General features: G+C 40.5%; 1 protein-coding gene across 1 annotated transcript; it reads left to right on the top strand.

The window, feature by feature from the left end:
* The first annotated feature begins 12450 nt into the window (after positions 1–12450).
* On the top strand, positions 12451–43710 carry LOC149229756 (uncharacterized). The gene is made up of 2 exons (XM_089378726.1): positions 12451–13046; positions 43129–43710. The coding sequence occupies exons 1-2, from the start codon at positions 12582–12584 to the stop codon at positions 43249–43251; spliced, it is 588 nt and encodes a 195-aa protein (XP_089234852.1). The 5' UTR covers positions 12451–12581; the 3' UTR covers positions 43252–43710.
* The last annotated feature ends 28379 nt before the right edge of the window (positions 43711–72089 follow it).

A 72089-nucleotide genomic window follows, 5' to 3' on the forward strand; every position in this document is an offset into this window, starting at 1 on the left:
TTGTCCTCAGCACCTGTACCGCTGCCACCTGGAAGAGCTGCCAAGCGCTGATTGCCACCGGAGGAGCTCGCCGGATGAACAGAGGCCGAGATTTCCTGTATGTTGTCTTCTGGTGGCTTGAAGACATCAGGGACACTCCCCTCAGCCTGCAACTCACCACAATTGAACACAATGCCAACATCTTCTCCCTGGAGCTCACTATCATCCTGAGACTACGAAGTTGAGGTATGCACAGAGACACTAGGCCGAGCTTCTTCCTCCGCCAAAATTACAGTGATGCTGGCAGAGAGAACCGGTCTATTGAGACGACTTTGGAATTTGAAGTGGGTGGTTTGGAACGAATTGTGCGGGAAAGGCTTGCCATTGTCTGAGGAAGGGGAAGCCGAAGCCAGAGGGATAACATTCTGGGGAGCAGGCTGAGAGCGCCCACGGTTTCCACGACTGCCTCCTCGGCGAGAACAACCATGGCAATGCACCATTGTCAAGGGAACAAAGTAACCTGAAGGAGATGAAGAGCAAGGCCAGACAGAGCAGGTTCGAAGGTAAGGGAGCCGAATAAGAGTCTTACACCAGACATGCAACCAAGCTATCGGAGCATTGCAGGGATGCAGGGACTGAGACGAACTGATGAAGGGAGACCTGATGGGAATGACAGCGGATAGAGCCAACGAAGCCATAAATAAAAAATCATGCGAAGAGTCTCGAACGAGAGGCGCATTCAATTCCGAATGCCTGATGATCTGCAGGTACCCCTTATGATCTTGCTTCATCCGCGGGAGAATTTTGGAGGTTGTGCAGATCTGCCACCTACAGGACCAGATGTTGGCTCTGCATAAATCTTTCATTAATTATAACATTAATGCACCCACATCGGGGTAGTGATAGCTAATTATTTAATAGATAGACTTTTTTCAATAAAATTGGGGAATTTGTATTAATGAAAAAATTAACTAAAATATGAAATCAAAATAATATAAGAATGGTTTTCTCATAGAAAAGTGTGAATCAATAAGTTAATTATTTATATTTTAAAATGGCTATTTATAGATAACATCGGATATAATTTTGAATTAAAATTATTTAGATGTGGAAATATAAGAAAAACTTATAGTATCTTAGTTATTAGATATATCATACTTAAGTGCGAATTAGAGGGTAAGAAGGCTAGCTACTACATGTAGTAAAAGTTCACATCAAAATGGTATAAAAATAAACCATTTCTGTTTTAAAATGACTATTTATAAACACTGTCTAATATAATTTTGAACTAAAAATATTTAGATTTGAAAATGTAGGAAATTTTTTCTAATATCTCATTTACTATATATAACATAATTGAGTGCGATCAGAGGATAGGAAGGATAGCCACTACTTCTTTGTTTCATTTAGTTGCATCTTTGGCGTCTATTGGTGAACACTACATGAGGGGACCCTTTTTCTATTGATGACATTGAACTTTTGTCTCAGATATCAATTGAGTTTGATGTGTGACAGTTGGATATGTCATGGAGTGTGATTCCCCCTAATGCTTTGTAGTTGCTTGGTTTGATAGATGGAAAATATCTTGAACTACTGATTTCGATACTATCAATCACATATTTTGCTGGAGTAGAATTCCCATAATAATATCCACATTAGGTTGTTGTTGTTTTATTGCAGGTCTAACTTATTAGTGAGGGACCAAAGGGAAATATCAAAATATGATGGAATCCTCATGCCTCTAAAGGGAAAGTCGCATTTCACGAAGCTCTTTTTCATCCATTTGTGATCCGGATTTAAACAGGAACGCAACAAATTACAGAGATAACCATATACACAAAGATGCAGCGGAAATAATACTTCATTTCATTAATGGAAAATACTGAAATATGCTTACAACCAGAAATGGAAATAAACCAGCTAGGGCGATGGTAGCTTATCTCTGAGAAGAGATGTGATGGCTACATGCCTCTGAACTGTGTTACAATGAGGCTCGAAGGCCTATTTATTGTTGAGAAACAATGGAAAACCCTTAACATTCCAAAACCTAACCCTAGGAGATGAAACGCCAAACTGTGGGCCCCGTTTGGGGTAAATTGGTACATCAATTTCCCGGGGTCGTAACTTTGGCATATGATCTCCGTTTGACGCATACAATAGCTCGTTAGAAAGATCTATCCGAGTACTACCATTGTTGGAAAGAGCAACATGGGTCCATGGAATGGACCCAATCCATGGACCCATGTTGCCCCCGGATTCCCCAAAAAATGTCGTTTAGGGCCTCAAAACGGCTCCGGAAGTTCAGGACCCGAAAAACTGCTAAAAATAGTAAGTTGTGCTACAATTAAGGAAACTGAAAATGCTGAGAAAGACAATGGTGGGGGTCCAGGTGGACTTGGCAGGTGGCCACCAATATCCACCTGGATCATTCCTCCCCCCTTAGGAAGCAATGGTCCCCATTGCGTTGAGCTCCTCCATGAGATGAGGAAACTTTTGCTGAACTTGTTCCCTGGTGAGCCACTTGCCCTGCTGAAGGAGTTGGCCTGCTTTGACAACTCGATACAGTTGGATATTCTGTTGGCGAGTGTTCTTGATCTGTGTGTCCATGATCCGATCAGTTGCAGCTTGTTCCATGCAATCTGGATTTAATTCTGTGGGTTTGAGCTGTTCTGCAATGTCGGATGTGTCTAGCAATGGTGGAAAGTATGGCCAAAGGCGGTCCACATTGAACACTGGGTGCAGGCCAAGGAATGGGGGAATGCTGAGCTCAAATGCATTGTCTCCCATAGCCTTAGTAATGGTGTAAGGACCATATCGGAGTGGTCTCAATTTCCGATAGGCTCCAGTAAGGCGTTCCTTTTGCAAATGCAACCAGACTTTGTCGCCCACCTGAAACTTGTGTGGCACCCGATGTTGATCATGTCGCTGCTTGTACTTGGCATTTGATTTCTCAAGAATGTCATGGACCTGCTGGCGAATATGTTGGATGCGCTCAATGAAGCTGGTGGCCTTATCTGTTTCGGACTGGACATGAGCTGAATTCATGTGAGTAGCTGCAAGTGGCATGGCCACATCAATGGGGCATAGTGGCTGGAATCCCAAGCCCACCTGAAAAGGGCTATGGCCAGTGGAGCTGTGAAGAGCTCGGTTGTAGCTGTGCTGAACATAGGGGAGGCTCTCGTCCCATGTGCGTGGATGCTTTGAGTTATACATGTGCAGGATGTGCACAATCATCCTATTGACAACCTCTGTCTGGCCATCAGTTTGAGGATGGAAGGCTGTGGACTTCGTGAGTTTGGTGTCTAGCATTGACCAGAGACTGGACCAAAATGTGCTGAGAAACTGACTGTCCCGATCTGAGATGATAGACTGTGGGATCCCAAAGTGCACCCACACTCGTTCAAAGAAGAGTTTAGCAGTGGCTTCTGCTGTGATATTCTTCTTGCAGGCCACCATAATGGCCATCTTCGAGAACCTGTCGACGACCACAAAAACACAGTCATTTCCATGCTTAGTGGAAGGAAGGCCTGACATGTAATCCATGGAGATGGATTCCCAAGGTCGACTAGGGGTAGGCAACGGGGTATAGAGGCCGTGCTTCTTAATGGTCGGTTTGGCAATGGCACAGGCAGTACATGATCTGATGTACTTCCCAACATCCTGTCGAAGATTCGGCCAATAGAAATAATTTTGCAGTACTGCCACTGTTTTCTCGACCCCGAAATGCCCAGCAGCCTGACTGTAGTGTGCTTCCCAAATCATCTTGGCACGCTCGCTTGAAGGAACACAAAGGTGACCGAGGTGGCATAAAAGGGCATCCTGGAGGTGAAAATCTGCAACACGTCGACCCTCCAAGAGTGTCTGGTATGTGTGGCCGAATTCTGGGTCGCTTTTGTAGAGAAGTGGCCAATCAGAAGTCTCGTGCCCACAAGAGTTGAGCACGGTGGTTAACGCCATGATCGGTGGTCGACTGAGGCAATCTGCAACATTATTGGTGCTGCCCTTCTTATACTTGATATTCAAGTGGAACTGTTGCAGGTATGTAGACCACTTCTGATGGCGATCATTCTGCAATTTCCCTTGGGTCTGTATGAATTGCAGGGGTCGGTGGTCTGTGTGGATGACCGTTTCCTTCCCCAAAATGTAATGCTTCCATTGTCGGCAGGCCTGTACAATGGAATACATCTCTTTATCATAAGTGGGGTACTTCCGGACTGTGTCTGAAAGTGTTTCACTGTGATATGCCACTGGATGTCCATGTTGAGTAAGGACTGCCCCAATAGCATAGTCAGAGGCATCTGTCTCGACCTCAAATGGTTGTTGTAAATCTGGTAACGCGAGCACTGGTGCCGTGCAGAGGCGATCCTTCAACTCCACGAATGCCTTCTGTTGAGATTCAGACCAAAAGAATTTTGCTTTCGCCCCTCCCTTGGTGACTTGACTCAAGGGCCAAGAAATATGAGAAAACCCCAACACAAACCTGCGGTAGAAGTTGGCAAGACCTAGAAAGCTGCGGAGCTCTGTTAGAGTGGTTGGAGAGGGCCAATCCCGAATGACTTGGATCTTGGCTGGATCGACATGCACCCCCTGTTCATCAATGATGTATCCCAGATACTGAACCTGGGTCATGCCAAAAGTGCATTTCTCCAAATTGGCACATAGCTTGTGTTGCCGCAGTGTTTGGAGAACCTGTCGGATGTGGTGGAGGTGCTCTTCCCAACTCTGGCTGAAGATCAGAATGTCATCCAAGTATACTACTACAAAGGAGTTGGTGAATGGCCGCAAGATGTCATCCATTAGCCTCATAAAGGTTGCAGGAGCATTCGTCAATCCGAAAGGCATGACCAACCATTCGAAGAGGCCCTCCTTGGATTTGAAGGCAGTCTTCCACACATCAGAGGGTTCGATTGGTACCTGGTGATATCCTGACTTCAGATCGATCTTGCTGAAATATTTCGCCCCCTTTAGTTGGTCTAGGAGGTCATCAATCCGCGGGATCAGGTACCTATTACAGACAGTGATCTTGTTCAGCGCCCGATAGTCAATACAGAGTCTCCATGTCCCATCCTTCTTCTGTACCAACACGATCGGGCTCCCACAGGGCGATGAACTCGGACGGATGTGACCTTTCTGTAGGAGCTCCTGAATCTACCTCTTGATTTCATTGTTCTCCAGAACGGAGCACCGATAAATTGGTCCATTGGGTAGCGGCGCACCTGGGGTCAGATCGATGGAGTGCTTGACTTGACAGTGCAGAGGAACCCCTGCCGGGGAGGTGAAGATGTCCTCGTACTCCTCCACAATCTTGTCCATCTATAGTTGTTGTGCAGAGGGACCCCGTCTGGAGGCTGCGACCACTGTCTTCTTCTTTCCTTGAGGGCATATCATCAGGAAAACAAATTTCCTGGTTTTGGAAATGATCTTACTGCATTGTTTTGCAGTAATCAAAGAGATGGCGGCAGGTGGTGCTACCTCTGGTATCCTGAACAACTTATTTCCCAATGTAATAATAACAGCACGGGGCCTTGATTCATACACAGCATGTCGCTTCCACAAGTATGGTTGTCCTAGTAATACATCACAAACTTCAAGGGGAGCAATGTCACACAATACCTCATCCGTGAAGGGCTTGATGTTGTATGGAAGGCGACACTGCTGGCTTACGCGAAGATCTCGTCCTTGGTGAAGCCACCCAATGGTGTATGGTTGTGGATGTGCTGTGGTCGGTAAGCCCAACCGCTTCACGACCTCTGCCGAAATGAGGTTCTTTTGACTCCCGCTATCAACAATGAACTGTATCGGGGAGCCCTTTACCCACATCTGAGAGTGGAAGAGACGCTCCTCCTCCTCTGGATCTTCGGGTTCATTTTTCTGGATCTTTGCGGTAGCAACAGTGGCGCTGGGATCCGCATCAATGATCTGCTTCCCTTTTTCATACCCCTTATCGGGTTCTGACTCAGAGTCGGAACATGCATCTGATTCTGAAACCTTTAGCTCAGCCACCAGTGACTGCTTGGCCCGACACTCACTTGTGTTGTGAGTGGAGCTCTTATGGAACTCGCACCATTTTCTAGTGTCCTTTCTCGGCTTCGCGGCGCTGTTCTTTGCTTGCAGCTTCGGCTGGTTGTCTTGGGTTGTCCCGCCTTGGCTTTGTCCTTTGTTCTGTGGTTTCGGGGCACCTTTCCCCTGCTTTGGATTCGCAGATCCAAAGTCTCGCTTCTTTTGTTTAAACTTCTGCTCGACCTTGACGGCATATCTGTATGCTGCGCCGAGTGAGGGGATGTTTAGGAATTGTATTTCTTCCTGAATGTACTTGTGCAGGCAACCACGGTATTTGAGTATCAAATGTTGCTCCGAATCCTTGATACCCAACTTTGTGCGAAGGGTATGGAAAAGATTGGTGAACTCCGGCACGTCTTGGTCCCTTCCCTGCCGCAGCGTGGTCCACTTTATGTATTCATCCTCATAGCTTCCAACAGGGTAGTACTGCTCCTTGACGACATCTCGGAACGAATCCCAGGTGGGTGCGGCTGAAAATAGTGAGCCAGTACTTTCATCCTTCTGCTCGCAGTAGGTTTCCCACCAGTCCTTGACGTGGGGGGCTGCTTTGAGGAGAGCAAAAACAATCTTTTCCCGACTCGAAAATTCATGAACAGAAAAATAACCCTCTAGCAGATTTAACCATTTATCTACGGCATCTGCGTCTATCTGACCCTCGAATATGGGGATTTCAAAATTAACTTGTACCTTGAAGGGTGTGGCGTTTCCAGAGTAGCTGCTGGAAGCCGATGCACCGCTTCTGGGTTGCCACTGAAGGATCTGGGCAAAGCTGTCCATCATCGCGTTCCGTTGTCGCTCGAGGGCTTCTTCGAGCAAGATTTTGATGGGATCTCCTGCCCCCTCGTCTTTCTTCTCGTCCGCCATGGGAGGCCGTCGGGATTTGTGAGGCTGGTCATGCAAGGGTTCAACCAGTTCAAGCCCTAACTCCTTATATCCCGACCTTGTTGGGGACATGCAAAGAAAAACAGAGAAAAAGCAGACCGCTCTGATACCACTGATCCGGATTTAAACAGGAACGCAACAAATTACAGAGATAACCATATACACAAAGATGCAATGGAAATAATACTTCATTTCATTAATGGAAAATACTGAAATATGCTTACAACCAGAAATGGAAATAAACCAGCTAGGGCGATGGTAGCTTATCTCTGAGAAGAGATGTGATGGCTACATGCCTCTGAACTGTGTTACAATGAGGCTCGAAGGCCTATTTATTGTTGAGAAATAATGGAAAACCCTTAACATTCCAAAACCTAACCCTAGGAGATGAAACGCCAAACTGTGGGCCCCGTTTGGGGTAAATTGGTACATCAATTTCCCGGGGTCGTAACTTTGGCGTATGATCTTCGTTTGACGCATACAATAGCTCGTTAGAAAGATCTATCCGAGTACTACCATTGTTGGAACGGGCAACATGTGGAATGGACCCATGTTGCCCTCGGATTCCCCAAAAAACGTCGTTTAGGGCCTCAAAACGGCTCCGGAAGTTCAGGACCCGAAAAACTGCTAAAAATAGTAAGTTGTGCTACAATTAAGGAAACTGAAAATGCTGAGAAAGACAATGGTGGGGGTCCAGGTGGACTTGGCAGGTGGCCACCAATATCCACCTGGATCAATTTGCTTAGAGCGATGAACTAGAACTTCACGATGGACACCTCTAAGAACACAAAGAAAAGGCTCAAATCACCTAGGTAAGTCAATGAGAAAAATTCCTTAGTTGAACCCACAAAAGCATGCACTTAGAATCACTCTATTGGTCCCAAATTCTAACGTCTAATCTAAAGTACCCAATTTGAAAACAAATTATAGCATTAATAATGAAATTACCTCCTCATAAATTAGAAATTTAATCCTTAATTCTGTGATTGATTCATATGTCATAATGGGAGGGGGGCTGGATGCAAGTTGCTAGGATTAATGTTTCACCATGCCACAATCTAGGACAAAGACAAACAAACTAAAGTTGTTCCTTCTGAGCCAAGAAACATCCTCATAATTTCACCTTGATAGCAATGTATTGGACATGAGCACTCATTAGAATTCAAGGAGGTTGGAGTAAGTGTGTAATGCTAGTGTAAGGGTCTTATCTTTGATGTCCTTACTACATTAGATGCAACTGACATGCAATTTTCCATATGTCATTAATAAGTTTATTCATAATATTAAGGGATGGGTTGTGAATATACCTTGTCGTTGATGATTAATGTCCCAAAATTTTCCCTTGTGTCAAGATTCACTTGAAAGTCAACCGCCTAATTGTTTTCCTATATAATGTGAAACCATTTCACCCTATCAAATGTATAACAATAATGTCTTATTCTTTCTAGGATAGAGGTTGGACGAAAATCAGACAGGAGAGAATCCAAGAGCATATGTTTGATGAGTATGATGGAGTCTCCAATCATGATGAGATTTGAAATACACAAACCTTTCGGTAAATTCATCCTTACAATAAAACATAAGCTTTTTCCATATTATTAGTCATGATTTTAAGTCCCCATGTATAGGCATAAATAACCCCTTATGCACTTATCACTCCAAATTAAATATATTATTTAAATAAAAAAATATTGTTGGCTTTAATTGTTTTTATTTTATTTTATCTCTCATATACATATATATTTTCATTTGGGTTTTTCGTAATGGTTGGTAGGAATGCTTCTTATCCTCCCCACCTAGGTTCAATTTTGACAAATAGCATGATGAAATTTGTTCTAATGGCTTTTGAGTTTTTTTATTTAATTTAAACCAACATAGATCCATGTTAACCTTGGGCCGATCTCTTGAGATGCAAAACTCTTTTAGGGTGCAAAACTTGAAAAAGAAAGGTGTATAATTTGAGAGATTTGATCCCTCTTGGAACTTGATAGACCCAAGGTTAAGATGGATGTAGATCTATCTTTGAAGTGAAAAAATTGAGAAAATGTTTGCACTTCGAGAAATTTGATCCCTCATGGCACTTGACAGGTCCAAGGTTAAGAAGGATCTAGATCTATGCTAGTTTATATATGATGAGCATGGAAGGAATTAAACATCTTTTTTTTTAGCAACACACCAATACCATGTTTTAGCCAAAATAATTTATTATTTTCAATTGCTTTATATCATATATACATAATTAACATTGGAATATTTTACTCAACATGGGCATTAAAATATTTTATTCATAGTTAACATTGTCCATATTAAAATATTTTATTATTTTTAGTAAATTAATGGAGGTAGAAAGCGTACATCCATGAAATAGTTCCATAGTAAGAATTGAATAAATTATACATATCTCTTTATAAAATAATTTTATTTAATATAAATACTAATATATTTTATTTATGATCACAATTAAAGTATTTTTATAACTCTCTCTAAATATATATGAAGTGGATAGTGAAATATATTATTTAAGATGGGATATTCAAATATTTTCTTTAAAGTTTCCCATGGGGTGTAGAGCGTACAATGACAAGATGTTTTGTTAAGGCACTTCATGGTGTAAAGGTCACAGATTAGAAGCTCTGTGGGTAACAATATAGTGATGCTAAGGGCTGGTGTGGCTTAGGTTGGGTGTGATCTCCGAGTTATTTTGATGGCTTAGATGCCCCTCCGTCGAGGTTACTCAAGCCACAAGTTAGGCGTGTCAGTGATCTCAAGACTCAAATTACCTAGCCAACCATAGAAAAAAAAATCTTTAAAGTTGGTATTGAAATATTTTAAATAATAAAGAAATTACACATCTCCCTTATAGTAAAAGGGGAAAATATAAGAATTTTTTACATTTAATTGCTTTGTCTCTCCATATAAAGTTGATATTAAATATATGTTATTTAACATGAACATGGAAATATTTTATTTATGGGTGAGCTTGAAATATTTTTTGGTTTGCCCATGGTTTAGTCTCTGCTAGGTCTCAGGTTGAAATATCATGGGGAGGGGTAGATGATGGAAGCTACTTTGGGGGAAGTAAACTACCCTAATGGGCATCCAAGCTTGATCGACTTTTGCGCAATCTTGACAATAATATCCTAATGTCGGTTGATCATTCTTCTTCCATCCAATAAGTGAGCTAGCCCCAACCTAGGCTCAACCCATTTAAAAAAAATTAAAAAACATGAATGAATTACATATCTTCTTTATTGTGACTTGTAATATCAATATTATTTTAAATGCCACATGTCAACTCTATGTATAATGCATTTTTTTATAAAGTTAAGTGAATAACATAGTGAATGTTGATTTGTATCATATTTAACAAATTAAAAAATTTTAATAGCAATTTTTTTTTCAATATCTACCCCAAATAAAATACTTCAATTTCCACCCTAATTTTGCATCAACTTTATATAAAAAGATAAATTAATTTAAAGTGAAATTTTTTAATTTAAAATATCTCAACTCAATTGAGCACAAAATGAATTATATATCTCCTTCACATTGACTATACATCAACTTTATATAAATTATATATTTCCTTCACGTTGACCATACATCAACTTTATATGACGACAAAGTAATTGAAAGTGAAATTTTCTAATTACACAACTATTTCATATTGGATTGTAATATCAATGATATATTTAGATGCAACTTGTTATGCAAAATGTAACTCTAAATAATGAAAAAATTACACATCTTCCCATATTAAAAAATAAAAACAATTTTAAACTAATATTTTTTACTTTCACTTACTATATAAAGTTGATATAAAATTAATGTGAAAATTAAAGTATTTTTTATAATTGATATTGATTTTTTTTAAATTGTTAATGTCAATATTGCTTTATTATTTTTGAATCTAATATTACGGGACAACATTTCTTCCATATTGAATTGTACAATATTTTTCAACATAAAAAACTAATTCAATGAATGAATGATATTTTAACGTCCACGAGACTAAAAATAGTCTATGTGACCACCAATCTCCGTACTAGAAGAGTGATTAAATCTGCAAGGTGGAGATGGTATTCAATTGGGGGAATTTGTGATAAAGCTTCTTTTGTATGCTTACGATCATGTATTGATTGCAAAATCGGCACATGGATTGTAGTTGCACCTATATGCCCTTAAGCATTTTTGCAGAGTAGCGCAGATGCAAGACAATACCAGCGAAACCAAAATAATGATTTTCTCTAGTAAAAGGAAGCAAAACCAACATACATTCTTCTTTGAGGGTAACATTCTTGAAGATGTGAATGAGTACAAGTACCTCAGGATTGATTTCAACAACAAGCTTAATTGGGAGGACTGCAGAAACAAGAGAATTGTAGGAGGGTGGAAAGCATTATATGCTCTTCAAAATAGATGTAGAGAGGCATAGCTATGAAATTGGAAAACGATTAAAGTGCTTTTTGGACTCTTTGTTTGTCCAATGATACTATATGGGAGTGAATTATGGGCTAGCAATACCCCTGTCTCAAAATGGAAACAAATTGAGAAAATCCAAAAACGCTTGGTCATGAGCAAGTTCAAAATAAAAAGTTCGGTTCCTTATGAGATAATGTTGAGTGAAATAGGAGCAACTCCCATTGAAGCAATTGCTATGGTGTGTCATATAAGATATCTAAAAAGAATTGAGCAAATATGAGTAGGTATATAAGACGTCTAAAAAGAATTGAGCAATTATGAGTAGGTAGATGGCTTAAAGTTATATTCAATGAAGGCATGAGTGAAAGAAAGAAAACATGGGCGGGACAAAACAACAAATGAATGCAAAAATGGGATATCTACCTCTGTCTATCCCTCAAATAGTAAGAAGTTAAATAATTTTGTTATGGAGAAGTTCCATAAGCGTATATAGGGAAAAGAGGTGGGTAGAAAGAAGAAGTACTATGTTGAGGAATTCAACTCCACTTCTGCTCTCCAACAAAAAGAGTACATTGGAGCTAGCATTTCGTGGAGAGCAAAGATTCTTATTGCTCAATTAAGAATTAATGCACATCAACTTTGGTGTGAAACGAGACGGTGGAAAAGACCTAAAGAAGCTTGGGAAGAACGAGTGTGTACTTTTTGCACTTCTGGGTAGTGGAACTAGAAAAAATTTCATTTTGGAATGTGATGCTTTTAGAGACATCACAAATATTTATGGCAATATGTCAACATCGTTCATCGTTCCTTGGGCTGTTAGAAGGTTGGACCAACTCATCATCAATTTAAATAAAAAAAACACTGAAGTGTAAAAAGCGAAAAATAGAGACACTAGTAATCCCATAAACTATTTTTAATGTTAAAATATCATTAATAATATAAAACTATTTTTTATAATTTAACATTAAAAAATACATTCTAAAACACTACCAGAAATACATATAATAACAATGAATTTATGAACGTTAATAAAAGAAGTGTAGATGTATGAGTTTGGAGGGCATGGAAATTTTGAAACCACGAACCTTTCTCAAATTGTGGAGAAGACAAATGCCACAGAAACTTGGATCCTAATCTTATCATTTTAAACGGTGAACGCCCAATCACGAGGAGAAAAATAAAGTAGTGGAGATGAATTTTAACGAAGTTCAGGATGTTTTAGTTCAATTTATTCATTCATGGTCACTATTTCCACAGATTTCAGTAGCACAAGGAATGTGTGGCGTATAATCGACAGTGCAGAAATTGGAGCACCTGTGCTAGCAACAATGCATCCCTTTATCTGTTCCCACCACCGTAGTGCTCCAATCCATCTGATTAAACGTGGGTGGTTGCCTACAAGGATGATGATGAAGAAAGAGCAGGTACAGTACCTGAGCCGTAGCAGAAACAATACTGATATGCTATTTCATTCATGTTGTGGAGGCAGGTGGGGATCTCCCCATGCAGGATTTATATTTGGAGGTAGAAGAGCGCCTGTGGGGAATGCTAACAGAAGGAGACGAGCACGTATCAGAGCAACGTCTGCAAAAAACATGGTGACTGTCATCGGTGCCTTTGCTGTCCCTATACTTCTAGTTCTGGTAACAGTGATTGTCTCAATGGTGGTGTCGGAGAAACTTGACCGAGAATTTGAGCAGGAGGTAATTTTATCTACTTTCTGTCCATTTGGGTATTCATGTACTGAATAACTGGCATGTGCTATGGTGTCGTCACCAATGAATTTTGTGGCAACAGTTCTCTGTTCCTATAATTCTATCAATGTAAGTCAGCCCTCCCCCACCGAATGGCTTTAATGCACTAGAAAAACAATTGCAGAGTCCTACTTAGTGTGAAACATATCTAGATTACTTCAACTTTTTTCTAATGGTCTAATTTGAAATACCCCGACGATTTTGTTTTCTTGGGAAATTTGCAGAGATGGCAATGCTTGTAATAGCTGGTCAGGCATTGGGTTAAATGATTTCAATTTCATTCCGTTTTTGAAAATTTTACAAAATTTCATTTTCTATTAACTACCTTGTGTAATTAGATTACAGATTTTGGAATATTTAGAAAATACAATAGACATAAGTGAAGTCAAACAGTTGAATCTATCCAATTTCCAAAATATTTTAAAATCTGCAATCAAGTGAATCCATCCAATTTCCAAAATATTTCAAAATTTGCAATCACGTTAAAGATGACCTTAACTCCCTTGCATATTAGTAATGTACATAATGTAAAAAGTTGATTAGATTAAATTGTCCAACAGTTAACTGGTGGGAGTTTGCAACAATTACTTCAAATTCTACTTTCAATGCATTTTTTTGTATGATTTCTATCGTAGACTCCCAAAGGGGCATTTCATCTCGCTCAGTAATAAAATGAGTCGTTTTTCAAATGCAATACAAACTAAGTTGTATAAATTGTTAAATGCCTTCAAGCTTGGAATTTGATGTGGTTAAGTTTTCTCTTTATTAAAATCAATCACATTATAGCTCTTTTGCCGGGTGAACAGAAAATAAAGAAAGAAAGAAAATTATTTTAACATCTACGAGGCTAAAGATAGTCTATGTGTTAATTTTAGGTATGTTCTATGCTTAGAGCAATTTATTTCAATTTTCACAGTTAGCTCAATATCTTTTCCAGATTTGCAATCACATCAACATTAAAGTAAACTGCAGATAGAACATAAACATAAATCACAGAAGACAAGCCAAGACAAGAGGACACAAGATGTGGCGCTAGCCAGGGACAAACCCCAATGTGGGGAAACCCTTGATCAATTCTTCTTATATGTTCTTCAATAGTTCAGCAGAGAGAGATAGTACATTTACAACAGAAGTCAACACTTTGACTTATCTAAAAAAGAACATAGATCATCTCTAAGAAGATGATACATGAGATAGCTGAACTCAGTTGAAGCATGCTACATCAACTGATTCTCCAGGGTGACTCCTTCACCTAACACTGTGCTGCACCTCGTCATCATGTTGCACCTCACCGTGTTGCACCTCACTGTGTTGCACCCATCATCACTATGCAGGACTTCATGACCATGCTGCACTCATCATACTGCTGCACCTTATGCTACCACTGCTGTCCCATGTGCCATGGTTGCACCATGCTGCCACAACAGTCCCATGTGCCATTGTTGTACCTTGCTACTGTCCAATGAGTTTGCAGCACCATGCTTTTACTGCTGTCCTATTGTAGCCTTTGCTGCCATGCCATAGCTACTGTTTGATTGTGCCTTTGCTGCCATGTCATAGCTGCTGTCCTATTGTGCCTTTTCTGCCATGTCATAGCTGTTGTCCGGTCATAGCTGCTGCCCTATTGTAGCCTTTGCTGCCATGTCATAGTTGCTGTCCCAATTACTAGCACTGCCATTCCTTCAACACTGCTCTTTACTGCTGCTTATATTGTGACTGGTTAGGGCATCTGGCAGACCTTACACACCCATCTATCAGTCCACAAACAACCCCTTAAGGACTACGACCCACCTTGGCAAGCTTCTTCCTTGGCAACTTTGCCTCCTTAGGATGTGTATCAGCCCCTAACGCAGTCACAACTGTGTGCTTAGGCCTGCAGCCAAGCACAACATCAATCCTGTAACTACTGCCTCCACAGAATAGTGCCCAAACAGCAACGTATTGCTCCTATTCTCCTCGGCCTGGCTGCTTTCCTTTCCTGCTCTTAACTGTACCTAGAAACAGCCCTAAACTTGCCCTTAACAGATCCGCTGTCACCTACAATAGTTGTTCCTACCACAACCCTCCACGCTGCTCCTTAAGCTTCCCCATGCTGTCCCTTTGACCCTTCAAACTGCGGCTAAGACTACGCTGTCCATACAGCCCTTTCACGCTGTCTAGGGCAGCCTCCTAACCATGGTTCCAAGCCTACGCTGTCCATACAACCCTTCCACGCTGTCTAGGGCATAGAGACCAGCGTATAGGACTATAGGCTTCCTTCTAGACTGTGTAGAGACCAGCATATAGGTTAGGGCTCCTTCTTGACTCTGTAGAGACTAGCATATAGGTCTTGTCTTCTTCCTAACTTGATTGCGTCCTCTTGGTTAGGGCAGACTGCGGCTGGGGCATTCTCCTCTTAGACCTCTCTTCCACTAAAACCCAAAGTGAGTGGAGAGAAATCAAGAGAGAGGTGTGTGTAGAAATGACTATCAAGTCACCTCTTTTTATACTAAATCGTGGAGCACATGTGTGGGTTATTTGGTTGCTGGCCGACCTTGACGAATTGTCTTATAACACAATTAAATTCATAACTCCATGAATAAATATCGGAATCGGATGATCTTTAGATCAATCCTACACCTCTTGATGAGAGGGATCCAAGAAAAATATCAGCTGCCATAAATAAGATGACCCACATGGAGTTTGGCCTTAGTTGCCAATTTTAACACTCCCTCTCAACTAGGGAGAACTCCATCCACTGATCCATCTATCCGACTGTACTATCTCTGCCATCAGTGCCCTGCACTTCTCTGCTCTGCTGAACCATGAAGAAGAAGAATTGATCGAGAATGTCTCATACCATTCTCTACTGACCCGAAGTCAGTTCCATATGAAGAGAGTGTGTCATACCACTCTTACTGATCCCAGATCAGTTCCAAGAGAGTGAGTTATGTCACTCTTACTGACCCGAAGTCAGTTTCATTAATCTTAGATCAATATCACAAGAGAGTGTCTCAAACCACTCATATTGATCCCAGATTAATATCACGAGAGAGTGTCTCAAACAACTCATACTAATCCCAAATCAATATCACAAGAGAGTGTCTCAAACCACTCATATTGATCCCAGATCAATGGAGGTCATCCTAGCATAGGGAGTACGGTAGATACAATGATGCGTCCATCGATAGTACTACTATGGTCCCTAACCCCATTTCCTTGCTCATTGGCCAGATGAGAGGTACTTCCCATGAGTCCCAGACTGCATGGGTAGGATGCCTCGACAGGAGAACCACTCATCCTGTCCCTAAGTCGCCATGGGGTATCACAAGGGAAGGTTGAGCCATTCACCCTGTACACAACACATCATTAGGGGAGGGTGAGTCGCCCTATGGTCGCTTGTTGCTCCAAGAAGTACCCCAAGCCCCCCGGAGCTCCTAGAGCTCAATGCATGCATCATGCAGGACCCTCTTAAGAAGGTCTCTCAACGGCTCTAGGTCATTCGGGAAAGTTACAAATTTGACCTTTCCCCGGGGCTTCGATAGAATGTCTGCGACTTGTACATCAGTCTCAATGCGATGGAGCCTCCTCGCTCATCGATGTATCGTATCCCAGATAAGGTAGTATCTGATGTCTATATGCTGGAGCAATCATAGAATACGAGATTCCTCAACAATCGAATTCCCTTCCTAGTTGACGCAGAAGATCACGATGGTATCCATCATGTGTACAAACATCTCACTGAAGAGCTTCCGCAACCAGGCAACTACACACGAGGTCATACTCGTAACTATGTATTCGGTCTCAACGGTGCTCAAAGCAACCGTCTTCTGCTTCCTCCTCATCTAGGATATTGAGCAGAACCAAAAGAGAATTAGCACTTAGAAGTGCTCTTGAGATCCTCCACACTGCCTGCCCAGTCAGCATTCGAATAATCAAGCAACTTCATATTTCCGGCAGTGTATCTCAATCTATGAGAGATTGTGCCCCGAAGATATCTCAGAAGATCCTTGGCTTCAATCCAGCGAGGCTCAACCAAATATGAGCCAACATGCTAACTGCAAAACATATATCCGGACGAGAGTTCACCAAGAACATCAATGCTAGTATGAGTTTGTGAAACGCAAAGGCATTTTCCAGTATCCTTACCACATAACTTTTGAAAGTTAAGATCCATCGAGGTAGTCGCGGGCTTGCACCATTCCACATCCAGAATTCAACTCCCTCTTACTTCTGCAAATGAGAGGGTCTGCACGTGTCAGAAATAGGTCATTTTCAGAAGGTGCTAGTATGAGAGGTCTATCATCCACAACCTTCGAGCAATGGTTTGGATCGTCTTCACTCCTAGTGAATCTCAACTTCATCAGACAACTATCAATCCTCTCATACTAAGCCCGGGGTGTTTTGCTTCAAGCCATAGAGGGCTTTCTTCCACCTGCATACATGAGATTCCCGATCATGAATCTCAAACCCCTCGGGTTGTTCCAAACCTGTGGACCTGCTACATGAGGGGAATGGTCCCCTTGTAAGATTTTCCTTCGGTACATCTCAGTCATGTACCTTCATGCTCTTCTTGAATTTAGGCATCCCTGTCACCATTTGACTCACATTGGGTAGGGCCCCATAAGTAAACCTTCGGTGCTATAGATGAGATATGTCAATTGACATGATCCCCAATGGACCATCCTGCAACTTGATACAAATTTCCAACCTTGAACCCATGAGTAAAAGCATCTTTGAAAATTCTATTTTCAAACACGTACCTTTCCATCGATGAATGCCACCCTGAAACCTTTGACTTCCATTGCCGAAATGGACACCGAGTTCTTCTTGTGATCAGGTACATAAAGAGATTCTTGTAAATGAATCGAGTTACCCTCATTCAATTGAGGGGTAACATTCCCTACACTCTTTCCGGGATAGGTGGCATCAACTCCAAGTATAATCCCACGATTGTTTCCATCTCTACCAAATTAGAGAGAGCTCCCTTCTATCCAATGAAGTGCCTTGAAGCACTACAATCAATAAGCTAGATTCCCAAAGAGTCTGAAGGAGAGGGCCAATACAAGATAATGCTTCTTTATCTTATCAGAAACAACATTTGATTCTTCATACTTGGGGTTCCTTGCTTTCTTGAAGAGTCGGCCGTTTCCTTTATGACCTGCATTACCTGTCATTCCTCTGATCATTGAAGATGTCCCTGGAATGATTGTTATCGTCATCAAGTGATGTGTCCCTGCCATTCGGACACTCCTTTGCATAATGATCGAATTTATTACAAACAAGGCATCTACCTTTCCTTCCACCCTTAGATCCGTACTTCCCATTGAAGTGATCTTTAGGTAGGCCATCAGGAGCTTCCGCTGCGCCATTTTGATAATATTCTCTGCTTTGATTTCACCCTCGGTGAATTTGAAGAGGGATGAGGAATCCATTGATCCTTTTGTCCTTTCCCAACAATCTTCGGTGATTGCTCTTTCACTCTTGCTTGGGCTTTGTCTTCACCTCAGCTCTGATACCATGTTAATTTTAGGTATGTTCTATGCTTAGAGCAATTTATTTCAATTTTCACAGTTAGCGCAATATCTTTTCCAGATTAACAATCACATCAGCATTAAAGAAAACTGCAGATAAAAAATAAACATAAATCGCAAAAGACAAGCCAAGAGGACACAAGATGTGGCGCTAGCCAGGGACAAACCCCAATGTGGGGAAACCCTTGATCAATTCTTATTATATGTTCTTTAATAGTTCAACAGAGAGAGAGAGAGATATTACATTTACAATAGAAGTCAACACTTTGACTTATCTAAATAAGAGCATAGATCATCTCTAAGAAGATGATACATGAGATAGCTGAACTCGGGTTGAAGACATGCTACTTCAACTGATTCTCCAAGGTGACTCCTTCACCTATCACTGTGTTGCACCTCACTGTGCTGCACCCATCATCACTATGCTGGACCTCATGACCATGCTGCACTCATTATATTGCTGCACCTTATGCTGCCATTGCTGTCCCATGTGCCATGGTTGCACCATGCTGCCACAACAGTCCCATGTGCCATTGCTGTACCTTGCTACTGTCCAATGAGTTTGCAACACCATGCTTTTACTGTTGTCCTATTGTAGCCTTTGCTGCCATGTCATAGCTGCTGTCCCAATTGTGCCTTTGCTGCCATGTCATAGCTGTTGTCCTATTGTGCCTTTGCTACCATGTCATAGTTGCTGTCCTATTGTAGCCTTTGCTGCCATGTCATAGTTGTTGTCCCATTTACTAGCACTGTTGTCCCTTCAACACTGCTCTTTACTGTTGCTTATATTGTGACTGGTTAGGGCATCTGGCAAACCTTACACACCCATCTATTAGTCCACAAACAACCCCTTAAGGACTACGACCCACCTTGGCAAGCTTCTTCCCTGGCAACGTTGCCTCCTTAGGATGTGTATCAGCCCCTAACGCAGTCACAACTGTGTGCTTAGGCCTGTAGCCAAGCATAACATCAATCTTGTAGCTGCTGCCTCCACAGAATGGTGCCCAAAACAACGGCGTATTACTCCTATTCTCCTCGGCTTGGCTGCTTGCCTTTCTTGCTCTTAACCGTACCTAGAAACAACCCTAAACTTGCCCTTAACAGATCCGCTGTCACCTACAGTTGTTGTTCCTACCATAGCCCTCCACGCTGCTCCTTAAGCTTCCCCACGCTGTCCCTTTGACCCTTCAAACTGCGGCTAAGACTACGCTGTCCGTACAACCCTTTCACATTGTCTAGGGCAGCCTCCTAACCACGGTTCCAAGCCTACGCTGTCCATACAACACTTCCACGTTATCTAGGGCATAGATTCCAGCGTATAGGACTATAGGCTTCCTTCTAGATTGCATAGAGACCAACGTATAGGTTAGGGCTCCTTGATTGCATAGAGACCAGCGTATAGGTCTTCTCTTCTTCCTAACTTGACTGCGTCCTCTTGGTTAGGGCAGACTGCGGCTAGGGCATCCTCCTCCTAGATCTCTCTTCCACTAAAACCCAAGGCGAGTGGAGAGAAATCAAGAGAGAGGTGTGTGTAGAAATGGCTATCAAGTCACCTCTTTTTATACTAAATCGTGGAGCACATGTGTGGGTTATTTGGTTGTTGGCCGACCTTGACGAATTGTCTTATAACACAATTAAATTCATAACTCCATGAATACTTATCGGAATCGGATGATCTTTAGATCAATCCTACACCTCTCGATGAGAGGGATCCAAGAAAAATATCAGCTGCCCTAAATAAGATGACCCACATGGAATTTGGCCCTAGTGTCCAATTTTAACACTATGGGACAGATTGCTTCTTCCTCTGGTTGATGTATTCGGCCCTTTTCCTGTGAAGCCTTACAATAAACTCTCCCAGCTTTTCGACAAACCCTTCGCTAAATAGATTATCCCAAGAGCTAGCTGCAATAATATCTGCATAACTTTCTCTGTTGTCTTTGAAGACCTCACAATCTAAAATAAAAATTCATATTGACACAATTGATTAAACAAAGGCGTATGGAAATTCATGTCTTGAATTGATTCATACTAGAGAAGGAAAACAATATAAACTTCTTGAATTGACTCATACCAAAGAAGAAAAACCATAAACTTCTTGAATTAACTCATACCAAAGAAGAAAAACCATAAACTTTTAAGATTCAAAAGATATGACTGACTATTCCTACAATTATGAACAATCTCAAGATCCAATTACACAAAAGTTACTACAGAACAAAACAAACTTTGAAAGTGTGACCAAGACTGAATGGGGCAATTCAATCATCTGATGCAGAGTTCAAACTGTGAATGCAATGAGGAATTCCCAAGACTATTCCTTTGCTTCGAAGATAGCCTCACCTTTAGCAATTATGATCTATTTTGAGAGCTTCTTTAACATATCAATCCGTCAAATAAAAATTTTATCAACAAAAGATATCCCCAGCATAACGGTTAAAACTTTCTTTGTGCCACTTCATAATATCTTCTCCCTTTGACTATATGACATTGCAACACTACATTGGGCTTTCCTTTGCTGCAAAATGCTTTAACTGTCTAACCTTGTGACATTTTAATTTTTATTGGTTCATTAATTATTAGTGTTCAGTCTTGATCTCTGCAATCAATTACATGTCAGATGCCTTCACATTCAAATTTACCACCTAAAATGATGCATCTCTACCCCTTTTATAATTTAAGATTTTTGCTTCTCAAATTCTTGAAATCTTTATTTAATGGTAACCATGATTTCACTTTAGATTTTCACTACTTTTATAATACCAACAATTGTATTCTCATTACATTTTGTTTACAAAGGCATGGAATGTATCTCAATATTTCAAAAATTTTCAAGCCCAAGCTTCCTTTGGAAGTTTGTTTCCTTTAGGGTTTTGGGTACATTGCCGCTCCTTGTCGGGTTTTTAAAAATGCTAGCTCACTGTTGGTAGATTGTTGTCTGTTTTCTGTGTAGATTCAATTGCTCTAGTCAGATTATGCCACAATTGTGCAGTTGGATATATTTTGGCGAACTATTTGCTATTGGCTATGCAGACAGTCCTAATCAAATTGGGTGTACCTTTGAAATTTGGTAGAATGAGGTAGAATATGAAAGATATTGACTCTTTAATGAAGCACCATACGAGGAGAAAATTATAAAATCAGCCATGATTTCGCTATTCCCATTCTAAATTCAACTTCAATATATGGTGGGTATGGATTTACACTACATGAGGCTTATCGAGGACTTAACTAAGAACGGTGGGCATCTAACATATCTCCTACATGGACTTATTTTATTGGACATCAATCTGAGATAGCTTTTAGCAGGTAAAAGCATTGTGTCTCCACCATTCCTTGCTTTTGGATTTGAATATGCCTTTTACTGTTCCAACTGATGAATTGTGGAATGAACGTTTATACTCAAGTAGAGAGGGAGAACCATTGCATCTGAGGGAAAAATGGTTGATGAGCCTCAAAAAGAAAAAGAAGTATTGCTGGTGTTCGTGTTACAGAAATTTGGGAAGATTATTCACCTGGATGTTAACATAGATGGTTGCTTGGAACATCTTAAACTATAAAACAACAAATTAAAAGTCCTTAGATGGCTGGCAACAGAGATGGGAGTGGGCAGATCAAGTGGAAGGGTTGGCTTGGTTTCGGAATAATAATGTGAAATTTGATAAATTCACAAGGATCTAGGAAATGACTACGTGTGGGATGCATTATCATTTGTCACGATCTGCCTGTATTATAGAACCATAATTAATAATGTATTGAAAGATAAAAAAATTGGGAGAGCCCTGCCCTCTATAAGGGCCGTTGTACATTTATTGTAACCTTTCTTAATTTTCAAAGAATTAATACTATTGCGGTCTGCACTTTCACTTCATTGCCTTTTCCTTTCGTTTTCATGTGGTTGTCTGTTATCGATATGCGTTTCAACAAGGAGTAGTACTGTTACTGCATATATTGCACCGGGGCTTGTATAGTAGGATTTGAGGATCATATGGCAGTTTCAGAGCATGATACATGAGCCTATTTCAAAGCGTGACCATTAGTAGTCATATACTAGTAATACTCACCAGGTTCTTGCAAGTAGCTTCCAAGTGGCATACTATGGACGCACAGACCTTCCCATGCACAACCCTTATGTTGATTGAGAAATCCCAAGATTTTCTAGTAACTCACTACTATGGCAGGTCTTGGGGTGTTCTTGAGGTGCAAAGTGTTCGATTCGTGCCCCTGGCAACATTTGTGATGGTGTATTTCAGTATTTTCAGCATGTGGATGACCCCCATGGTGGTGTTTTGGTTAGGAGGTTGTGTCACATCAACCTAGTCACATTTTTGTACTCTAGTGACATTTTACTTTGGTGATGGAGACTTATTTGATTCATATTTGAACATTTTAGTAGAAATGGCATGCATTTTTTATTATTGAGATCAATGGCCATGGTCTACTAAGGTTTTACTATGGTTTTTAGGACTAATTATTTAGATAATCTTATGATCTACTCCTAACATGGGTGCTCAAGTGTTTGTGGTCATGTTTTCACTAGGATAACAACTTGTTGGTATAAGTGGGACACACCTCTTTTGGCACACATGTCGAGCTGTTAGAGAGTTTGACCAGCAAGTTTGACTTGGAAATTGAGCCACATTGCAAAAATAGCAAATTGACTAGTTGTTACAGCCATGATGGGATAACAAATAACACATGGCAGCCTCTACTATGCTCCTTCTGGGATCCATGACACTTGGATGCTCACATATGCCAAAGAGATTGTAATTAGCTATTTGTGGAAGAATTCGACCTCTAGAGAGAGACTAAGATCTCTCATGAACTGTTTAACCCACTCATTTACCTGTTAGAAACTAGATCTTATGTCTATGTGGCACCAACGTCAATATTTTAATCATTTCTCTCTAGTTCGTTGGAAAATGTTGCTATTTTATTTCAAGATGTCTTGGCTCTTCTCCTATATGAAGCAACCCCCTCTCATTTGTAATGGTTGTTGAAGGGATGAGTATTTAAGCTCTTGGTATAGTTTGAATTTGTAATTTTTTCTTGAAGAGCAAATGGATGGTTTGACAAGGTTCCCTAGAGGATGAGGATGCTATCTCTTTCATAAAGCTCATACATGCTGGTTATTTCTTATTCAGTGATTATGAGGCAATGAGATTCGAGTAATATTGTTCTATCTACAAGAATTTGTCATTTGAAGTGATTACTGACGATGCATTTATCTGTATGTATGGTGAAAGATACATTTTGTCATTTCATGATAGATTCAAACCCTCATAATCTATGATCTTGTCTACATTAGCAAGTTTTGTTGTAAGAACTTTATGGTTATCTCAAAGAAATAAGGACGGGTTATTTCAGCTTGTAATCTACAGGTAAAATCACCATTATTCTCTTAGTAGAGTGACGTCCCTCAAGGATTTATTAAACCCCATTTGCCCAAGTGAAATATAAGGCACTGGTGCTGCCTTACAGCCCTATAAAATTCTCATCTAGCTCACTTTTTACCTACTATACAGATTTGGAAATTACACACAGAAACCTCAATCTAGCTCTGTCCTTAAAGTCTTGGTTTACTCACTACATATAAACCAAATCATACCATTTTGCTTGTATAAATCTGTTTCATAATTCATATAGTAACAGCTTTGAAGGGGTAGAGTTATACATTATTGAACAGTACTTTATTCCTGGAAATTACATTGAAGAGAGTACCTTTTACACCAGCTGTAATTTACTTGTTAAATATGGTGAAAAAGGGGCTCTTCTAAGCTGAAAAAACTGCCCTGTTTGTACTTGTTATCAGGCCAACCCTTAGAAATCTACCACAGTAGTAAATTACATATAAGGGTCAGCACTATAATCACTTGTTTGTTGGCCTAACATAGCCATTAAACACATTCATTTGTTGCTGGTAATTGAATAACAAGATTGCTGTCATAATTCACTTTAGTTTTGCATGAGAAATCAAGTAAAATGTATGCTGTCATACCCTTATGCATTTCATCTTTTGGAAGGGACTGAAACCCAAATCAAACAAGTATTTAAAGCTGAATTGACATCTCTACCAGACCCATCAAAAGCAAGAGATTATTCAAGGAAATGTCAAACTGTTTGTAGGCAGCCAGCTAGTCTTGTTTTGTCATGCTAATCTCAAGCACAGCATATACCCCTTTTTCTCATTCACCACCAACTTATAACTGTTTGTAGCCAGCCAGCTAGTCTTGTTTTGTCATGCTAATCTCAAGTAAAGCCTCTACCCCTTTTTCTCATTCACCACCAACCTATTAGCAAGCCCAAACCATAGAGAATGAAGATCACAGGAAAACCCCCTAGAGGTGGTCCTTGATCATCTTATAGTGTGGAAAGATAAAACCAAGATGGCAGCGATGAGTCTTTCAAGGTCCATAAAATTTTCATCAAGTGAAGACCTTGCACCAATAAGTGAAATTTTGTGGCAGCATTTTGGTGTTGTTGCCTAGGAAAGGTCCATGTCTCAGAAATCTAGAAGGTAGTGTTCCTACAATTGTGATGCCTGTTCATTTAAATCTGATCTGAAGACATTCATCGGTGACTCCACAAGGGGGAACCTCACATCACATATATTCAACAAGAATCCTTCTCATAAATTATTACCAAGATTTGTTGACCTAGAGAAAGTTTATAGGAGGCGACTCAGAAGGGAGTCTCAAGCTTCTTTGAATAAAAGTCTTGAAGTCTTATAAGACATCAAGGTTTTGTTTGAAATTTCAGAATAACCGGTAAACCTTAGAATCATGGCAACCCATCCATGGGTCAAGGATGTTTATAAGGCTTTTGATATAACTAGAATCCAAGGGTCTCCACATGCCATGCCAGACAAATATGATAATATCACAAGTGGCTTCCAAAATTCACTGGCAATAGTGTAATCATAATAGAGGACCATTTGGACATGTTTATGATTCGGTAGGAGAAGCTGGTGTAGCTCAAGCTAATGAAGATGTGGTTATGAAACTTTTCATTTTTGTCTTAAGAAGAGGATGTTAAGATCTGGTTTAGAGGTCTTCTAGACAATGGCATTTGCAATCGGGATGAATTTCATGAAAAGATGGGTTGTGTGCAAGGATTGTGGGATGATTTTAGCCTAGCTTATTGAAACGACAAAGAAGGAAAATGAGATGGTTAAGGAGTTTGATGACCGATTCAGAATGTTAGTTGATATGATTCCAAAAAGGATTAGACCCAAAGATGATGCGATTCTCCTTCACTACACTAATGCCTTTGAGGGAGATTTTGGCCTAATGCTAAGAGACAAATTCCCATGCAAAATGTAATTATAATAATATTGGGCGAGTAAGGTAGAAGAATATATGCTCTTGTCCAAGGTTGATCCTATGGGATCTTCTAGAGCTTCCATTTCGAGGGCAGAAGCTAGTCTTGAGTGGTAAATACTTATACAACTGACCTTGCTTACGACCCTATTACAACACTAAACGCGAAATTTGAGAAGTTGTCAACTGATGTCGTCAAATTACAAACACCTATACTAAATAGAATGATTAGTTTAGAGAGGGATAAAGGGAAACAAAATCTATATCAACCATGACAGAAACATAATTAGTTTCATCCCAGAAGAAATGCAGGTTAGTCAAAATAGGCCCCCTCAAGAACAAAGATTCCTGAATGCTTTGGCCCTTGTAAACATGGCAAACCAAGATGGAATTCCATGGTGTTTGCTTTGTGATGAACCTCATAGTGAGCAAGTTTGCCCAAGAAATTTTGGCTCAAGTTAAGCAAAAGGTTTAGGTATATGGATAGTTTAAATTGGGTTGAAGAAGGGGGTTATATTTGCACTCTTCAATAGAAGCCTCATGCAGTAAAAGAGGATTAGATAAGGCAAATCAAAGAGAGAAGCATAGATGCTACAAGAATTGTTAGGTTGAATATGTTACATGCCATGGATGAGAAAGTTAAGGATGATCTTGTATAGAAGAATAATTCAGTATCAAAAACAAAACCAAGCCCCTAGAACTTCACAAGGTTTCAAGTTTGTCAATCATCAAGATCAAGGTGTGTCCATGAGCAAGAAAGCTGGTTATCTTCCTAGTTTGCCACAAGCTGCTTTACTTACAAACTCTACAATGATCAAAGAAGTGGATCTGAATATAGATGTGACTAATGTATTGTCAAAAGTCATAGGGCCTGTCCCTTTGTCAGAATTAATTAAGATCCCTTCTCCAGAGGAAAAAGTGAAGAAGTTTTTGAGTTGAAGAATTGAATGAGGATTCTCCGGTTGTGTTACAAGCCATGCATCAAGGGAGGAGGAATGGGAGCCATTCCCCTTTTTATATACATTGATTGTTAATAATGTCCTTTTACATAACTGCATGATTGACTAAGGGGCTTCCGAAAATGTAATGTTATTTTAAGGTTATGAATTAGTTGGGTTTGAAGATGACTAGACCATACTGAAATGTTTGTGCAATGGATTCCTGAAATAAAGGCCTGTGATTTGATTAAGGATTTTAACTTTAATGGTTAGCTTGACTATTTATCCAGATATTTTGATCCTGATGGATGTGAAAGTGATAGACATGCCAGATGCTTGGGGCATGCTATTGTCAATAAAGTGGTCTTTCAATTTGGGAGGTAGCATCTAGATGGTTGTATCTTAAGCTACAATCTCAACTTGTGAAGGAACATTTGTAACTCTTCATAGAGAACCTGCACTCAGATGTCATGTTGAGAGAACCTGCACTCAAATATCATGTTGAAGACCCAAATGATCCTATGAATGAGTTAGTTTGCTATGATGATGATCTTGGAAACTATGCAATCTTAACAAACTTAATGGCACTTTATGAGGAAATGTTTGAACATGAAAGGTGCAACGAAGTATGTAAAATGAATTTTGATGGAACCTAGACTTCATTAGGTGTAGGAGTGGGGATTGTGTTTGTTAGCCACCAAAAGTGGTAACCCCTAGGAGAAAATATTTCTCCCCATTGGTCAGCCAGCTAGCCAACAACCCTATGATGATGCACAAGATAGCTTTACTTCAGAGCTCTCCAACTATGCTCTGGTTAATGCTCTCTCCCATCTAGCATACTTCTTGAAGGAATGTGGGTCATTTATCAAAGGCACACTAACAATTTTGTAATCATGTGCTTTCATTTAATGTTTGGGGCATACTAATATGGATCATAGGCCAAGCTAGATGATTGAACACTCTTGATTGTACCCTTGTTCCCATGCTTCACTTGGGAGATTATCCTTTGCCCCTAGTCTAGTGTGACCTCCCCTGAGGTCCTTCCTTTAGGAGGGGCACTAATAGGAGGCATTGATTGATATAGTGTGCCCAAGGTAATCCATACTTGCCACCTTTCATGTTTCCCTTATTGTCCACCTCCATTCTTGGGTTGATTATCATTGGTCATTGGGAGTCAGGACTGACACCCTATATCCTCACCTCTAAGTTAGGGCCTGGAAATTTTCCCTAAGAGGTTGATGCAGTTGAAAGAAAAGATAAAAGCATATGAAACCAAAAATAAAGAAAATGAAAAATGCAAAAGATGGTTGGGACATTATAAGCATGTGGGAAAAAGCCTAGCATGTGCTCTACCCCCCTCATTAGTCATCACCCAATTTCTAAGCATTTTATGCTCTATCTAAAACAAAGGAACTTATGAAAATCCCAACCCTGATGAGCAATAAACTGCTACATCCCGAGGAGTATTTAAAAAGCATAAAGCAAGCTGGGTCTCCTAAGCTATGCAAGAAAGAAAGACAAATCATTAAAGTAAAAGGTGCACTAGAGGGGTGGAAAAAACAGGTTGAGGAAAGGGGCAACTCATGCCTCCACGATATCTCCCTCTTATCATTATACTTAGATATGTTGGACCTCCTTCAGTTGGTACCATGGCTATGGCCATCTTCCTTGAAGTCTTGCCCATTCCATGACCACCTTTATCACATGCATCTATGGAGTGATCGGTCTATTGTGAAATGTCCTTCCCCTTGGGGGATGGAAGCACCTAATAGGGCTTGTTACCCACCAAAAGTGGGTAACCCCATAGGAGAAAATTTTTCTCCTACTTTGGACAACCAATCAGCCAATAACCCTATATTTGCTCATTAATGATATGCCACATTTTTCTGCCATTTGTACTGGTAAGGCATCTCTCACCATATGACATTCCTCTTAAAGGAAGGTGAGTCACCACTCAGCAAGTTCTTTAACCATTTTGCAATCATGTGCTTTTACTGAATGTTTTGGACATTCTAACATGGATAAAGGGGTGATCTTGATGATTGACTGATCTTGACTATAAGCTTGTTCCCTCACCTTACTAGGAGGGTTAGTTTTTGATCCTAGTATAGTGGGACCTCCTCTAAGGCCTTAGGGTTATAGGGGGGACACTACTTGGGAATCTTGGATTGAAGTAGCATGTCCATAACCACTTCATACTTACCACTATTCATCATTCCCATAATTTCATGCCCATTCTTCAGTTTCACTATCATTGGTTCATTGGGATTGGCACCCTAATATCCAAACATTGCCTCAGAGTCAGAACTAGAGGTTGATGTAGTTATAAGAAAGATAAAAGCATAAAATGGCCAAATGAAAGAAAAAGGAAAGTAAAATGCAAAATATGGTTGGGACATTAATTAACACACGTTGGAAAAATATTAGCATGAACTCTACCCCCCTCATTACCCATCACCTGGTTCCTGAGCACCAAATGTTCCAACATAATAAAACAACCCTTGCCTGTCCCAAACTTGATGAGAAAGAAGCCAACTCATCATTAAAGGGTAAATCAATGCTATATCATCAAAAGAAAGCTTGGATTCCTGATTTATGCTTCTCATCGAAGCATTATCAAAAATAAGTAAAAGGCACATTAGAGGGGTTGAAAAGGCAGGCCGAGGAAAGGCGTAACTCATGCCTCCACGATTGCTCCCTCTATACATCCATCCACTTAGAAGATTGTCAATTTTTTTGAGTTCCTTAAGAAATCATTGGAATATGTTAACACAACTTGAGTATTGAGATTAATTTGAAAAAAATAAATGTGTAGGCTTCCCCCAAAATACTTCAATAAAACTCAACGTGTTAACCCTACAACAAATTGTTTCTAGAATATATTAGATCAGTGAATGCATGAAACAACCTTTGAAAATTATGAGACATTAGCAGAGTCCAATTCTTTGTCAACCAATTTTACTATCATACCTGCAGACAATTCATATGAACCATTTACTCTGATCACTTGGGATCAATAGACAACCAAACTTTGTAATAATATTTTCATAAATGAATTTTGGAATAGATTGGATTGTACAATCTAGTGCTTGTTCAAGTTATGATTCATGAATACTTAGGTAAGGCATTCTGTACTGGTGATTGCACATCTTGCTTTAGTCCTCTTGTCGACATAGAAACCTAGGGTCCAACAAATATATTATCCATTTTTCAAAAGAACCTTGATGCTATATAGGTTTCAAGGGCATCTCATGTTTTGTAGTTGGTCTCTCTGTTCTTTGGCATTTGTCAAATTTTCTTGCAAATTCATTGTCATCTTCCCATCAAAAACAGACTTGTAAGATTTTCTCAATTATCGTCAACTTTGAAGTGCCCTATGCAATTCTCTCATGTGCTTCTCTCAAAAAACCTTCTCATGTCAAAGTCCACACCTTCTCAAGATGGAACAAAGCCTATATTGCACCTATGAATCTTGTGTAGTCCAGCCTCCAGGTACCCTAGCTTGATGCTCACCAATCATGCTGTAGGAGATGTGTGGGGACTTAAACATCAAAGAGGAAAGGGGCATCTACTCAAGGGCTGGATCAGACTCCATGCCCAATGGTAGCACTTAGGATTTTCCTATTCTTTTTTTAGCCATCTCGAGTTAATTTCTTTTCCCTCTTCATTTCTGTTTTATTCGGCAACCTACAGTTTTATTGCCATATTTTCTGATCTAGGTTGCATTTCCAAATTTTATTTGAACTAACACTTCCATATTCATGTTATAAACCAGGGTTTTCTGCAGGTCAAATAGCTTGATATTTGAATTGATCTGCATCTGAAGTTGGATGTAATATCTCTCTTCTAGTTTTAACCTATCTCTCAGATCTAACTCTCATATTTTTAATTAAAGTTCATATCTATGCTGGAGAACATATTTGACCATTTGACATCTCTGCTTTTCTAATATAGTGGCAAATGCTTAACAAGTTGGTTTTAGTTCATTAATCTCAACAGCGTCCTGCATCCAATATGATCTAAATATTCCCAGCTATAAAATCGATAATCTGCTTGGAAAAACGACTCGTTTTATTAAACTTAACGATCCATATTGAAATCTGAATTAATTAGGAGTCTCATAGTAGGAAAATTAAAGATATGATTCTCTAAATTCATGATTTTACATCATAAAAATTGACAATATCCAGACAATCAAATGGATTTGTAGAAGCAATCAATAAGATTCTTGTAAATTATCTTTTGAACATTAACTTCGTAGAATAATCTCTTGAATCTTTGAGGCAAGTTAGTGTTTGAATTTTGACTATTCATTCTCTTGGGATATTCTCCACAACCAGAGGATCTGTAAGAACTAATTCTTCAACAGGGTTTTCCTGCACTGTTGCCATTCCTTGTAGCTTCCTTCTACTCATTCTTCAAAATCCTCTTCTTGTCTAGGTGACGGTTGATCCAGGTGGATATTGGTGGCCACCTGCCAAGTCCACCTGGACCCCCACCATTGTCTTTCTCAACATTTTCAGTTTCCTTAATTGTAGCACAACTTACTATTTTTAGCAGTTTTTCGGGTCCTGAACTTCCGGAGCCGTTTTGAGGCCCTAAACGACGTTTTTTGGGGAATCCGGGGGCAACACGAGTCCATGGAATGGACTGTGTTGCCCGTTCCAACAATGATAGTGCTCGGATAGATCTTTCTAATGAGCTATTGTACGCGTCAAACGGAGATCATATGCCAAAGTTACGACCCCGGGAAGTTGATGTACCAACTTACCCCCAAACGGGGCCCACAGTTTGGCGTTTCATCTCCTAGGGTTAGGTTTTGGAATGTTAAGGGTTTTTCCATTGTTTCTCAACAATAAATAGGCCTTCGAGCCTCATTGTAACACAGTTCAGAGGCATGTAGCCATCACATCTCTTCTCAGAGATAAGCTACCATCGCCCTAGCTAGTTTATTGCCATTTCTGTTTGTAAGCATATTTCAGTATTTTCCATTAATGAAATGAAGTATTATTTCCGCTGCATCTTTGTGTATATGGTTATCTCTGTAATTTGTTGCGTTCCTGTTTAAATCCGGATCAGTGGTATCAGAGCGGTCTACTTTTTCTCTGTTTTTCTTTGCATGTCCCCAACAAGGTCGGGATATAAGGAGTTAGGGCTTGAACTGGTTGAACCTTTGCAAGACCAGCCTCGCAAATCCCGACGGCCTCCCATGGCGGACGAGAAGAAAGACGAGGGGGCAGGAGATCCCATCAAAATCTTGCTCGAAGAAGCGCTCGAGCGACAACGGAACGCGATGATGGACAGCTTTGCGCAGATCCTTCAGTGGCTACCCAGAAGCGGCGCATCGGCTTCCAGCAGCTCCTCTGGAAACGCCACACCCTTTAAGGTACAAGTTAATTTTGAAATCCCCATATTCGAGGGTCAGATAGACGCCGATGCCGTAGATAAATGGTTAAATCTGCTAGAGGGTTATTTTTCTGTTCATGAATTTTCGAGTCGGGAAAAGATTGTTTTTGCTCTTCTCAAAGCAGCCCCCCACGTCAAGGACTGGTGGGAAACCTACTGCGAGCAGAAGGATGAAAGTACTGGCTCACTATTTTCAGCCGCACCCACCTGGGATTCGTTCCGGGATGCCATCAAGGAGCAGTACTACCCTGTCGGAAGCTATGAGGATGAATACATAAAGTGGACCACGCTGCGGCAGGGAAGGGACCAAGACGTGCCGGAGTTCACCAATCTTTTCCATACCCTTCGCACAAAGTTGGGTATCAAGGATTCGGAGCAACATTTGATACTCAAATACCGTGGCTGCCTGCACAAGTACATCCAGGAAGAAATACAGTTCCTAAACATCCCCTCGCTCGGCGCAGCATATCGGTATGCCGTCAAGGTCGAGCAGAAGTTTAAACAAAAGAAGCGAGACTTTGGATCTGCGAATCCAAAGCAGGGGAAAGGTGCCCCTAAACCACAGAACAAAGGACAAAGCCAAGGCGGGACAGCCCAAGACAACCAGCCGAAGCTGCAAGCAAAGAGCAACGCCGCGAAGCCGAGAAAGGACACTGGAAAATGGTGCGAGTTCCATAAGAGCTCCACTCACAACACAAGTGAGTGTCGGGCCAAGCAGTCACTGGTGGCTGAGCTAAAGGTTTCAGAATCAGATGCATGTTCCGACTCTGAGTCAGAACCCGATAAGGGGTATGAAAAAGGGAAGCAGATCATTGATGCGGATCCCAGCGCCACTGTTGCTACCGCAAAGATCCAGAAAAATGAACCCGAAGATCCAGAGGAGGAGGAGCGTCTCTTCCACTCCCAGATGTGGGTAAAGGGCTCCCCGATACAGTTCATTGTTGATAGCGGGAGTCAAAAGAACCTCATTTCGGCAGAGGTCGTGAAGCGGTTGGGCTTACCGACCACAGCACATCCACAACCATACACCATTGGGTGGCTTCACCAAGGGCGAGATCTTCGCGTGAGCCAGCAGTGTCGCCTTCCATACAACATCAAGCCCTTCACGGATGAGGTATTGTGTGACATTGCTCCCCTTGAAGTTTGTGATGTATTACTAGGACAACCATACTTGTGGAAGCGACATGCTGTGTATGAATCAAGGCCCCGTGCTGTTATTATTACATTGGGAAATAAGTTGTTCAGGATACCAGAGGTAGCACCACCTGCCGCCATCTCTTTGATTACTGCAAAACAATGCAGTAAGATCATTTCCAAAACCAGGAAATTTGTTTTCCTGATGATACACCCTCAAGGGAAGAAGAAGACAGTGGCCGCGACCTCCAAACGGGGTCCCTCTGCACGACAGCTACAGATGGACAAGATTGTGGAGGAGTACGAAGACATCTTCACCTCCCCGGCAGGGGTTCCTCTGCACTGTCAAGTCAAGCACTCCATCGATCTGACCCCAGGTGCGCCGCTACCCAATGGACCAATTTATCGGCGCTCCGTTATGGAGAACAATGAAATCAAGAGGCAGATTCAGGAGCTCCTGCAGAAAGGTCACATCCGTCCGAGTTCTTCGCCCTGTGGGAGCCCGATAGTGTTGGTACAGAAGAAGGATGGGACGTGGAGACTCTGTATTGACTATCGGGCGCTGAACAAGATCACTGTCCGTAATAGGTACCCGATCCCGCGGATTGATGACCTCCTAGACCAACTAAAGGGGGCGAAATATTTCAGCAAGATCGATCTGAAGTCAGGATATCACCAGGTACCAATTGAACCCTCAGATGTGTGGAAGACTGCCTTCAAATCCAAGGAGGGCCTCTTCGAATGGTTGGTCATGCCTTTCGGATTGACGAATGCTCCTGCAACCTTTATGAGGCTAATGGATGACATCTTGCGGCCATTCACCAACTCCTTTGTAGTAGTATACTTGGATGACATTCTGATCTTCAGCCAGAGTTGGGAAGAGCACCTCCACCACATCCGACAGGTTCTCCAAACACTGCGGCAACACAAGCTATGTGCCAATTTGGAGAAATGCACTTTTGGCATGACCGAGGTTCAGTATCTGGGATACATCATTGATGAACAGGGGGTGCATGTCGATCCAGCCAAGGTCCAAGTCATTAGGGATTGGCCCTCTCCAACCACTCTAACAGAGCTCCGCAGCTTTCTAGGTCTTGCCAACTTCTACCGCAGGTTTGTGTTGGGATTTTCTCATATTTCTTGGCCCTTGAGTCAAGTCACCAAGGGCGGGGCGAAAGCAAAATTCTTTTGGTCTGAATCTCAACAGAAGGCATTCAGGGAGTTGAAGGATCGCCTCTGCACGGCACCAGTGCTCGCGTTACCAGATTTACAACAACCATTTGAGGTCGAGACAGATGCCTCTGACTATGCTATTGGGGCAGTCCTTACTCAACATGGACATCCAGTGGCATATCACAGTGAAACACTTTCAGACACAGTCCGGAAGTACCCCACTTATGATAAAGAGATGTATTCCATTGTACAGGCCTGCCGACAATGGAAGCATTACATTTTGGGGAAGGAAACGGTCATCCACACAGACCACCGACCGACCTCTGCAGTTCATACAGACCCAAGGGAAATTGCAGAATGATCGCCATCAGAAGTGGTCTACATACCTGCAACAGTTTCACTTGAATATCAAGTATAAAAAGGGCAGCACCAATAATGTTGCAGATTGCCTCAGTCGACCACCGATCATGGCGCTAACCACCGTGCTCAACTCTTGCGGGCACGAGACTTCTGATTGGCCACTTCTCTACAAAAGCGACCCAGAATTCGGCCACACATACCAGACACTCTTGGAGGGTCGGCAGGTTGCAGATTTTCACCTCCAGGATGCCCTATTATGCCACCTCGGTCACCTCTGTGTTCCTTCAAGCGAGCGTGCCAAGATGATTTGGGAAGCACACTACAGTCGGGCTGCTGGGCATTTCGGGGTCGAGAAAACAGTGGCAGTACTGCAAAACTATTTCTATTGGCCGAATCTTCGACAGGATGTTGGGAAGTACATCCGATCATGTACTGCCTGTGCCATTGCCAAACCGACCATTAAGAAGCAAGGCCTCTATACCCCGTTGCCTACCCCTAGTCGACCTTGGGAATCCATCTCCATGGATTACATGTCAGGCCTTCCTTCCACTAAGCATGGAAATGACTGTGTTTTTGTGGTCGTCGACAGGTTCTCAAAGATGGCCATTATGATGGCCTGCAAGAAGAATATCACAGCAGAAGCCACTGCTAAACTCTTCTTTGAACGAGTGTGGGTGCACTTTGGGATCCCACAGTCTATCATCTCAGATCGGGACAGTCGGTTTCTCAGCAACTTTTGGTCCAGTCTCTGGTCAATGCTGGACACCAAACTCACGAAGTCCACAGCCTTCCATCCTCAAACTGATGGCCAGACAGAGGTTGTCAATAGGATGATTGTGCACATTCTGCGCATGTATAACTCAAAGCATCCACGCACATGGGACGAGAGCCTCCCCTACGTTCAGCACAGCTACAACCGAGCTCTTCACAGCTCCACTGGCCATAGCCCTTTTCAGGTGGGTTTGGGATTCCAGCCACTATGCCCCATTGATGTGGCCATGCCACTTGCAGCTACTCACATGAATTCAGCTCATGTCCAGTCCGAAACAGATAAGGCCACCAGCTTCATTGAGCGCATCCAACATATTCGCCAGCAGGTCCATGACATTCTTGAGAAATCAAATGCCAAGTACAAGCAGCGACATGATCAACATCGGGTGCCACACAAGTTTCAGGTGGGCGACAAAGTCTGGTTGCATTTGCAAAAGGAACGCCTTACTGGAGCCTATCGGAAATTGAGACCACTCCGATATGGTCCTTACACCATTACTAAGGCTATGGGAGACAATGCATTTGAGCTCAGCATTCCCCCATTCCTTGGCCTGCACCCAGTATTTAATGTGGACCGCCTTCGGCCATACTTTCCACCATTGCTAGACACATCCGACATTGCAGAACAGCTCAAACCCACAGAATTAAATCCAGATTGCATGGAACAAGCTGCAACTAATCGGATCATGGACACACAGATCAAGAACACTCGCCAACAGAATATCCAACTGTATCGAGTTGTCAAAGCGGGCCAACTCTTTCAGCAGGGCAAGTGGCTCACCAGGGAACAAGTTCAGCATAAGTTTCCTCATCTCATGGAGGAGCTCAACGCAATGGGGAGTCGGGACCATTGCTTCCTAAGGGGGGAGGAATGATCCAGGTGGATATTGGTGGCCACCTGCCAAGTCCACCTGGACCCCCACCATTGTCTTTCTCAGCATTTTCAGTTTCCTTAATTGTAGCACAACTTACTATTTTTAGCAGTTTTTCGGGTCCTGAACTTCCAGAGCCGTTTTGAGGCCCTAAACGACGTTTTTTGGGGAATCCGGGGGCAACACGAGTCCATTCCCCGTTCCAACAATGATAGTGCTCGGATAGATCTTTCTAATGAGCTATTGTATGCGTCAAACGGAGATCATATGCCAAAGTTACGACCCCGGGAAGTTGATGTACCAACTTACCCCCAAACGGGGCCCACAGTTTGGCGTTTCATCTCCTAGGGTTAGGTTTTGGAATGTTAAGGGTTTTTCCATTGTTTCTCAACAATAAATAGGCCTTCGAGCCTCATTGTAACACAGTTCAGAGGCATGTAGCCATCACATCTCTTCTCAGAGATAAGCTACCATCGCCCTAGCTAGTTTATTGCCATTTCTGTTTGTAAGCATATTTCAGTATTTTCCATTAATGAAATGAAGTATTATTTCCGCTGCATCTTTGTGTATATGGTTATCTCTGTAATTTGTTGCGTTCCTGTTTAAATCCGGATCAACGGTGGAGGCTAATCATTGGCATCCAAGACTTCAACTTCAAATACCTGAACCTTTAATTTAGTTGGACATCTGATTTTCAACAAACATTTAGTTACTTATCAGATTGACACTTTTATGTTTATCTGTTGTTTGCAAGCTTTGGGCTGCCGGGTGCAATTTATTTTGTTTACTAGCATTTTCATATTGGTCAGAAAGCATGACAGAATCATATGCATGTTTGTTGGTATGATATCTACTTTGACTCCTTTTGCAAGCAGCTTTTGCTAGGTGGCACCTAAAGATAACACACAAGGGAACCAACATGGTCTGAAAGTCTTTTGTTGCATTCCATTTCATACCTCTTGAAGATGAAGTGCCACCCTTAATGAACCTACTGGTATTTACCAAATATCCAGATTCCAACAGTATTGTCATATACTAGTTGGGTTTGTACTATGCTAATCTATTGACCAGTCGTTTATGACTTTGCCCCAACACATAGTTCTCAACAGTCTTGTAGTCAGTGCTGTGATGTTGAATGTGTACGATGTCAATTCGATACCATGGAATTCAAGGCCTTACCCCTCCTTGGCATCACTCTCAAAACAATCATTTAATTTTTGTCATGCCTGTTTTCTTTTTGAATGTGTGGATAACAAGCAAGCATGAATAAATTCATCCACATAAGAGAATGTTGTTCCATTTCAACCCTACTGCAATAGGCAAATTATATTTTCTCAACGAAATTAACCTAGATAGTTACGATTATAAGGCAAACTCTCTTTCGTTTACCCCAACTTCTTGCGAAACTGCCTATAATAGCAGGCCCATTGCGCATTGGATTCACTTGGACGAGCTCAAGGACAAATTACAACTAATTGATGTCAGCAATACGTCATTATTTGCATGAGAAGATTTGTTGGAAAATTGCAGAAATGGTTGTAATGCCCTCATATGATGTCCTTTTGGGGCTTACGGTCATCTGTTTCGAAGTTATTTATCAGCTTCATAAAATGGATGTAGAATTCAGCTAAAGGGCGAATATCAGGATAATGTTAATACAGATGCAATACTGCAGAACTTCAATCCTTAGCGGAAGGGTTTTGGCATGCTATTTTGAGGTGGAGCTACAATGTACGTTTAGCTTGTAATGGCAGGTGCTGCTCAAGTGACATCATCTTTTCGCATGGAATAGATGTTCAGATTACGTTAAAATTTGCAAGTGTTTCGAATAGTGTCCTGGTTTTAATTTGCTCAACCTTCATGGAAGGATAAAATATCATAATAGCAATTATGGATAATTTTCTATTTTCTAATTGTTCATCCTAATAAGTGGTAACAGGTTCAAATCTAGATGGAGGTTCAAATCCAGACAGGTAGAGTATGTACACCTTTGTAGATTTTAGCAGTGCAATTTCTGTGCGGAGGCTGGTTCCTTGTCCCACAAACAGGGGGTCTCATACACCAATTTGGTGTCTGGCTCAGCCGTGATCTTAAAATTAGATTATAGTATAGCTTGAGTCAGCCTAATAGTTAAGAAACCATGCTTTTTTATAAGAAGTTGTAGCTTCACAGTTTCAAATTCAGAGGGGTAGAGTATATACACCTCCATAGACTTTAGCAGTGAAATCACTGTGCAAAAGTGGATTCTTTGTCCCACAAACAAGAGGGTCTCATACACCAATTTGATGTCTGCTGTAGATTTGGGGTTAATATTAATATACAAATATATAAAGCAGTCTAGTGAGACTATTTTTTGGCTCTTTTTGCTGGAATCCGGCCACTCGATTTTGGATGAGATCACAATATTTCATCATTTAAATCACATTTTGAATGTAGAAATGGATTCGGCACCCTAAAATTCCCCTGGGCATTCAGATGGTGCCGACACAACAACTTAAAACTACAATTTTCCTAATTTTTGGTCAGGCAAAATCAACAAAAACATTTGCCCAAAAAAATGCCAAAAAGTTGCCTCTGTACACTTGCCAAATATATATGTAAATCTATGAAACCGGATTCATTGGATTTTCCTCAAGTGTCCAAATCCTACGAATTGGACACGATTCGACCTCATTTGAATCCTCAATTCGGGACATGTCGTGTCCTAATGGGACACGCTCGAATCCGGGTCAAGCGTGTCCCATTAGGACACAACGTGTCCCAAAAACCGGATTCGAATCCGGCGAAAAAGAACCTATAAATTCAAGTTGGGTGTGACACCGGTGATTATCAAACATCCTGGTTCTGTGTCCTTGCCTATCACATCATAGAGATCAACGCTTACACCATTAAAGTTTATAACTTTTGTCAACATAACAAGTCCTGTTATATCATCTGATGAAGGCCAGCAGTTTCACAAGCATCTCCAGACACATCTGTTCCATATTCTGTTTGGAGCACTCGAAGGACAAGAATGCTTTGAGACTGACAACTGCTTTCAACCCCCAAGTTTGTACTACAAGTCTCTGTTGCCTGCTCAAATGCAACAATAAGATTTTTTATTTTAACATGGAGACCAAGCAGCAGCCTTTCCACCATCTTGGCAATCATCTTAACCCCATCTTGAACACCAAGATAGGTGGAACCCCCATTTACATGGATACCACAGCCCTCTACCTGCTCTGAATTCCGCTGAGAAGGAGATGCACTGGGGTACACTTCTGAAGTAGAACATTCTTCAGAACTACTGGATGTTTTGAACTCAGTTCGTGGAACAAGAACCAGCTCAAAGTCCTCCACATTAATCTCACACTTTTCAGCTGCCAGTGCTTTCCAAGGTATTTTGATTGATATGCTGGTAATAAATCCTTCTTTGATAATCACCGGTGTCACACCCAACTGGCATAAATCAATGAATCATAAATTCTAAATTCTAAAACCAGATTCGAATCCGGCGAAAAGGAACCTATAAATTCAAGGATGCTATAATGTTACTAACTTACTTTGTAAACAGTAAAACTAACATCTAGATGAAGATCTATGTTTGAAATCAATGAATTTGTATCATTAATGAGAATTTGTGTAAGAAATATCTAATTTTTAATATATATATATATATTTAATAAAATAATATATAATGAATCCTACGTGTACTGTTCCGGAGGGTCAACATGTCCGAAATCGACACTCGAATCCCGGTATCTTACGAATCCCAAATCCTCGTGTCAGGTTACTTAGATGTAAATAAATAAATGTAATGGTAGAACACGTGTGTGAGAGAAAAAAAATTGACACATCGGTATGCAATGTGTCCCCAGAATAGGAAATGATATCTTTATGCACCCCTTTGTAGAATTTGGATAACTAAATTTAATGCAAATTTATATTTTTGATTTTCTCAGCTTGCTCCTATTTTTTTACATTAAAACGTGTCCTTTTAGAGGAAACATGCTGTCTGTCTATATGCGAGTGCTTTTAGGTTATCTTTGTAACTACCTATCACCCTAAAGGTTAATGTCAATACTGCTGTTTCATATAATAATCCCAATCAACTCATACATATTTGTTTCAGTGCTCAAATGGGAGTGTTTCATACCCCACATCATTTCTTACAGATGCAAAGCTTTAGAGTGTTACTTTTCTGCTCTTCTAAATCAAGTTTTCCTACTGCTAATGGTTAATATCAAGTTTGATAAACTTGGTTCTAACTTATAAGCCATTTCAGCTACGGTCCATGAGTTTTGGTGCTCGTGTCTGTGTAATTCCTGGTCCTTGCATGTGGAACCTGAATGAGAACAAACAAATAGTCGTCTGTGTAATTCCTGGTCCTTGCATGTGGAACCTGAATGATAACAAACAAATAGTCATAAGATGGATGCATATTAGAAGTCTAAAGGGAGTCAGTGACTAGTTTGGTTTATGGTGCAAAGCACGCACGGATTCACAGCGTGCCTGGACTTAGCTTAACTCAGCTGGTGTTAATGTGGGTGATAATTCTCCCATAGTTTGCTTAGCGCTACCATGTTTAGATAGGATATGGGCTCCACCTAACAATATCATCAAGTAAATTAATTAGCAGGCAATGAGGCAGATACATGAGAGCATTGAGGCAGTCACTTCCATTTACGGTCTCTAGTCAAAGCCTAAAGTACTTTTTGCTTGAAGAAGGACCTCGCAAATTGTGATGTTGGGCATTTCAATATTGGTTAAAGTAACCATTTTTGAGATTGATCAGTTGCCAGAGTTATTTAGTCTCATTCTGTTTGGTTATTTATAATATAAAATAATTTATGAGGAAGTATTTCTACTGTCTTGGTAAGAGAGTTTGAGAAGTCTTGAGGGTTAGCTCAATTGGTCGAGTCCCCGTCGTCAAAACACCTTTATTATTGAGAGGTCATGGGTTCAATTTTTTGGAAACTATCGGGGTCAGACTCCGTCCGTGGTTGAGCCAGCAGGAAGTGATTCAAAGTGATCCCTTAGGTGGATTTATTTGGTACAAATATTCTGTGGACTCAAAGTGATCCATTCAGGTGGATTTATCTAGTACAAATATTCCGTGGACGTAGCATTTACGATCTCTGTGTTGAGAAATCTATAGGGCAGTAGTTAGGATGATTTCTTTTTCTATGATAATTGCTTGTGATATCTTTTACTTTTTCTTACTTATTAGCTTCTTCTCTTATTATTATGTTCGTTCTTATCATCAAACAATTACCAAAACAAGAAGAGCAATAGTACACAAGAACACAGGATATAGGCTACAAGCCAGGGCCAAAACCTCTCCACTTGAGAGGAAAACCCGTAAATCTCTTCTCTTCTTATAGATTCTTCAATTGATGAATTCCAAGACCTCTAGACCAAAACCAATACCCTTCCAAGACCAAGTCCGACCTCTCCTGATGATGTGCTTCCTTTGTCCAAGTCAAACCCAGTGAAATCTTTTTCAGAAGCACAACTTCGATCCCCAGTGTCAAAATTTCGGCCTCTACTACAGGTCTGAAATTTTCAGCCCCCTGCAACTGCCACTACATCCACACGTGTGAGCGAATTTGTGTCTTCCAAGGCCTCCCAACAATTTCGCTTGACTTGCTTCTTTGTCTAAAGCTAGAAGGTGACCTATTACGCCTGTCTTCCAGCAACGTTGATCCTCTTCTAGCAAATAGAGAATTTCGACCTTGAAGCAACAAACCCTAGCCTTCCTTCTTCGCACGTGTGAGAGAGAATTAACCCATAAACCTCTTTCTTTGTCCTCCTTCTTCGCTAGTCTTGTTGTGCTTCTCCTTTGCTTTTATGAGTGAGAAGTGAATTTGTCCCATGGAGGTTGAGTTCCCTCATTTATATAAGCTTCTTAAGGTGGGTGAGATTCCTCAAAATAGGCCGACTTCTTAGCTTCCAGGCTGACTTGGTCTTGAAGGGTATTTTGACTCTTTTAAATAAAAAAATAATTATCTTTACAAATTACAATGTGCTCGATGGGGTCTTCAACTTATGACAACGTCTTTTTTGACTTGACCTAGGACAAACCCTAAAAGCATTCAATGGGTGTTTGACCTCTAAAATAAAAGACTTTTAGCATGAAATCCATACTCCAAAAATAACAATAATAATTTTTCTTTGATTTTATAAAATACAAGAATCAAAAGCACATTTCATATTGATGAACACTGAACCTAGTTATACATTTTTTTCAACACTCCGGAGGGTCTGTTAACCACATAAAAAAATGAAGAGAAATTTGAGAAAATATCACAAGGAGTGGTCTTTCTATGTTTTATGGGGGCCATAATTTGATGGAAAACCATGAGCTTTCTGTTTTACTACCATATTAGTTAAATATCATTGCCGATCATCATATTGTGCTGCATTTGCAAACAATCTTCCTATAGTGTCATATGCAAGAAAAATAGCCAGTTCAATTGCTGTGCTGGGTTATTAAGTAATATAGCTCTTTATGTCACTACCTGTCTGACTTCACGCAATTGGTCTGTTGGATTGACAATTATCAGGTTGCTAGAAAACGTGCACTAATGAAGAGGCTTGGCATACAAGAAGAAAACTTGGATGGCGTGAAGGAAGAAAGAGAGTCTGTTCTTTCACGTCCACGCAACCGGCCTAAGCGTGAAGAATAATATGCAGCAGAATGGATCAAAGTATGCATCCATGGTCAAAATCGTGCTATTGACTGCAGGGGCTTATTCTCTACAGTCACCAATCCAAAGAATGCTCTTGTTTGTAGCAACCGGCCCCTTTGACCTCCGTGGTCTGTAATGGAAGTTTAAGCAAATAGTCTACATCCAACTCACAATGCTCTAGTTCATATGGCAGTAGGAACAATAATATTACTCAAAATGTTTTTGGTTTCAAATACAAGGTTTTGCAGATCCAAATATGTGTTTTGGATAAGTTTCAGTGTGGGCAAAGGCATTCTTTTGAATAATTGCTCAGTTTGTATTTCCTTTTCAATATGCACTGCTAATTGTCAATCCTAAGTTTGGATGTTGAGAATGTGTTCAGACATATACAAGATTGCTACAATTTTATAGAAAAACTTGAGTGCAACACAGAGGAGATAAATTCCATCTCTATAACCGTGAACAAGCTTCACTTGAAAATTTTCTTGGTGTACTTTATGATAGCCACAGCTAGGATATACTGATATATTTGTACTTACTACAAAACAATGGAACTTCAGAAGCATAATCTATTTAGAATATGAAATGTGGATCTAGAAATCATCTGATTCAAATTTCCCAGATCCTAACAAATATTCATATGCGGTCATACTCAACTTAAACAGAAAGGATTACCATAAATTTTTTCTTAAATATGAACAGGAAACATCATCTGCTTTGTGTTCGATCAGTAAACACAAATTTTTAAATGGGATAACGCAATATTAGGCTTATCTTGAAAGCTATGTACATTAATGTATAGTGGAGCATAAAGATGTGAAATAAATTTATGAAAAAGCCAATTGATAGGTATATTATATGTCACAATGTTTCTCAGTTTTACACAAAGGTGTATTTCAATGTGATGTTGATTTTATTATTATTTTATTCCATGAAAGGAAACATCTAGGTGGCATTGACTTAGTATATTTAATCATGTGGGAATTCAATTAAGGACATGCACAATTTGCTGCATTACCTACAACGTCTTGACAATAGTCATGCCAGCTGATTGAGCTAACCCACCCTTGGGGCTTGATTGTATTATTATTTAGTACAACAAGATATATCTGAAATACTTTATATTCAAGATTTCTCTTTTCATCTTCCCTCCCGTGGAAGACAAGCTACAACTATTAAAGCTTCTTAATCACTCACCCTTTTGTTGCTTTTGGTGTCCATAATTATGATTATAATATTAAATATGGTCACACTCAATTGATCCTTTTGAAAACTAATTGCAATCTTGGTTTTGAGGAGAATAAAAACCAACCCTTGATCTCAAAAGCAACATTTTCAACCTTAATAAGGGTTGTTTATTTCAAACTTTTTTGAACCAATTCTGCTCTTTTTGATCTTAAAAATGTCATCTTTTGATCTATAAACTGTTATCGATATTCCACTAGAATAGTTTGTCACAACATGTTTTGTATTATGCGGAAATATTTTATTATGCAAGTTTATTTCCTTAGATCTTTGATTTGTTATCATTAGCATATTGCTCAAATTTGTGATAATAAACGAAATACAAAAATAAAGAAAAATCAAATGGACGCACCATTACAAGATGTGTCTTGGGAAAGCTGATATGAGATAAAACCTAGGTAGAAGGTGATGCCTCTGCTTTACTCTCTTCTCTTCAATTATGGGAATGCAAATATAATAGAAAAGGTTACTCACTGTAGACTTGCTTTTAGCACTATGCCCTGAATGATTGTTATAGAATCTTCTTCCTCTATTATGCTCTGAAATTCCACTTGATGCTTTTCTCAACTATGAAATAACTACAAGTTAAAGAATGAAACCCCCTCTCCTCCTAGTGACACGTTATTTAACATAGTATGATAGCAATCAAGGCTTAGGTTTTTGTACGCCTCAAAACTTCTAGAATCTTCTTTAACATCCACATGTTGCTAGCCCCTCACATTATTGGAGATTGACATGACATCCACTTGGTACCATGGTGGTCAACAAAGTTGGTTAACTTGTGAGAGGCATAACTTTTGCATACAAACTTTGATTGAGGTGATTTCAGATTGCTGGAAAGCTCTCAGTGTATAAAGCAACATTGAGAGGTTGAGGCCTATGCTTAAAAATATTTGACCCCCAAAAGTTTTTGATGCCTCAAAATGCTTTGGAGGGTTCTAGATCCCAAATTTACAAATTGGGACCTGCCACTAAAATGGAATATGCAAGCCAATTATACCAATTTTTATATCTAGAAAGTACCAAGATTTATGACAAATTATACAATGATCCCTTTTAGATCACACCTCTCCATTTAGGGAGACTTTTTTTCTCTAAATTTTTTGACTAAATGAAGTGAGGAAAATTTTCCTCTACCTTCTCTTTGGAGTACCATTTTGCCTTGCCTAGAAGTTGTCCTTTCACCCTAATTTTCTAGAGATCATGTTGTCTGTCTTTTAGTTTTGGACTTCTACAAAATAATTTCTTTCTGCCAACTATACTTGAGCTTATGGTGCTAAGTTCTCTATGGTAGGTAAGACCCACTCTTTAATTTTTTGATCCAAGATGGAAGGCTCATAAAGATTCAAATTTTCCTCATTCACTATTGAGTAAGTGCACATATATGGGGGTAGATTGAGTCTATAGGCAATATCGCCCACCTTCTCAAACATCTCAAAATGACCATACCATAGAGCCTTGATCTTCTGTTACATGTCAATTTGTCGCCATGACACTTGATCAATTTATGGGCCTTTTTACTGTTCGTGAACATATTTGAATCAACTCCCTTAGAAGTCAAACAACCCGACATATTTTGAAGTATATGAGGAATTTGGAGAAAATAGCTGTCACAGCTTGTTAAGTTCCACATGCGCTGATTTTTCTAGATTTTCTTGCGCATTCGCTGGAATTAACTCTGAGAACAATGCAGATGTTAATTTTAGGCAACAATGGTATGTTCTATGCTTTAGAGCAATTTTACTTCAATTTCTTTATGAGCCCAATATCAATTTCAGTTTAGCAATCACATAAACATGTAAGTAAAATGCTGATAGAACATAAACATAAACAGTGGAAGACAAACCAAGAAAAGAGGACACAAGATGTGGCATCAACAAGGGACAAACCCCAATGTGGGGAAACCCTTGATCAAATCTTCTTTTGGTCTTCAATAGTTCAGCAGAGAGATAGTACAATTTACAAATTTTGATAATTTATAAAAGCAACAAAAGAGTCCTAACCAAAAAAGTCAATGTTGGTCAATAGGACAGATTTGACCTCCAAAACAGCTCGGTCAAATCCAGTCAACTCGGCCTCCAACAGTCCTCTGAATTAGCCCAAAAACAGTCCTGAAAATCACAGTCAAACTTGCAGTCAATTCTCTACAATCAATGCTAGACAAATAGTACAGAATGCCTCGATTTTTGTGCCTAGAAATGCGGCCTGCCCAAAAAGAGATTTCCCTCACAAAAATGCAGTCAAACAAGTCAACGTTGGTCAAAACCCTTCCTAAAATTCTGTCAACACCCAAAACAGAAAATGACTATCTTCTTCTTCGCACATGTGGAGAGGTTGCCCAGAAATCCGTACCCAATCATGTGAGGAGAGAGAGATGTGTGAGAAGTGAAGTGTGTCCAAATGAGGAGGATGCATCATGTATTTATATGCAAACATTGAGGATGAATAGACGTGACTATTGGGCTTCTGAGCCTACATGAGTTTGTTGGCCAACCTTGACAATTTGTCCATAATCAAAATAAATTCATAACTTCATTTGTACATGTCAGAATGGGATGATCTTTAGATCAATCCTACACCCCTCGGAGAGAGGAATCCAAGAAAAATATCAACTGTCATAAATACGATGACCCAAGTGGAGTTTGGCTCTATTTGCCAATTTTAACACTCCCTCTCAACTAGGGAGAACTCCACCTGCTAATCCATCTGCCAATCTATACCATCTATGCCATCCATGCATTGCTTTGCTGAATTATGAAGAAGAAGTGATCGGGAATGTATCATACCATTCTCTACTGACCCGAAGTCAGTCCCAATCAAAAGAGAGTGTATCATACCACTCTTACTGACCCGAAGTCAGTTCCCATTGATCCTAGATCAATATTAGACATCCTAGCATAGGGAGTATGGTAGTACACGATGCGTCCATCGATAGTACTATGGTCCCTATCCTCATTTCCCTACTCATTGGCCAGATGAGAGGTACTTCCCATGAGTCCCAGACTGCATGGGTAGGATGTCTCGACAGGAGAAGGATGAACCACTCGTCCTTCTCACATGTTGCCAAGGGGTATCACAGGGGAAGGATGAACCACTCACCATGTACACAACAAACCACTAGGGGAAGGTTGAACCACTCACCCTATGGTTGCTCACCGCTCCAAGAAGTACCCCAAGCCCCCTAGAGCTCCCAGAGCTCAATGTCCATCTCATATAGGACCCTCATAAGAGGGTCTCTCCACAACTCCAAGTCGTTCTCGAAAAGCCAAGAATTTGACCTTTCCCAGGGGCTTTGTCAGAATATCAGCAACCTACTCATCAGTCCCAATGTGATGGAGCCTTATTGCTCCTCGTTGTACCATATCCCAGATAAAGTGGTACCTGATATCTATATGCTTGGAGTGATCATGAAACACAATATTCTCTGATAATCAGATCCCACTCTGGTTATTGCAGAAGATCACGGTGGTATCCAACACATATCCAAACAACTCACTGAAGAGCTTCCTCAACCAGACAACTTCACAAGAGGCTATACTAGCAGTTATGTATTCAACCTCGACGATGCTCAAGGCAACCAATTTCTACTTCCTGCTCATCCAGGATAACGAAGAAGAACTCAAAGAAAAACAACATCCATAAGTTCTCTTGCGATCCACCACACTACCAGCCCAATCAGCATCAGAATAACCATGCAGCTTCACATTTCCGGCAGTGTTTCTTAGTCCATGAGTGATTGTGCCCTGAAGATATCTCAAAATATTCTTGGCGGCAATCCAATGTATATGATGAGGCTCAACCATGTATTGGCTCAATGTGTTAATTGAAAAACATATGTCCGGACGGGAGTTCACCAAGAACATTAGTGCTCCTATGAGTTGACGATACTCAGAAGCATTTCCCAATTCAAGTCCAACAACACTACCACATAACTTCTTAAAGTTAAGTTCCATTAGAGTAGTCACAGGCTTGTAGTCCACCATCCCAAATCTTTCTAATATCTTCACAACATATTTTCCTTGAGAGAGGAAAATTTCACCTGGCTTTTGCCAGACCTCCAACCCTAGGCAACTGTGCATCGGTCCTAGGTCCTTCATCTCAAATTCAAAAGCCAACTCCCTCTTACATTTGTGAATGAGAGAGTCTGCACCTGTCAGAAAGAGGCCGTCCACATAAAGTACCAAAATGACAGGTTTATCATTTTCAACCTTAAAGTAAAGGTTCGAATCGGCTTCACTTCTAGTGAATCCCAACTTCATCAGATAGCTATCGATCCTCTCATACTGAGCCCAGGGTTCTTGCCTCAATCCATATGGAGCTTTCTTCAACCTGCATACATGAGATTCTCGATCATGAACTTCAAACCCCTTAGGTTGTTCCACATAGACTTCCTCTTTGATTGAACCATGCAAGAAGGCGGTCTTGACATCCATCTGATGTAGGTTCCATCCTTGCAAGGCAACAAGGGCTATGATCGAGCGGATGGTGGTGTATAGGGAAATAGGTGCAAATGTCTCATCGTAATCTACACCTTTCTTTTAAGAGAAGCCTCGAGCAACAAAGCGAGCCTTGAACTTTTCTGCACTTCCATCAGCTCCATGCTTGATTTTGTAGAGCCACTTAGAAGTGACAACTGATTTGTCTAGGGTCTAGGGGCCACATCCCAAACATCATTCTTCATAATTGAATCGTATTCTTCTTTCATAGCATCCTTCCATACTTGTTGCTTCACGACTTCTTCGAATGATGAAGACTCATTTTGAATAATAGTGCTCATGGCGGTCAAATATCCTTGGTACCTATTCGGCTTCTTGCTTTCACAGAAAGTCCCCCTCGGTGCAATGTGCCTCTCAGCACCTTCGAGAGTCTCCCTAAGCCATGAGGGTCTCCTCTTGGAGGAGGAAGGCTCATGAGGGAGTGGATCAATAGGATCCATAGGTTCATCAACATTAGGCATCGTTTCGTCCTCTTTTTCACCCTAATTTCTTGTGTTAGCTTCTTTGTCCTTCCTTAGGATAGGAAGGTTGTTGCTCTTCTTGAGGGCCATATCTTCATCGAAGGTGACATCATGACTTATCTCAACTTCCTTTTGACCAGCCACATGAATTCTACATCCCTTATAATTTTCACTATAGCTCACAAAGATTCCTTTCTTCTTAGATGCACCAAATTTGCTTATTTTCTCTTTCGACACAAGAAAATATACGGGGCTTCCAAAAATTCTAAAATGAGAGACATCGGGTTTCTTACTAGTGAACATTTCTTCAGGAGTCTTGGAGTTCAATGCTTGATGAGGGCATCAGTTTTGAACATACACGACGATATTTGTAGCTTCACCTCATAGAAACTTTGGAAGGCCTTGATCATGAAGCATGGCACGGATAGCTTCTGCAATAGAGTGATTCTTCTTTTCAACCACACCATTCTTCTCGGGAGTGTATGGCGTTGTAGTCTCCCTCTTAATTTTAACTTCTTTGCAATAATATTGGAATTCATTGGATTCATACTCGACTGCATCATCGATCCTCAATATCTTGATTTTATTTCTGGATTGGTTTTCGATTAAGGCTTTGAAATGTCGGAACCAGGTGAACACTTCATCCTTCTTCAAGAAGTAGATCCAGGTCTTGCGAGAATAATCATCCACACAGGTGAGATAATAAAAGTATCCTCCCAAGGAGTTTACGGGCATCATACCAGATATGTCAGAGTGGATCAATTGCAATATATCTGTGGTTTTACCATTGCTTGAGGGGAACGGTCCCCTTGTAAGTTTTCCTTCGGCACATCCCGAACATACACCTTCATGCTCTAATTTGAACTAGGGCATACCTGTCACCATCTATCTTACATCAGGTAGGGCCTTATAATGAAGATGGGCGAACCTCCGGTGCCATAGTTCATATTGTAGAGATGTGTCGCAAGACATGGCTCCCAATGGACTTCTTCCAACTTGATACAAACTGTCAACCCTGAAACCAAGAGTAAAATCATCCTTGAAATTTCGTTTCCAAACACGTACCTTTCCATCAATAAAAGCCACCTTGTATCCTTTATCTTCCATTGCTGAAATGGACACCAGGTTCTTCTTTTGATTAGGTACACATAATACTTCTAGCAAATGAATATTGTTACATTAATTCAATTGAAGGGTAGCATTCCATACTCCCTTCACGGGATAGGTGGCATCGTCTCCAAGGATGATCTCCAAGTTTGTCTCATTTTCTATCAGATTAGAGAGGGATTCCTTGTATCCGGTGAAGTGCCTTGAGGCACCACTATTAATTAGCCAATTTCCCAAAGTGTCTGGAGGAGAGGCAGTGGAGAGGGCCGATATAAGATAATACTCTTTTTTCTTATTGTTAACAACATTGGATTCATCATACTTGGAGTTCCTTGATTTCTTGGAGGGTTGACCATTTCCTTCATGTCCCGCATTCCTTTTTCCTTTGCCATTGGATCTGCCATTCCTTTGATCATTGTTGTTGTTGTTGAAGTTTTTGCTAGAGTTGTTATGATAGTCATCATCTCGAGGTGTATCCTTTTTATTAGGACACTCCCTTGCATAGTGGACAAACTTATTGCAAACAAAGCACCTGTCCTTCCTTCCTCCCTTAGATCTAGGCTTTCCATGGAAATGATCTTTAGATCTTTCATTATTCCTCCTTTTGGCATGAGCGGAGAATGCAGTGGGTTTGCCTCTATTAGAAGGAATTTCTTGCTCCACCATTCTTGTTTCTTCTTGAATGCATCTCGACATCAATTCTTCAAACCATGGAATTCGATCATTGTTGAGTATAGTGGTTCTAAATACATAACACTTAGGTGGGAGTCCTCCAAGGGTGGTGAGAGTAAGTTCCATGTTAGGAATGACTTCTCCAATCGAGAGTAGATCATTCTTGATCTCAGTAATCCTCAAGAAATAGGATTGAATGTCCTCGTCATTTCCCTTCTTAATATCCTTCAACTTATTCTTGAGAAAGAGAATTTGATTAGCATTACTAACCTTGAACATGCCGACCAACCTGTCGTGTATCTCCTTGGAGGTCTTCAATTCAGAGATGTAGGCCACCATATTCTTGTCAATGGAATCCCTGATAATCTTCTTCACTTTGACTTCAGCCTTATTGTACTTGGTCTTCGTAATAACCAGTGCATTTGAAGGAGGCTCAGGGATTTTACCCTACACATAATCCATCACTTCCTTCTCTTCGGTCAAATCAAGAGACATCTTCCATCCATGATAGTCAGATTTATTATGGAGCTTGTCTTTAGACAAGAAGTAGGATGAGGAACCCATTGAGTCTTTTGTCCTTGTCCAACTGTCTTTGGTGATTTCTCTTTCACTCTTGCTTGGGTTTTGTCTTCACCTCAGCTTTGATACCATGCTAATTTTAGGCAATAATGGTATGTTCTATGCTTTAGAGCAATTTTACTTCAATTTATTTATAAGCCCAATATCAATTTCAATTTAGCAATCACATAAACATGTAAGTAAAACGCTGATAGAACATAAACATAAACAATAGAAGACAAGCCAAGACAAGAGGATATAAGATGTGGCACCAGCCAGGGACAAACCCCAATGTGGGGAAACCCTTGATGAAACCTTCTTTTGGTCTTCAATAGTTCAGGAGAGAGAGAGATAATACAATTTACAAATTCTAATAATTTATAAAAGCAACAAAAGAGTCCTAACCAGAAAAGTCAACGCTGGTCAACAAGACTCATTTGACCTCCAAAATAGCTCGGTCAAATCCGGTCAACTTGGCCTCCAACAGTCCTTTGAATCAACCCAAAAATAGTCCCGAAAATCACAGTCAAACTTGGTCAATGCAGAAGTCAAACCCGCGGTCAATTCTCTATAGTCAACGCTGGTCAAATAGTACGGAATGCCTCAATTTCTATGCCCACAAATGCGGCCTGCCCAAACAAAGATTTCCCTCACAAAAACGCAGTCAAACAAGTAAACGTTGGTCAAAACCCTTCCTGAAATTCTGTCAACATCCATCATAGAAAATGACTATCTTCTTCTTTGCACGTGTGGAGAGGGTGCCCAGAAATCCGTACCCAATCATGTGAGGAGAGAGAGATGTGTGAGAAGTGAAGTGTGTCCAAATGAGGAGGATGCATCATATATTTATAGGCAAACGTTGAGGATGAATAGATGTGACTGTTGGGCTTCTGAGCCTACATGAGTTTGCTCGCCAACCTTGACAATTTGTCCATAATCAAAATAAATTCATAACTTCATTTGTACATGTCAGAATGGGATGATCTTTAGATCAATCCTACACCTCTCGGAGAGAGGAATCCAAGAAAAATATCACCTTTCATAAATAAGATGACCCATGTGGAGGTTGGCCCTAGTTTCCAATTTTAATAGCAGCGCTGTGCTCTGTCTGCCACTATAAACTAGTGCACGTGAATTTAAGAAAGTAAAAATTAAAAGTACATTCTAGAAACATAGTTGGTTGAATATTTTCCAACTGAAAGCTTCCAGGTGATGAATACTCGAACTATAACCCTCAGATGATGCATCTTATCCCCTTTCTCATGGAAACCTAATCCCTCAATTAAGGAGTCTCATTCTCCTCTTTTGGATCTGAAACTTCTTCCTCTTGGCCTATAAAATGACTAGAGGGTAGAGGGGTTGAAAGGGTAGAACTCAGAGAAGATAAACTTATGTTGTTAGTTTGAGATTGAAAATCTTGTCATCTAAGGAGACTGAAGGCATTTGGGAGGGACCTCACGACATCAAGGCGAAGGTTGTAAGGCTCCTCTTAATATTTGATTAATACAAATGAACACTTTCTCCCATTGATTTGTCTTATTGGAATGATGAATGGTTTATAATTGTTTATAATGTTTATTAAGGCAAATTAAATTCCTAATTTCCTTGATCATTAGGTTAAGTTGTTTGGATTATTATATCGCATGTGCTTTTGATCCTTTTATGGTCGATGTTTGTAGGTCTTATCAAGCATTGAGGAGTTGCATCGAATCACAATAAGGGATCTTCATCGAACATTTCGTGAAATAGGTAAGAGGCTCATCCATTAGCTTTAATTCTTATAATTCAAACAAGTCCAACTTAGGGAAAGAGTGAGTTCAATTTTCTTGTTTGTTTCTAGTTTCCATCAAGGATCTAGGGAGATTGCTCTTGTCTGCAAGAGGGATTTGTCCGGTGTAACAAATTGGCGACCATACTAGGGAATGTCTCTGTTCTCGTCTTTTTCCTTAGTTTTGCTTTCTGATTCCTCTAATCTATCTCGACTTGAGCCTTTATAAATTAAAGACCTTTTAGATATGTGTGGTTGATTCTTTGATTTTTTATTTTTTCTTGAGTTTTTTACCCCTGCGCTGTTTTCGTTCGCTGACAGAGCGCAGTTCTGCGCCATTTTCACCTTAGCAACCAAGAGCATGTGCTCTATTTTGTATTGTTGATTAGCATAGGTGTTACAGGTCTATTTGGGCACATCACTCCCGACATTTAGATTAGTACCATTAGGGCTCATCAAACCCTAATTCAGTTGTTACATGCCATGGAGAAGTCAACTCATTGAATGCCTCCTTCTATGAAAGTTTCATGCCTTGAAGCCTTCCTGAAATGCCTCCTTAGGACATCAACGCAGCCCAAGCCTTGAGACAGTGCGCTGCAAAGCAACCCCTGCCTTAGAGACAGTGCATTGCAACGCACTATCTCCCTCTCTGGCCTACGCTGATTCCTCTTAGGCTAAAAAACCCACCTTTGGTCTGATTTTTCCAAAGTTGCTTCTCTTGTTGTTTGCTGAAAGATCAATGATTCTTGTGGTTCTGAAATCAAGTTGTATTTTTCTTCCTAGCCCTACTTTGGCCTTGATTGTTTAGTGTTTCTTAAATTATTTCTTTATCATTATCAATTCATTGTCAAAGTTAGCTTATAGTCGATTAATCTTTTTTGAAAAGGAAGTGTCGTAAAGTCTTCATTTCTTTCGAAAAGGAACTGTTGTAAAGTCTTCGTTTCTTGCAAAAAGATTGATTGATTGTATGTGCATTAGTTTCCTTTTGTTCATCTCAACATTAAGGGAATTGAAAAGAAAAACTTGCATTATGCAATTAGAGGTTTGTGTGTGCTTATAGGAATAGTATAGGGAAATTGCATTAGATGTGCTCTTTTCTTTTTGATTAAATATTCTAATTGCTCTATCCCTTGTCGTTAAGGTTTTCATTGTTCAAAATCAAATGAAAATAGTTCTTCTCATCATAGTTTCATTCTAGGAATTTCAAAGACATCACGCGGTGAACCTGAAAGACAAACTCTTAATCAAGATCAACTTAAAAGTTATTTCAATTAACCTAATGGAGCATTGTCACTTAACGAATAACATTTAGAGGTTCTAGGCTAGAGACATGTTCCAGCATCGTAAAACATATTAGCTGTCGTTAATTGTCTGCAACACATTTCAAGTGTGATACCTCATTCCACGTACGTAAGTATATCGTAACTCGTCCACATACCTTCGGGTATATAGGGCAGTGTTATAATATGAAAAGTATAAAGGAATGCTCTCACTGTGCAGTTTCACATTAGACAATGCTAACATGGATTGGGCCTCCACATACTTTTGGGTATATATGGGAGGACTACATTAGGTTTCTATCCATCCTTAGGTAACTGAGTTAGCCGCCTTGTACACTGTGATACACCGAACACAACATTCGGGGAGATTTCCTGCACGTATGTTAAGTCCTTGGTTTACTGAGGCAGTATATTGCAGTTCACAGTTGCTTGGTAATCCTTTTGCCTAGATTACCCTCTTTTTGTTTATTTCTTTTTGTAATAAAATCAATCAGCAATCATGGAGGAACATCAACCCTTACCCCATCGTTCGCGAAGGACAGCGATTAAACCACCTTTACCCCCTAAAGCTACACCTAGCTGACAAAAGCGGTCTCGTTTAACTGAATCCAATACATCACAAACTTCTGGTTCTTCATCTGAATTACCAGAGTCACCTATATCGGTAAGCACTGTGACTCCAGTTACTCCTACAATTACTGGTACATCTGTTACTGAAGTGGAATCTCCACAATTTCCTGAGGATATTAGAAGTGAATCTAGTGAAACAGTAACCTAAGTTGTCCAACAAGAAGTTGATTCTCAACCCAAAGTTGTTCAACAAGAAATTACTTATGAACCTGAATCTGTTCAACCAAAAGTTGATCCTGAACCTATCACATTCAATTAGAAGTTACTTCTGAACCAAAAGTTGTTCAAGAAACCCAACCTAAACTTATTGTTCTTTTACCAGAACACTTGGATCTTGAAGTTGAACATTCAGAAGTTGTTACCATACTGGAAGACGATTGATTGGTTTTTCCTCAGACATCTATGACTGTTGAGACTTCCCCTTTACTGCATGAACAAATACCGGAAATCCATTAAGGACCTGACGGTGAAATCCTTCCACCTAGTTTGATTTTGATTGAAGAGGAACCTGAGGAAGAAACACCTAGAACTCCAATTCGCTTTGGACCTGGACTTTATCTTTATCCTCATGCTCCTCATTTTACTGCTCCTTTTGATCCTAATTACTTTCCAACTCCCGTTGATTCGTTAGGAAAGTTATTACGACATTTGACTATGGCAGAATCAACATCCTAGACTGTACCATCTGTTATAGCTGTGGCAGAATCTTCTGTCACTACTTCTTCGATGTTTACCACAACTCCTGAGTCACATTTGTATGGTGTTTCGTTCGTCCCATCGGGTTACCAATCTTTATCTGGAACCCACTCAGGTGTTGCTTCTAGTCCATGGTCTTCACCCATGTCCTCAACAAGAATTTTACCTGGTTCTTAGCTTACAGATACTGAACAGCTTGATCCATCAAGTCAATATCAAGCTGGTTCATCTGGTTACCGTCCAATGTATCCACTTTACACTGGACTACCCCCATATGGAGAACAATATGCACAATATCCTTATCCTCCATTTTATGGGGGGAAACCATATGGCAGTATGCCGTCATCTTTAGGTCAGCCTGGAATGACTGTTTGTCAGTGGCAGCTAACAATGCTCGTTCAACCAACGCTCATGTATCCATCACAACCTATGCAATCTGTCTCATCCATACCTACTACACATGTTGTTACAACCTTACCATAGTCGCAAGCTCAGTTAGTTGTATCTTAACCTTTGCAAGCTGATCCTTCAACCTCTGACCCCCAAGTTTCAGGTTTACAGATTCAATCTTCTCAGGCCGTTTTACAACAACCATTTGTACCTGGAATCCAACAACCTCAGGCCAGTTTACCATTTACTAGAATGACTCAGACTTACATTGGTTTAGTTTATTCACAACCTGGTCAAACTTACATTAGTGGGCAACAACCGTTAAATCAACAACCATGGCAGCCACAGTATCAACAACAACAATTCCAACAATACCAAACTTATCCTGGACTTGGTAAACAAGCCTATGCTGGGTTTGGTCAACAACAAGTTTACCCAGGTCCTAGTCAACAAGCCTATGTTGGGTTTGGACAATATCAAATTTATCCTGGTGCTCAACAACCACCTTATACCGGATTTGCTCAACAACCTTACCCCTATCAAGGTTACCAGCAACAGATGCCTTATGTTGGTATGCAAAGGCCTATTGCCCAGGAAATTCCATCTTACCCTGGTTATGCTCAACCTGATCTCAATAGATAGTTTCCTTTTGTCGCAACACTTGAATTACCAGATTTAAATCAGCTTACCAATGACCCAATTCTTTATGCACCTTGGTGGTCGGTGATTCCTCATAAATTTCCTTTTGATATTTCGAAATTCAATGGAAACCTTGGAGAAGACCCATCCAACCATGTCATGACTTTTCATTTATGGTGTTCATCAAACTCCCTGAATGATGATTCAGTTAGACTACGTCTTTTCCAGTGAACACTTATTGGTCCAGCTGCAAAGTGGTATATTGAGTTACCACGAGCTTCATTTGATAAATTTACATCCTTAGCCACTAAGTTTTTAACCCACTTCTAGTTACCCATTCGATATGAAATTGGAACGGAACTATTGACCAACTTTAAACAGACTACTGCTACTCACATCTCTGATCATATTCATGAGTGGCGTCGTCGTCGTCGAATGGTCAAAACTTATGTTCTTGATCATCTTTTAGCTTATTGGTTTATAAAATCCTTGTTGCCATCTGTCACCAAGGATGTGGCTAAAGGAGGAGTTGTCACTAAAGAGAAAGTAATTGCTTGTGCCCAATACTTAGACTTGATTTACACCCAGTTTGGCACGCTCTATGACAAAATTCCAAATGCAACCAGACCAGCGTTTACTGGTCCTCCACCCCCATCGAGTAAGGACTCTCATGCTGGTGACGGTGTGATTGGTTCTTCGAGCACACAAACAACAGGTAGCCAATCTGGTCAAACGCTTGCTATTTCGAATCAAACTTCTACTGCATCTGATAATACTTTTGCTTCCGAAATAAATGTTGTGTCATCTGATAAGGGAAAGAATGAAATGTTGAAATATGGCAACAAGAATATTCCAATTAATTTGTCCTTGTATTAAATTGTGAATTAAAATCGAATTTAGTCTTAACATCTACTTGACAATAATTAATTAATTCATTTTGAATTAATTAGTTGGAGATTCAAGTTAGAAGTCTTTCTGAATTCATGCAAGAGTTATCCCTTAAATTAAGGAGATAAGATTGAGTTATATTTGAGTTGTAATTAGTTAACTCAGTTTACTGAGTTAAGTCCAGTTAAATTAGTTCCAAACTGTTTGAGGAACTAATGGTGAGTTAACAGTCAGTTGATGCATGCACACACTCAACTAGTGTACTCGAGTTAGCTGAAGATTCCCTCATCAAAAACTCATGCATGTCTATTATGAGAAAGACCCAGTTGAGATTAAAGACAAGGACAATGTACTATCAGTCGCATGCGTTTTCTTATAAAGAAAACTCATGCATGTAGTCAAGGAATCATTCCTTGAGGATTGCGAAGTTCTGACAGTGTGTGAGAGAGTGTTCCAATTGGTAACAGGAGAATCATCCACAAGTAACAATGCAAAGAAATAGGAGCTTGGAAGGTAGAGAGAAAGGCTTGAGAGAAGCTAGGATTTCCTGTGAGCATCTGTGAGGATTGTATTGAGAGCTGGTTAGCTGTGAGAGCTAAGGCTTTGTATAATTCTTATGTATTTCCACCTTGTATGATAATACAGATAGTGGGGTTTTTAGCTGAGGATTTCCCCAAAGTATTCTCATGTGTATTGTGCATTGATTCTTCTTCTTATGGTTATATTTTTTAGCTCAATCTTTAAGCTTCCGAAAATTGATAGTAGAAGTAGGTTATAGTATTCTGTTTTGATTTATATTGCATTATCGGGTTAACCTACAACGGATTTTCTACATGGTATCGGAGGTGGATTTGTAGAAAGTTTCTACATGGTATCAGAGCTAGATTTTTAGAAAATTCTACATGGTATCAGAGCTGGATTTGTAGAAAATTTCTACATGGTATCGGAGCTGTGAACAGTATACTGAGAAGAGAATTCAAAGTTTGAAGTTCAGGGTTGCAGGTGCAAATCGAATTCATATCATACTTCATGGTTGGCCAATGCAATTCTATGGCTTGAGACTCGAGTATGCCTTGGAAGGTAGCTCGAATTACATAGCATGGAAAGATAGAATGGAGGTTGTATTAGAAGACAATGGCTTGAAGGAATTCATTGATCAAGAAATCCCAAAGCCAACTTCAACTAATGCACAAGAGTTGGCCGAGTGGAAAAAGTGTGTGGCGAAGGCGAGACAGATCATCCTTGAGGGAGTTCGAGACCATATTGTCTCGAGTCTCCATGGGAAGGATACTCCATTTCCAATGTGGAATATATTGAAGGACCTCTACCAGAACAATAGCGACCAGAGGAAATTAGTGCTCAAGGATAAGCTTCGAAGAATCAAGATGGAGAAGGGCGATACTATTTCCACATATCTAAACAAGCTCACCACCTGCAGAGATGAGCTTGGCAGTGTGGGAATAACTACTGCCGATGATGATATGGTGAGCCTCGCTCTCCTTGGCCTTCCAAAGAGTTGGAATAGCTACTAGGACACTGTGAATGGAAGGGAAAAACTGCCAAATTGGGAACGACTGTGGTTGGATCTTATGCAAGAGGAGATCAGGAGGAGCACACGAGATGGTTCTTCATCCAAGAATGATGACGAAGAAAATCTGGCCTTAGCAAGTAAGGGAAAGGGAAGAGGGGAAGGCTTCCCATTTCAAATCGCATTCTTCTCATGGAGAGAAGAAGGGTGACATGTCTAAAGTGAGATGCTTTAGTTGTCACAAGATGGGACATTATGCGACTAATTGCCCATTGAAGAAGTCCAAGAAGGGATCCTCGGAAGGATCGAAAGGTGAGGCATTAGCCTCTCAGTTCGAAATGGAGTTTACCCTCATCGCATACATGGTGTCATCGATGATGGGTTGTGCCTAGTATCTTGATAGTGGAGCCTCATTGCACATGATTGGTGATAAAAAATTATTCAGTGCCTTGGAGGAGAAAGACCTCAAGATGCACATAGAGATGGGTGATGACGAAAGGTATAGTGTTTCAGGAGTGGGCACAGTTGCTTTTTAGAGGGAGCATGGAGCTCCTATCACCTTGACAGATGTGAAGTATGTGCCTGGATTGAAGAAGAACTTGGTATCGGTTGCGATGTTTGAGGACAAAGGCTACGATGTTGTCTTCGGTAAAGGAAAGGTGTTCTTAAGACACATAGCCACGGGTCAGACCAATAGGATAGGGATTCGGGTGAAGAATCTCTATAAACTAGAGGTAGATGATTGTGCAGCATTCAGTACGAAAGCAGAATTGGTGCAAAGCCAAGACATTGGCGAGTTGTGGCACATGCGGTTGGGCCATTTGCATCATGGGGCTTTGAAGATAATGCAACAGATATCTACAGGACTTCCCAAAGGTAAACTTGAGAAACTTGACACATGCAAAGGTTGTACCTTGGGAAAGTACACCAAGTCTTCCTTTCATGATCGAGACAGTTGAGTAGAGGCTATCTTAGAGTGAGTTCATACTGATGTGTGTGGATCATTCTCGACAGAATCCACATCGAAGCAAAGGTATTATGTGATTTTCATTGATGACTATTCTCATAAATGCTGGATTTATTTCATGCAGAAGAAGGACCAAAATTTCACAAAGTTTTGTGAGTTCAAAGATTTGGTCGAGAAAGAGTTAGGGAAGAAGATCAAGGCCTTGAGAAGCGACAATGGTGGAGAATATGTTTCTCAAGAGTTTAAGGACTTCTGTGCAGTGGAAGGAATTAAACGAGAGTTGACGTCACCTCATAACCCACAGTAGAATGGGGTGGCCCAGACGAAGAACAAAACTATTGTAGGGGTAGCACGGGCAATGCTGCATGACTAAGGCCTACCACTTCACTTGTGGACTGAGGCATGCAACACTGCGGTCTATTTGCAGAATAGAAGCCCACATCGCATACTTGGAATGAGGACACCAGAGGAAGCTTTCTCTGGTAAGAGACCAGATGTGGGTCACTTCAGGATCTTTGGCTCATCGGTATATTACCATGTGATAAAAGATGTACGGAAGAAGCTTGAGCCAACAACAAAGTTGGGGATATTTGTAAGGTACACTGATACACCTCACAACTATCAGGTGTACTTGCCTACCAGTTGGAGGATAGTGGTTCGCAGAGATCTCAAGTTTGATGAGAAAAAGGCCATGCAAGTTTCCTTTGAGAGGGAGCTCCAACTACAGGCTGTGGAGGAATTGTTGGTTCCTAAGGAGGAGGAGCCTTAGACTAATGCGGAGCAGCCGCATGCAGAGGTTCCAGGAGTGGAGACATCCACTCAAGCATAATCTTCCAGAGATGGACGGAAGCGCACAAGAGAAGCTGACAGATTGTTGGAGGATGCGAGAGAGAATGTGGGAGCACCATCTTCTCAACACAGACAGAGGAGGTCACCTGAGAGGTACACTGTATACATGGCCCTTGTTGGGGAATGTGTTGAGACCAAGCCATCTTCCTTTGAGGAAGTAGTGCAACAACCAATTTGGGTTGATGTTATGGTGGAGGAGTATGATTCCATAGTTCAGAACAGTGTTTGGGACGTGGTTCCGAGACTAGAGAACAAGTCAGTTGTGAGTTCCCATTGGACTTACAAGGTAAAGCAAGCTGTTGATGATAGTGTGGAGAAGCATAAGGCAAGATTTGTTTCCCATGGCTTTTCACAGGTGGTGAGCTCTAGTATTGCAGCAATAATGCTCCACTCCTGGGACTCCCTTCTTTACTTTTATCAACCCGGTAGTTCGTAACAAACTTGGAAGCGACGGTGCTGTATGCACAAGTACTAGCTCTTGCCGCAGCTGTCACTTGGTCAGCTGGCACAAGTCCGCTAGGGGCTTAAGCCAACTTCTATGAGCTCTGAGAAGAAGCTTTTTAACTAATGGACAAAAGCTAACTTAAAGAAGGCTGATCTATTTGCAGAAAGAAACTGGAAAGCTAAGAGGAAACGTAAACCCTAGCAAACCCTAATTCTACCAGCTAACCCTACTGATGCAAGAAAGAGGATGTAAGCTACTGAAGGAGATGCCATTGATTTCTAGAAAGGTAAATACATGCATCTAAGCTACTTCTACAGTAACATCTAAAAAAAACATCTTTTTGTATTTTTGAATAAGTTGCCAGAGTTATTATGCATATGTTTTGACTGTTTTTGGGCTGTGCAGAGGTGGATGGCCGAGAAGAAATGCTTGGACGAGGTCAATAAGGTTCAGAGAGGGCCTAAGGGGTCCCTAACACCCTTCCATAGAGTTCACCGAGTTTGGCTATCAAGAAACCTCATTCGTGAGCCTCTACAGGAAATCTGCAGGGGTTCTACAGAATGTCTGCGATTTTCTACAGGATGTCTATAATTTTCTACAGGATGTTCAGAAATGAGGTTTTTGGTGGATGAATGGAGAGGAAAAGGTGAAGGAGTGAGTGTGGAGGTAGGGTGAGGGGTGGAGATGGTCCAGGACTTGGTGGATGGAGTTGTGGACAGGTGTAGATGGCTGGATTTGGTTCAAAGAAGACTGAAGCAATGTTACACACAAAACTAGGGTTATGGGAGAAAATGGCGAATGGGAGGCAAGGATGCTAAGTAGAGGGTGGAGTGGATGGTGCTGATGGAGAATAAACAGATGAAGGAGTGGTACAGGTGCTCTGCAAGGCGTTTTTCCAACTGATCCAACGAAGACTTGTAAATTCAAAAACCTAATTACGTTGACCTAATCTGCTAGCTGCCAGTAAAGAGAATGAACAGAAGTGTGACCTGCAATGAAACCATGTATTTTAACTCATGCAACTAAGCAAGCAAAAGTATGAACTAGTAACCAATTTCTACACATGAAAATCAAACACTAGTGATTGCATGGAAAAGCAAAATCAGTGTTTTTGTGGGCAGCAAAGTTATCCTGATCACAGCTCCTGATCCCACTGAGGGAGAGGTGAAACTAGAGATGGTTGATGGCCCTTTTTTGAAGCTTTTCCCTGTAAACAACCTATCAACTAAATCTGAGCATCAAAAGTCTTTCTAACCATTAACAGTGACCTAGTTAATCAGCAAACTTTAATCTACCTAACAGAAATGTTTTTACAAATGCATAAAGAACAACTAACAATATATAAAGGAGGCCTTAGCACTCGGGTTGGGCCCAACCCCAAGAGCTACAGGCTCCTATAAAGAACTTAGATCTAATGCCAAGTAAAGCTGCTTCTCATTATTCAAAAATAATCCTCATATGAAAGTTGTACATCAGTAGCTACAATAAAACAGGCTGAGCAAAATGACAGCACTATAGTGCAAAAATAACAATAGTTCCAAAAGTAAACTACGAAGGCTGAGGCCTTCCTATTTGTATAATACGAGGGGGCTAGCAGCCCTCCTAGATTCAAGGGACTTGCCTATCCCAACTGCTAGTAAATAATCACTCTTCCCAAAACTGCTTGGCTGCCTTCAAAACTCGTTTTGGTGGCCTGTGGAGCTCGGAGTTGAGGGTGGAGATTTCGAGGAAGGCCATTTAATGCAAGAGACAACCTCCCTACGAATCCTCCCCTCAAGCTTGACTGTCAGCTGACCCATGATTGCTTGGTTTTGCTCCAAAATTTGTCCAAAAATCCTGAAATAACCACGTATTAGCCTCCTAGGTAGAGTGACCACCCTTATTCGTTCAAATAACATAAACATACTAGAAAAACATGCATAATCTATGAAAAATGGAGGATTGAACAAGGACAATTAGGCAAAATGAGCCCAATAGGTTACCCAATTTGGGGGCTCATCAATAGGTCGAGGGGATTGACTATGATGAGGTTTTTTCTCCTGTCACAAGGTACTCATCTATTAGATCTATGTTGGCACTATCAACACAGATGGGTTGGAAGATGCATCAGATGGATGTGAAGACTGCATTCCTCAATGGCTAGATTAAGGAAGAGGTGTCCATAGAGCATTCAGAAGGTTTTGAGACCTTTGATCATGAGTCACATGTGTGCCGACTCAAGAGAGCATTGTACGGGATGAAGCAAGCACCTCATGCTTGGTACAACATGATAGATAACTACTTCACTAGGTTGGGCTTCACAAAGAGTGAAGCAGATGTGAACCTGTACCACATCATGGTGAAAGGTAAGCTGTTGATCATTGTACTTTATGTTGATGATCTCATATTGACTGGTGATGATCAGTTGATTATGTCTTGCAAGGAGGACCTTGCAAGAGAATTCGAGATGAAAGACATGGGTCTCATGCATTACTTCCTTGGCATGGAAGTATGGTAGAAGGATGGGGAGTTGTTTGTATCTCAGGGAAAGTATGCCAATGAGATACTCATGAGATTCCACATGGAGAAATGCAAGCTCATGTAGACTCCTCTAGCAAGTAATTGGAGGAAGGAGGATGCTACTTCAGGAGAAGTAGTAGAGGCTACTGTGTACAGGCAACTTGTGGGTTCACTGATGTACTTAGTGAACACACGACCAGATTTGTGCTATGCGATGAACCAACTAAGTCAAGCGATGGTTCAACCTACCAAGATGTTTTGGAAGGCGGCAAAGCATGTATTGAGATACCTCAGAGGCACATCTCAGTATGGATTATGGTACAGACGGATAGAGGGAGTGAAGCTATAGGGCTTCACTAATGCAGATTGGGCAGGGAGTCCATCAGATCGGAAGAGCACATCAGGAGGGATTTTCAACCTTGGGTCAGCAATAGTTTCTTGGTACAACAGGAAACAAAGATCAGTTGCACTCAGCTCGACAGAGGCAGAATACATGGTTGCAAGTCAGGCAGCATGTGAGGCCATCTGGATGCGGAAAATCCTAGTTGGTTTGTTTGATCAGAGGATGGATCCAACTGTGATCTATTGTGATAATAAGAGTTGTATCAAACTCTCTGAGAATCTAGTATTTCATGATAGGTCCAAGCACATTGACATCCAGTATCATCATCTCAGAGACTGTGTAGTGAGGAGGATCATGTTGCTGCAGTATATTTTGATAGAGGAGCAAGATGCTGACATTTTGACAAATGCATTGTTAAAGTGTAAATTCGAGGTGGCAGATAATCCATTTCTTGTTGAGACGGAGTGTTGAAATATGGCAGCAAGAATATTCCAATTAATTTGTCCTTGAATTAAATTGTGAATTAAAATCGAATTTAGTCGTAACAACTACTTGAAAATAATTAATTAATTCATTTTGAATTAATTAGTTGGAGAAATTCAAGTTAGAATTCTTTCTAAAGTCATGCAAGAGTTATCCCTTAAATTAAGGAGATAAGATTTAGTTATATTTCAGTTGTAATTAGTTAACTCAGTTTACTGAGTTAAGTCCAGTTAAATTAGTTCCAAACTGTTTGAGGAAATAATGGTGAGTTAACAGTGAGTTGATGCATGCATGCACTCAACTAGTGTACTCCAGTTAACTGAAGATTCCCTCATCAAAAACTCATGCATGTCTATTCCGTGAAAGACTCAGTTGAGATTAAAGACAAGGACAATGTACTATCAGTCACATGTGTTTTCTTATAAAGAAAACTCATGCATGCAGTCAAGGAATCATTCCTTGAGGATTGCGCAGTTCTGACAGTGTGTGAGAGAGTGTTCCACTTGGTAACATGAGAATCATTCACAAGGACAATGAAAGGAAATAGGAGCTTGGAGGGCAGAGAGGAAGGCTTGAGAGAAGCCAGGATTGCCTGTGAGCATTTGTGAGGATTGTACTGAGAGCTGGCTAGCTATGAGAGCTAAGGCTTTGTATAATTCCTATGTATTTCCACCTTGTATGATAATACAAATATTGGGGTTTTTAGCTAAGGCTTTCCCCAAAGTATTTTCATGTGTATTGTGCATTGATTCTTCTTCTTATGGTTATATTGTTCAACTCGATCTTTAAGCTTCCATAAATTGATATTAGAAGTAGGTTGTAGTATTCTGCTTTGATTTATATTTCATTATTGGGATAACCTACAATAGATTTTCAACATGAAAAGCAACCTGGAAGCAAAAATAAGGGGAAAGCTAAAAAGAAACAAAACCCTCCCCCTCAAGAGAAATCTTATTCCTCTTCTCCAGCTAGGAAACCTCGTTATCCATGTTTGATTTGTAACAAGGAGCATTTTACGTGAGACTGTCCTCACCGCTCTGAAGTCTCAAAACTTCTTAATACTTCTAGTGCATCCACGGTGTTGACAGATCCTTTTCCGAATCCGGAGACTCATTTGGTTGCTACAGATCATGCTTCCACTTCACAAGTGCTTATGCTATCCACCTCTAAGCCTAAAATTGATGTTTTGGTGTCTACACAAAGTAAAGATTATGGTAATCCATCGTCGTTGTCGAATAACCAGGCTTCAGATCAACCAAATCCTTCGACTTCAACTTCGTCTGATCCTATTCCACCACCCATTGCACTAGAGTTAACAATAAAACTGCCTAAAGGAGTTGTACATAAGTCTACATTCAACCCTCGAGCTCGAGCAATGCAAAACTATAACATAGTAGAAGATCTGGCTCAGTCACCTTCTGCTATGTCGACGCTTGAGGTGCTTCAAAACTGTCCCTCCCAAAAGCAGGCTTTATTGTCAGCAATTGGTGGAATTGATCCAATGGATTCTAATCTTGTGGTTTTCAACCATGCGGGATATACACCGCAATTACCAACTCAATTAGCTTTCCTAATCCAAGTAAAGGCTTTGAATAAACTCGTTCATCGAACCATCATTGAGAAGGGTGCATCTACTTGTATCATGTCGATGAGTTGCTAGAAAACACTTGGCTCCCCGCCTTTGTCACAGTCACCTACAAATTTAAAATCTTTTTACGGTTGCACATATACGCCTTGTGGAATTTTAAGTAACCTGCAGATAGAACTAGGGGGGGGAAATTTGTAATAGTTGAAGTTGAGGTCGTTAACGGACCCCTTGACTACAACATTTTGCTAGGAAGACCTTGGGTTTATGCTATGGCTGCTGTGGTTTTGACATACTTTCGTATGACCGCTTTCCCTCATAAAGGAGGAATCACAGTAATTAATCAACTCGGCTTCTTTGCCTCTAATTCACATGCTAATGGAATCATTCCATTAGTTCACGGACCTCCGATATCTATTCAGAACGTTGGAGTAGGTCTCTTTAAAGATCCTTCCCTAATGGGTAATTTTTCGCTATCGTCACCATCACAAATGGCGGAAGTGGCAAAGGTTGAGACTTGAAACATGTAATCTTCCACTTCATTTGATTCATGGAAGATTTCCAATAATTTTGAAGATGATATGCATAATGAAACCATGCTACTAAGCCCCATTGAGCTTGCATAGAAATCAATCTTTTTGGCTTGTGCGGCAAACCCAAATCCATTATCACCAATTGTATGGGTTGATCGTTCGTTAGAATATGGTACTTCCTCTGATTCCTTTTCACGTACATTTTCTACTGATGAAGGAATCATCCAATCAATGATGATAGAAGAAGAACCATGGGAAGATTATCATCATCGATCCCATCTTCCAGATCACATAGAAGATGTTTCAAATGAACCAAATCACCTTTCAATTGTTGATTTCCTTTCGAATTCTGTATTTATAGACACAGTCGATTCCGAACAAAACTTGTCAAATATCGAAGAAACCATTTCTATCGACATTTCGACCAAACCTGGAATTGTAGAGAACATCCATGTTGGAAAATCTTGTTCTCCGTCTGAACTTGAAACTTACTGTGCTCTTTTCCGTGAATTCTACGACATATTTGCCTGGTCATATGAGGAAATGCTAGGAATTGATTCTAGTATAGTTGAACATGAGATTAAAATGTATCCTGATGTCAAACCGGTACGACAATGCCTCCATCCTGTTCATCCAAAGAAGGCTGCTGCCATAAAAGCAGAAATTGAAAAACTTTTGCATGCTGGTTTCATTTACCTCGTTCCACTTACCGATTGGGTTTCCAATCTTGTTCCTGTCATGAAGAAACAAGGAATAATACAAGTGTGTGTTGATTATAGGGATGTTAATAACGCTTGTCCAAAAGACAACTATCCCACTCCCTTTATCGACCAGATAATTGATGACTGTGCTGGATGTGAAATATTCTCATTTATGGATGGATTTTCCGGCTATAATCAGATCAATATCTGCCCAGATGACCAATATAAAACTGCTTTATTTTTCCTTGGGGCACATTCACATATAGGAAACTCCCTTTTGGTTTGAAGAACATTGGGGCAACTTTTTAGAGGGAAATGAATTATGCCTTCCATGACATCAAACACATTGTTCAACCCTATCTAGATGATTTACCTGCTCATTCACGGAAACAGGATGATCATCCGCAACATCTGAGAGCTATATTTTTACGGTGCCGACACTACAAAATTCAACTCAATCCACATAAATGTGTGTTTTGTGTTGGTTCTGGTTGTTTGCTTGGTTTCGTAGTGTTTAAAGAAGGAATTCAACTCGACCCCTTGAAGGTTAAGGAAATTATTGATCTGCCTCCACCTTCCAATTTACTGCAGATACAAAGACTCCAAGGGAAGGCTAACTTTCTAAGGAGGTTCATTCCCAACTACGTTGAAATGGCTAAAGGATTTAATCGTCTTTTGGAAAAGGGGATACCCTTCCATTGGGACCAGGTTGCACAAGATTCCTTTGATGCTCTCAAAGATACCCTGATTCGAGCATCATTAATGTATGCCCCTAATTATCAAAACGAATATTTCTTGTATCTCGTCACTGCAGATACAACCATTGCTATGGTTTTAGTACAAGAAGAAGATGGGACTGAAAATTTGATATATTATTTGAGTCACAATCTCAATGATACGAAAGTTAAGTACTCTTATGTCAAAAAGTTAGCTTTGGCTACTGTTCAAGCTGTATAGAGATTTCACCACTATATCCTACTCCGAAAGGCCACTGTCATTTCAGATTGCAACCATATGACATACATTTTGTCACGTCAATTGCTGGGGGGAAAATACTAAAAAATGGATTGTCATTTTGCAGGAGTTTGATTTGGAATTCATAAAATCCAAATCAAAGAAATCTCTAGTCTTCGTCGAGCTTCTTTGCGACCTTCCCTCTATCGATATCGATTCAACAACGAAACCATCAATTCTGGATGAGTCTCTGTTCCTGATTTTGTCATCTGACCCGTGGTATGGAGATATACTAATCTATCTCCAGACCCAAACTTTCTGGCCCGATACCTCTTGCTCGCAACAACGACGTATTCGTTACCAAGCCAAAGATTATCTGATCATTGGCGACACCCTTTACCATCATGGTATCGATATGATTTTACGGAGGTACCTCACTCATGAGGAAGCCGAGAAAGTTTTGAATGATTTCCATTTTGGTGCTTGTGGTGGACATTTATCTGGTTATGCTACTGCACAGAAGATTCTTCGTGCTGGTTACTTCTGGCCAACTATATTCAATGATTGCATTATTGCTGTCAGAAGTTGTCATGCATGCCAAATTTTTGACTGCAAAACACGATTACCACCTGTACCACTGCATCCTATCATCGTTGTTGGACCATTTGCAAAATGGGGCATCGATTTTATGACATGTAACCCTACCTCAGCTGGGGGGCATGGGTATATAATTGTCACCGTGGACTATTTTATGAAATGGGTCGAGGTCATGCCTACATTAAACAACAATGGTGAGACGATTGCTCTTTTTTTCTTCAACCATGTGGTTGCACGGTTTGGTGTACCACAAGCTATAGTTACAGATCATGGGTCACATTTTCGCAACCATATGATGACCGAATTGACTGCCAAGTTAGGACTTTCACATGATAGTTCTACTCCTTATTATCTGCAAGCTAATGGACAAGTTGAGGCCATCAACAAAATCCTTAAGCGAATGCTCCAACATATGATAGGAGTTCATAAATGAAACTGGCATTTAATCCTGTACTCGGCTTTATGGGCTTACCAAACCTTGGTGAGAAATGCAATTGGATTCATATCTTTTCAATTGGTGTATGGTATGGGGGAAATCTTGCCTGTACAATGTGAAATTTCGTCATTAAAACTCACAATTGACCTATTACCCGACACTTCTGAAGAAGAAGCACATTTCTTAGAGCTCATCCATCTAGATGAAACTCGTCGTGAAGCCGCATTGGCTAACAAAGAACATAAGAAATGGATAAAGGCACAATATGACCGAAATGTCAGGCCTCACATTTTCTCAGGAGACCTGGCCTTACTTTATGATCAGGAAGTTGATAAACTAGGAGCAAGGAAATTTGAACCTTTATGGATGGGCCCCTATATTGTCAAGCGTGTTTTGGAAAAATGTGCTTATGAGTGAGTTGATTATGATGGAATTCCATTGTCGCAGCCTCGTAATGGGTTGTATTTGAAACGTTACCATGCCTAATTTTGCATAGTAATAAGCACTGTATATATACTTAGATTGCGCGCGTGTGTGTTACAATGTGACTTTTAGAGTTTTTTTGCGGTTAAGTAATCCACTTTGCATTTGTTGCAGATGTCAGAATCTTAGGAACCATTCATTGGTTATGCCGATGGTGCTAGTCGTAGTACGCAGAACCTATCTTCTGTAGCATGGGCCATATTTGCTCCAAGTGGCGAGTTAGTGAGTTTTCAAGGGATTTGTATCGATTGTTCTATGAAAAATATCGCTGAGTATAGCGCATTGATCAAACTCCTCTCTGATGCCATTTCACTTGGCATTCACCGAATCATCATTAGGCTGGACTCACAACTTGTCGTACTGCAACTAACAAATGTTTATATCGTTCGAAATCCAACAATTTATCATATGTTCCTTAGAGTTCGTCTCTTGGAAAGACATTTTGATTACATGCAATATCAACACATTTCCAGGAACTTTAACACATTAGATGATGTATTAGCAAACAATGTGTTAAATAGACATTTGTAACTCATGTAAAAGTAAATTTTCCATTTCACATCAATAGTTGAATAGGATCACACATAAACATATATAAAAGCACTAAAAGAAAAATAGATAGATGTTTTAAAGTTTTTAGAAAATTTGTGTCCAAGACATGTTGGTAATATGACCTCAAAACTCAAAATGCATAAAGGAAAACATCCTAGGTAGACCTAATGATGCTCATGATAACAGGTCACAACCTGACCTATCATGCGCAATAGCCTCATCCAACGGCTAGGTACACCAATAGTGTGCTGCTGCAGCCTCATCGGTAACTCCTTGATCTGGATATCCGGAATACCGAGGGTTAACCCCTCTATATGATCCTGCAACTTTGCCAGTGTCTCAGTCAAATCCAAATCCTAGAGAACTGCTCTACCGACATTTCTCCGCGCTGGTTCACCCACCTCCTGTTGATGACCCATAGGTTGAACAATACCAACATATGCATGCATGAGTACATTTTTAGTTTAGTCTTGGAAACATTAAAAACACAAAAACATGTAGAAACTTAAAAATTAAAAACACTTGGTCAAAAAAATTTACCTATAACACCCCATTGGGCACCCACTGGTAACCTCAAATCTGGATCTCCACAAAATTCCATCCCTGCATATGGATGCTTCTCGATGACAAGGTGTTGTCGACTGAGCCAACTGAAGAATGCATGAGGAAATGAGATTGATGATTGACCAACATGTCGAGCCATTAACTCAACCCATATTTGCATTTGTGGATCTCTAGGACCAGTCAAACTCAGTGCCACATACTGAGGTTGCATCAATGGAATTCTCTCTAAGGTAAAGGCAATCAAGATTGAACCATAGCTAAAATTATTCGTCTTACCACTCTTTACCTTGGTCAACTGCTCTTTCATCAAAGAGAGAACTGCCTCACACCAGTTGAATGTAGTTGGCTCAAGGCACTCAAGTGCAAACTACATATATGATCTGTTCGCCAGATGAAGTGTCGCACTACCTGCCAACTTTGCGATAGTGAAAAGGATTGTTCGCAAAGGAAAATCATGAACATCCCTGATGTTTATCTTCCCATCCT

This window comes from Pinus tabuliformis, chromosome J, assembly GCF_031772625.1.
Source record: "Pinus tabuliformis cultivar Carrire ecotype Pingquan chromosome J, CPIR1, whole genome shotgun sequence".
In the NCBI taxonomy this organism is placed as follows: Eukaryota; Viridiplantae; Streptophyta; class Pinopsida; order Pinales; family Pinaceae; genus Pinus; species Pinus tabuliformis.

What these genes read in the sequence shown, in the direction of transcription:
- LOC149229756 (XM_089378726.1), top strand. Translation starts at nt 12,582, where the DNA reads ATGGTCACTATTTCCACAGATTTCAGTAGCACAAGGAATGTGTGGCGT. An exon ending in ACCGAGAATTTGAGCAGGAG is followed by an intron (nt 13,047 to 43,128) that starts GTAATTTTATCT and finishes GACAATTATCAG; the next exon opens with GTTGCTAGAAAACGTGCACT.